At 40.3% G+C, this 72,089-nt stretch overlaps 1 long non-coding RNA gene across 1 annotated transcript; it reads left to right on the top strand.

Moving 5' to 3' along the window:
* Window positions 1–39,673: 39,673 nt before the first annotated feature.
* LOC119851874 lies at window positions 39,674–64,888 on the top strand. Its single transcript, XR_005291440.2, has 4 exons — window positions 39,674–39,901; window positions 44,977–45,036; window positions 48,151–48,258; window positions 64,587–64,888. It is a non-coding gene; the product is annotated as an uncharacterized LOC119851874 (long non-coding RNA).
* Window positions 64,889–72,089: the final 7,201 nt, after the last annotated feature.

The following is a 72,089-nucleotide window of genomic DNA, read 5'->3' as shown; positions in this document are numbered from 1 at the left end:
TCTTTACCCGATTAGGCACAGACATTCTACCGCCAGTATCACCTATTAGACTGGTATGCACTTTACCCTTCCTCCTTATGTCCATTCTCCTACTCACAACTATATCCTTTCTTACTTCATTTTCTTCCCTCTCAATGTTAAAATCCAGCGTGGAGACTACTTGGACATCTCCCAACTATCTCCCCCAGATTCCTAGTTTAAAGCTCTCTTGATCAGTTGTGCCATCCTCCATCCTAGAAGTCTATTTCCTTCCTTACTCAGTTGAAGTCCATCCCGAGAGAACAGTCCTCTGTCCATGCATGCTTCCCAGTGGCCATACATCCCAAAGCCCTCCTTATAGCACCAGTGCCTGAGCCATCTGTTGAGCATCCTAATCTTGTCACACCTTTGTTGCCCTTTTCTAGGAACAGGCAGAATCCCACTGAAGATCACTTGAGCCTTGATTTCTTTAAGCATCTTCCCCAGCCTGGCATAGTCTCCCTTAATACTTTCCAGCGAGAATCTAGCTGTATCATTTGTTCCCACATGAAGGAGAATCAGTGGATTCTTTCCCACTCCTGTTAGAATCCTCTTCAGCCTCAGGTCTACATCCCATATCTTAGCACCCAGCAGACAGCACACCCTTCTGTTCTCTGGATCAGCTCTTGTTACAGGCCTGTCTATTCTTCTCAGTAAGGAATCCCCGACTACGTAGACCTGCCTTTTCCTGATGGTGCAATTCTCCAGTCTACCCCCTGTTCCCTCTGGCTGCAAGTCCTCTTGATTCCTATTGTCCCTTGCAATCCTTTGTAACCCATCCCGTATCCTCCTGGACTCTTGCTGTTGGTCTATGCTTATTGAAGAAAGGAGGAACATGAAGCTCTGACATTCAATAATATTACAGCAACTGATTCCAGGTTAGCAATCAACAATGAGGCAATGGCTGTTTTGATTCTATTTGGTCCCCAAATGTCTCTATATCAGCATGAGCTCTAGGCTTGCCATGGCTCACTACTCTGTTACATGGAAAGCTCTAGTAGTATCACTCACAAATTTCCTTCAAGGGACAAGGGGACTAAAGGGACAAATTCTTTGATGCACAGGGATAACTCCATTGATTTCAACAGAGTTTCTTCAGAACTCTAGGGGTATAAAAGAGAGCAGAATTGACCTCAAGAGCTATTTATTTTAATAGTGCAGTGTTATTTTAATAAAATGTACAGAATATGTACAAAAAAACCCAAGGAGTCCTTGTGGCACTTTAGGACTAACAAATTTATTTCCTGGACACTACAGTGCAAATAAGCAATGGTCACATAAACACCACCCTATATCAGAAACCTACTGACCGCTATACTTGCCTACATGCCTCCAGCTTTCATCCAGACCACATGACATGATCCATTGTCTATAGCCAAGCTCTAAGATACAACCGCATTTGCTCCAATCCCTCAGACAGAGACAAACACCTATAGGATCTCTATCAAGAGTTCTTAAAACTACAATACCCACCAGGGGAAATGAAGAGAAGAAAAAGATTGACAGAGCCATAAGGGTACCCAGAAGTCACCTGCTACAGGACAGGCCCAACAAAGAAAGTAACAGAATGCCACCTACAGCCCCCAACTAAAACTTCTCCAGCACATCATCAAGGATCTACAACCTATCCTGAAGGATGATCCTTCACTCTCAGAGACCTTTGGAGAGAGGCCTCGCCTCGATTAGAGACAGCCCCCGAATATGAAGCAAATACTCACCAGCAACTACACACCACACAACAAAAACAGCAACCCAGGAACCAATCCCTGCAACAAACCCGCCTGCCAACTCTGTCCACATATCTATTTAAGGGATACCATCATAGGACCCAACCACATCAGCCACACCATCTGGGGCTCGTTCACCTGCAGATCTACTAATGTGATATATGCCATCTTGTGCCACCAATGCCCCTCTGCCATGTACATTGGCCAAACCAGACATTCTCTATGCAAAAGAATAAATGGACACAAATTAGAAATCAAAACTGTAACATTCAAAAACCAGTAGGAGAATACTTCAATCTCCCTGAACATTCAATAACAGACTTAAAAGTGGCAATTCTTCAAAAAAAAAAACCTTCAAAACCAGACTCCAATGAGAAACTGCAGAACTGGAATTAATTTGCAAACTGGACTCCATCAAATTATACCTGAATAACTGTTGAGAATAGGCCACTTCCACCTTAATTGAATTGGCCTGTTAGCACTGACCTCCCACTTGGTAAGGCAACTCCCATCTTTTTATGTGCTGTATAGATATACTGCTTACTGTATACTCCATGCATCTGATGAAGTGAGTTTTAGCCCACAAAAGCTTATGCCCAAATAAATTTGTTAGTTTTTAAGGTGCCACAGGGACTCCTAGTTGTTTTTGCTGATACAGACTAACATGGTTACCACTCTGCAACCTGAATATTTATAGGTTTTGCAATATTTAATTAAATTCTGAATGCTAAATAGGAAAGGTTTGTTTTTCAATTAATTTCAGAGTGATTTATGAGCAGGTCTTTAGTGCACTTGGTGATAAACATTGTCTGTTCATTTTGTTTCTGGTTAGTCTTGCTACTTACCTGAACTGAAAACACCATATCTTTACTTTAAATCCTCAACAATGACTCATCTATTACTTTGCAGAGGTTTGCACTGATTTATGTCGTATGTTTGACACTGTGATGCGGTGTACTTACTCTGCACTGGACAAGAAAGGTTAATCACACACTCTGGGCAGAGGAAGCCACACCCCCTTACCCCTACTGGGCATGCTCCAAGTGCTATCACCGTATAAAAAGGAGCAGCCAAGCTCATTCTAGGCTGCCTGCTGGAGAGGAAGGATACACTCCCCAGGCTCCAGCCTGGGAGCAGCCAAAGCGTCACACTGTGGGAGCCAGAGACGCTAAGACCCAGGCAGACACCCTGATACCTGTAATGGCTCATGCTTTTGGTTTTGGAGCTCTCTGGTTTAATCCCTCACGTGATAGCCAAGATGGCCATCATCACAAAATCACATTAATAGGCACAAATCATGAAAGGAGCTCTGCATAGGTAGACCTCTGCACCTGCACAAAACTGCACTGAAGTCAGTGGGTTTCCAACGGTCTATGCTGACAGAGCAGCTTGCAGAAAGGGACTTTATAAAAGTAGCTAATTAATTAACTTGGGTTTATAAGGGCTAATACTAAGAGAAATATATTCGGGTCATCTAGGCCACACAAGTGCCAGGTGGTTGCTAGGCAACAGATATTAGGTCTGTCTGCTTTGTGTTGCTAGGCAAAGCATAAAGAGTGAGAGCAGAAGCAAATTGTAGAGCACCTGGATATTTATCTTTTTTACCTTAAAGTTGCAGCTGGAAAAGAAGCTTCACATTTAGTATGAGGCTTTGATCACAAAGGTTATGTCCTCATGTGGTGCAATAACTAGGTAATAAAAACCAAATGAATTGACAGCTGGCATTTTACTGTGGGTGAGCTAACAGCTACAGGCCCTCAACAAAATAAACTCTTTCCCCTAATTTATACCAATCCGAATTGTACAAAAGGTAGCCACAGACAGCTGCAGCGGCACAGGAGCTAGCAAACAGAGCTCTAAACAGGGGAGTTTGAGTGGGAGTTTGCAAGGGGAGTTTGTATTGTGGTGCTTGTTTGGGGTTTGCTTTTGCTGGGGGGGGTGGTCTTTTTGGTGTGGCTTGTGTTTCCTAGATTAACAGGATTTAGGTGGGAAGGTGATGACAGATACAGAGGCAGCTGTGGGAGTGACTCCTGTAGTGGAAGACACATTGAGGATGACTGGATGTGGAAGCTGTGGTATGTAGATGATCCTGGAGGGGGGAACGGGAAAGAGTTTTTTCTGCATGAAATGCCGTCTGATAGAGCTGATAGAGGAAAAGATCCGAGATTTGGAGATGCAGGTGGAAAGTCTGGTTGAGTTTAGGAAGGGGCTTGAGCAGATAATGGAGCAAAGATATGAGGTATCTGAAGGGAAAAGCTCAGACTTACGGATGGAAGCAGGGCTGGGGAATTTTGAGGGGAGACTGGGTGAGGAAAGTGGTCAGTGGAAGTATGTGACTAAAGAACCAGGCAGAGGAAAAGACGGGCTAGTGAAGGAGAAATAGAGCTTAGGAATAGGTTTGCAGAGTTGTAAAGTGAAGAAGGGGCTCAGCAGGTACTTGTTGAAGGTGGAAGGGTAAGGAAGAAGAGAAGAGAGGCTAGTACTATAGGAAAAGCGGAAGAGTCAAGGGAGACTACACCAAATATGAGCCCCAGGAGGATACAGGATGGGTTGAAGAGGATTATAAGGGAAAATAGGAATGGAAAGAACTTGCAGCCAGAGGGAACAGGGGAGAGACTGGAGAATAGCACTGTCACCAGGAAAAGGCAGGTCTATGTGATAGGGGACTCTTTATTGAGAAGAATAGACAGGCCTGTAACTAGAGCTGATCCAGAGAATAGAAGGGTGTGCTGTCTTCCGGGTGCTAAGATACGGGATGTAGACCTGAGGTTGAAAAGGATCCTAAAGGGAGCGGGAAAGAATCCCCTAATTATCCTTCGTGTGGGAACAAATGATACGGCTAGATTCTCGCTGGAAAGTATTAAGGGAGACTATGCTAGGCTAGGGAAGACGCTTAAGGAAATTGAGGCTCAGGTGATCTTTAGCGGGATCCTTCCTGTTCCTAGAGAAGGGCAACAAAGGTGTGACAAGATTATGACTGTCAACAGATGGCTTAGGCAGTGGTGCTATAAGGAGGGTTTTGGGATGTATGGCCATTGGGAGGCATTCACGGACAGAGGACAGTTCTCTCGGGATGGACTTCATTTGAGTAGGGAAAGAAATAGACTTCTAGGATCAAGGCTGGCACAACTGATAAAGAGAGCTTTAAACTAGGAATTAGGGGGAGATGGTTGGGAGATGTCCAGAAAATCTCCACACCAGATTTTAGCATTGAGAGGGAAGAAGATGAAGTAAGAAAGGATACAGCCATGGGTAGGAGAATGTATATAAGGAGCAAGGGCGGTGTGGATACTAGTCTAATAGGTTATACTGGCTGTAGAATGACTGTGCCTAATAGGGTACAAAATGTGAGCGAGGCCAAACAGCAAAAATTAAGATGTTTCTATACCAATGCGAGGAGCCTTCGTAACAAAATGGAGGAACTAGAGCTACTGGTGCAGGAAGTGAAACCAGATATTATAGGGATAACAGAAACATGGTGGAATAGCAGTCATGACTGGACTACAGGTATTGAAGGGTATGTGCTGTTTAGGAAAGACAGAAACAAAGGTAAAGGTGGTGGAGTAGCATTGTATATCAATGATGAGGTAGAATGTAAAGAAATAAGAAGCGATGCAATGGATAAGACAGAGTCCGTCTGGGCAAAAATTACATTGGGGAAGAAAACTAGTAAAGCCTCTCCTACGATAGTGCTTGGGGTGTGCTATAGACTTCCGGGATCTAATTTGGATATGGATAGATCCCTTTTAATGTCTTTAATAAAGTAAATACTAATGGAAACTGCGTGATCATGGGAGACTTTAACTTCCCAGATATAGACTGGAGGACCAGTGCTAGTAATAATAATAGGGCCCAGATTTTCCTAGATGCAATTGCTGATGGATTCCGTCATCAAGTAGTTGCTGAACCGACTAGAGGGGATGCCATTTTAGATTTAATTCTGGTGAATAGCGAGGACCTCATAGAAGAAATGGTTGTAGGGGACAATCTTGGCTCAAGTGATCATGAGCTAATTCAGTTCAAACTAAATGGAAGGATTAACAAAAATAAATCTGCAACTAGGGTTTTTGATTTCAAAAGGGCTGACTTTCAAAAATTAAGGAAATTAGTTAGGGAAGTGGATTGGACTGAAGAACTTATGGATCTAAAGGTAGAGGAGGCCTGGGATTACTTTAAATCAAAGCTGCAGAAGCTATCAGAAGCCTGTATCCCAAGAAAGGGGAAAAAATTCATAGGAAGGAGTTGTAGACCAAGTTTGATGAGGAAGCATCTTAGAGAGGTGATTAAGAAGAAGCAGAAAGCATACAGGGAGTGGAAGATGGGAAGGATCAGCAAGGAAAGCTACCTAATTGAGGTCAGAACATGTAGGGAGTCGAGTTGTCGAGTCGAGTTGAGTTGGACCTTGCAAAGGGAATTAAAACCAATAGTAAAAGGTTCTATAGCCATATAAATAAGAAGAAAACTAAGAAAGAAGAATTGGGGCCGCTTAACACTGAGGATGGAGTGGAGGTTAAAGATAATTTATTGGCATGGCCCAATATCTAAACAAATACTTTGCCTCAGTCTTTAATAAGGCTAAAGAGGATCTTGGGGATAATGGTAGCATGACAAATGGGAATGAGGATATAGAGGTAGATATTACCATATCAGAGGTAGAAGCGAAACTGAAACAGCTTAATGGGACTAAATCGGGGGGCCCAGATAATCTTCATCCAAGAATATTAAAGGAATTGGCACCTGAAATTGCAAGCCCATTAGCAAGAATTTTTAATGAATCTGTAAACTCAGGAGTAGTACCGAATGATTGGAGAATTGCTAATATAGTTCCTATTTTTAAGAAAGGAAAAAAAAGTGAGCCAGGTAACTACAGGCCAGTTAGTTTGACATCTGTAGTATGCAAGGTCCTGGAAAAAATTTTGAAGGAGAAATTAGTTAAGGACATTGAAGTCAGTGGTAAGTGGGACAAAATACAACATGGTTTTACAAAAGGTAGATCGTGCCAAACCAACCTAATCTCCCTTTTTGAAAAGGGAACAGATTTTTTAGATAAAGGAAATGCAGTGGATCTAATTTACCTAGATTTCAGTAAGGCATTTGATACCGTGCCACATGGGGAATTATTAGTTAAATTGGAGAAGATGGGGATCAATATGAACATCAAAAGGTGGATAAGGAATTGGTTAAAGGGGAGACTGCAACGGGTCCTACTGAAAGGCGAACTGTCAGGTTGGAGGGAGGTTACCAGTGGAGTTCCTCAGGGATCGGTTTTGGGACCAATCTTATTTAATCTTTTTATTACTGACCTTGGCACAAAAAGTGGGAGTGTGCTAATGAAGTTTGCAGATGATACAAAGCTGGGAGGTATTGCCAATTCGGAGAAGGATCGGGATATTATACAGGAGGATCTGGATGACCTTGTAAACTGGAGTAATAGTAATAGGATGAAATTTAAAAGTGAGAAGTGTAAGGTTATGCATTTAGGGATTAATAACAAGAATTTTAGTTATAAGTTGTGGACACATCAATTAGAAGTAACAGAAGAGGAGAAGGACCTTGGAGTATTGGTTGATCATAGGATGACTATGAGCTGCCAGTGTGATATGGCTGTGAAAAAAGCTAATGCAGTTTTGGGATGCATCAGGAGAGGCATTTCCAGTAGGGATAAGGAGGTTTTAGTACCGTTATACAAGGCACTGGTGAGACCTCACCTAGAATACTGTGTGCAGTTCTGGTCTCCCATGTTTAAAAAGGATGAATTCAAACTGGAGCAGGTACAGAGAAGGGCTTCTAGGATGATCCGAGGAATGGAAAACTTGTCTTATGAAAGGAGACTTAAGGAGCTTGGCTTGTTTAGCCTAACTAAAAGAAGGTTGAGGGGAGATATGATTGCTCTCTATAAATATATCAGAGGGATAAATACAGGAGAGGGAGAGGAATTATTTCAGCTCAGCACCAACGTGGACACAAGAACAAATGGGTATAAACTGGCCACCAGGAAGTTTAGACTTGAAATCAGACGAAGGTTTTTAACCATCATAGAATCATAGAATATCAGGGTTGGAAGGGACCCCAGAAGGTCATCTAGTCCAACCCCCTGCTCAAAGCAGGACCAAGTCCCAGTTAAATCATCCCAGCCAGGGCTTTGTCAAGCCTGACCTTAAAAACCTCTAAGGAAGGAGATTCTACCACCTCCCTAGGTAACGCATTCCAGTGTTTCACCACCCTCTTAGTGAAAAAGTTTTTCCTAATATCCAATCTAAACCTCCCCCATTGCAACTTGAGACCATTACTCCTCGTTCTGTCATCTGCTACCATTGAGAACAGTCTAGAGCCATCCTCTTTGAAACCCCCTTTCAGGTAGTTGAAAGCAGCTATCAAATCCCCCCTCATTCTTCTCTTCTGCAGACTAAACAATCCCAGCTCCCTCAGCCTCTCCTCATAAGTCATGTGCTCTAGACCCCTAATCATTTTCGTTGCCCTTCGTTGCACTCTTTCCAATTTATCCACATCCTTCCTGTAGTATGGGGCCCAAAACTGGACACAGTACTCCAGATGAGGCCTCACCAGTGTCGAATAGAGGGGAACGATCACGTCCCTCGATCTGCTCGCTATGCCCCTACTTATACATCCCAAAATGCCATTGGCCTTCTTGGCAACAAGGGCACACTGCTGACTCATATCCAGCTTCTCGTCCACTGTCACCCCTAGGTCCTTTTCCGCAGAACTGCTGCCGAGCCATTCGGTCCCTAGTCTGTAGCGGTGCATTGGATTCTTCCATCCTAAGTGCAGGACCCTGCACTTATCCTTATTGAACCTCATTAGATTTCTTTTGGCCCAATCCTCCAATTTGTCTAGGTCCTTCTGTATCCTATCCCTCCCCTCCAGCGTATCTACCACTCCTCCCAGTTTAGTATCATCCGCAAATTTGCTGAGAGTGCAATCCACACCATCCTCCAGATCATTTATGAAGATATTGAACAAAACGGGCCCCAGGACCGACCCCTGGGGCACTCCACTTGACACCGGCTGCCAACTAGACATGGAGCCATTGATCACTACCCGTTGAGCCCGACAATCTAGCCAGCTTTCTACCCACCTTATAGTGCATTCATCCAGCCCATACTTCCTTAACTTGCTGACAAGAATGCTGTGGGAGACCGTGTCAAAAGCTTTGCTAAAGTCAAGAAACAATACATCCACTGCTTTCCCTTCATCCACAGAACCAGTAATCTCATCATAAAAGGCGATTAGATTAGTCAGGCATGACCTTCCCTTGGTGAATCCATGCTGACTGTTCCTGATCACTTTCCTCTCCTCTAAGTGCTTCAGGATTGATTCTTTGAGGACCTGCTCCATGATTTTTCCAGGGACTGAGGTGAGGCTGACCGGCCTGTAGTTCCCAGGATCCTCCTTCTTCCCTTTTTTAAAGATGGGCACTACATTAGCCTTTTTCCAGTCATCCGGGACTTCCCCCGTTCGCCACGAGTTTTCAAAGATAATGGCCAAGGGCTCTGCAATCACAGCCGCCAATTCCTTCAGCACTCTCGGATGCAATTCGTCCGGCCCCATGGACTTGTGCACGTCCAGCTTTTCTAAATAGTCCCTAACCACCTCTATCTCTACAGAGGGCTGGCCATCTCTTCCCCATTTTGTGTTGCCCAGCACAGCAGTCTGGGAGCTGACCTTGTTAGTGAAAACAGAGGCAAAAAAAGCATTGAGTACATTAGCTTTTTCCACATCCTCTGTCACTAGCTTGCCTCCCTCATTCAGTAAGGGGCCCACACTTTCCTTGGCTTTCTTCTTGTTGCCAACATACCTGAAGAAACCCTTCTTGTTACTCTTGACATCTCTTGCTAGCTGCAGCTCCAGGTGCGATTTGGCCCTCCTGATATCTTTCCTACATGCCCGAGCAATATTTTTATACTCTTCCCTGGTCATATGTCCAACCTTCCACTTCTTGTAAGCTTCTTTTTTATGTTTAAGATCCGCTAGGATTTCACCATTAAGCCAAGCTGGTCGCCTGCCATATTTACTATTCTTTCGACTCATCGGGATGGTTTGTCCCTGTAACCTCAACAGGGATTCCTTGAAATCAGAGGAGTGAAGTTTTGGAATAGCCTTCCAAGGGAAGCAGTGGGGGCAAAAGATCTATCTGGCTTTAAGATTCTACTTGATAAGTTTATGGAGGAGATGGTATGATGGGATAATGGGATTTTGGTAAGTAATTGATCTTTAAGTATTCAGGGTAAATAGGACTAATCCCCTGAGATGGGATATTAGATGGATGGGATCTGAGTTACCCAGGAAAGAATTTTCTGTAGTATGTGGCTGGTGAATCTTGCCCATATGCTCAGGGTTTAGCTGATTGCCATATTTGGGGTCGGGAAAGAATTTTCCTCCAGGGCAGATTGGAGAGGCCCTGGAGGTTTTTCGCCTTCCTCTGTAGCATGGGGCATAGTTGACTTGAGGGAGGCTTCTCTGCTCCTTGAAGTCTTTAAACCATGATTTAAGGACTTCAATAGCTCAGACATAGGTGAAGTTTTTCATAGGAGTGGGTGGGTGAGATTCTGTGGCCTGCGCTGTGCAGGAGGTCGGACTAGATGATCAGAATGGTCCCTTCTGACCTTAGTATCTATGAATCTATGAAAAGAAGCCACCTATAACAGTATATGGCAGAGAAGGAATTCACAGCCTCTTCCATACAGGGACCATTTCAGGATTGCCTTCTGCTCTAGCTTATTCCTATTATGCAGTATGCGAAGGGCAAGGTGGCCACAACCCACAAACATCTGTTTGTACCCCAGGGTGGAGAACTCATGGTTTAAAATTGTCTTAAAAACTACTAAGTATGTTTTCAATCTCTACTAGTTCCACACAGAGGGAAATGAGATATTCCTGCTTTTCTGTCTGGCCTGGTGGCCTGATCTTCTTGATGAAACTTGAGGGGTTTTCTTGTTAGGGGGGGCATTTTTCCCTCCTTCACCTAGTTATTCTCAAATCAATGTTTTAAAAAAATCTCAGTACTATTAGATTTTGAAATGCCAAGGTACAGAGAACGTGCTGGCACTCTGATGCCCAGAACCTATCTCTGCTTGGGAGTCTTGCTACTTTACAGATTGTACATGGAGGGCAGAGGCATACCTTTTGCACAGGAGCTGCTGTGGGAATGGAGCAAGGGCTCCCCTGGTAGCTGCAGACTTTCTGCTCTCATTGTACTTGCAAAGGCTGTGCTGGTATGAACGGGCCACAAAGCAAATATAACCATGATACCTGGTGGAAAGTATGGCAGGGCAAATTGGCTGCAGGACAGGGAGGGAGAATGCATGCCCAGCCTGTTCCTATGCCCTGGCTATGTCCTGTTACCTACTCTCATGATTTTATAGCATGTCTTTCAATATTTTTTTGAAAAGCCCTAACTCCTGGAATCCTGTCATTATGAAAGTATCTCAGGTTTCATTTAAAAAAAATCCTTTCTGTATTTCTAACCCTCATGGTTTTGGAGAAACACCTGAAAACATGAAACCCAAAGGCTCAAAAACCAGAAGGCAAATAAAGAGAACCCCAAATGTATTATTTTTTAAAAAATCCCATTTTTTAGCCAATTTCATGATTTTTTGAGACCAGACTCAATTTTTGAAAGCTTAGGTTTGGCAATATTTGTTGATGATGCCATTGGGACTGTTGCAGTTGTGCACAAATTAAGATAGTCCTGAGATCTGTTCTAATGCATAGCAGGGCTTAATTCATCCCTTGGCAGCTCAAGGTTAGGAAAGGTACATTACCTGCATTTTGGTCTCTGTGGAAGGCTAAGTATTGATTTAGGGATGACTCGGGAATGAAAAATGTCTGTGCAGGTCCTGATTTCTAAAGGTGTAAAACTCCGTAATAAAGTGGTGAATCAGGGCCATATTTTTAAAAATTTTAAGAGAAGTCGCTGTGCTACAGGCAACCTGTGTAAGGTGAATTACAACAGCTGATCTGGATATTTGTGGCTTCGAGCTAATAGTGAACTGTCTTCTCAACACATCCCAAATGAAAAAGAGGCTTATCTTTCAACAGGATATATACCTATTGCCAATACATGGGATATTTTATAGCTAACGATGGACTCCGTTGATTTTGAAAAGGTTTCCTGTCTCCAAATATGGGGTTACTGGCCTACCCACAAGTATGTGCCATTTTCACACTATCTAGATATCAGATCAGGTAGTAAAACTACTTTCAGACCTCTACCCCATAAATCCTGCTTTATCATATTTACATAAATCCCATGTTGTTTTGTTTTCAAGGCCAAGACAAAGACACATTCCAAAATGAATACAGTGCCCAGCACAATGGGGCCCTGATTCTGTCTGAGGTGTCTGAGTGCTACTATAATATAGATAATAATTATTATAGACATTTTGATGGTACTATACAAAGATATTCTTATTTACTAAGCACTAAACTGTATATGAGGCTGGGTACATAGCTCCCATTGTCTTCAATTTGTTATATCCAAGTATCCAAAGGTAAAGTTTGACCAAAAGTCCTCAAAGCTACAAACATTCAGATATATGCTTAAATTTTTATACATGAGTAATTCCATTGATCTCATGGCACTAATCACATATATAAATTTAGGAATATGTTTGCAAGATCAAGGCCTAGATTAGCCATGTATGGTAGCTGTTTGAAATCCACAAGGTATGCATTAACAGTATGGATAGCTCTTTATAAAGAGAACCAAAGCCTTTTTTTATTTTGATGCAAAAATATTGCTTACTTTAATTTCAATAATCTCTACAGAAATCAGCAATGAAAGACAGAAGAAACTGTCTCATTGTCTCATTTATCTATTGTACAATTACTTTATGCTTAGAATCAGTGTCTGGACAATATCTTTTCAGAATAGAATCAGTATCTGAAAATTGACACTGAATCTTTTCACAATTATTGTGGCACTGACAGTTAAAATGAGCTTGTATATTACATGCAGCATGTATGAATAGAATTGCTATAATGTATTCCAAAAAAATTACCACATGATCACTTTATTTACAATCGTTAGAATTTACAGTGTTTTCTAAAATTATATCCCGTTACATGGTATATTTTTCTCTCTAATGTTAAAGGTAGTACCTAATTACACTATAATTAAATGTGATTCATCAAATAGAACTAAAGACAAAACCAGTAATCAGTGATTCTTTCTCCATTCATAGAACTGTAGTGAAGGTGTATCTTGTAATTAGTTTACTGATGTTTACTTTGGAACAAGTAAAACAAAATTGTAATAATTTTTCTTCTAATCAGCTGACAGCGCATTTTGGAATTCATTTGCATAGTCTTACAATGGCACTTATTACCCAGATCACAGGGCCACTATTAGAAAAGTACCAGCACAGCAATAGGGTTTTCAGGGGGAAAAAGACTACCAAATTAAATGAAATCACATTTTAAGCCTAGAAATGGGGGCAAGCAGTTTTCTGAGCCATTCTATTTATTCATGCAGGCTGCCTTCTGATGGAAAATTTTTTTCCCTCTGAATATGGGCCCTTGCCTATCCTACCTCCACCATTCAACATGCTGCCCACCAAGACATTTATCCACCCACACAATCTAGTTGAGACTGCAATCATTTGTAGCAGAGCTGATAATTCAAGGACTTTGCAAAGTAGACAATCTGAAAACAATATGCTTGGTAAGAACATAAGAATGGCCATACTGGGTCAGACCAAAGGTCCATCTAGCCCAGTATCTTGTCTTCCGACAGTGTCAATGCCAGGTACCCCAGAGGGAATGAACCGAACAAGTAATCATCAAGTGATCCATCCCCTGTCACCCATTCCCAGCTTCTAGCAAACAGAGGCTAGGGACACCATTCCTGCCCATACTGGCTAATAGCCATTGATGGACCTATCCTCCATGAACTTATCTAGTTCTTTTTTGAACCGTGTTATAGCCTTGACCTTCACAACATCCTCTGGCAAGGAGTTCCATGGGTCATTGTATGTTCTCTGTCTTTGTTCTTTGTTTAAAGGACATTTGGCTGAAAACTACTTTTTGCTCTTTTAGGAATGTTTCTGCTCTTATCACACATCAGAAATCATAACCTTAACTTTTTGTGACAAATTATTTCCACAACAGCCAGTTGTCATGCTACAGAGAATTATGACTTCAGGTGAGGGAAAGAGAGCAGAAGCAGACCACGTCTTAAGAAAAAACAAGTCCCATTTTCATACCGATCCGTATTAATAAACAATGAGGGAGGAGAAAAATAAGTAGTGTGTATAATGTTGCAGGATTATTGCTAAGTTAAATGTTTTTTCAAAGGCTTTGAGCTAAATTTTAAAGTTATCAGTCTCTAGTAGTTTTGCAAGATACCAGACTGACAGCACCAGGAACTGAAGGAACAGTCGCAACATAGTCTTTGGCCCCTCTCCTTAGACTACGAACAAGGATGCCAGTTATGATGGTAGTTTTTTAAGTACCCACATCTGCCCAATAGAAACAGGACCAGAACCACACATGTATTTCATATAGGCCATTGAAAAGCTATTTACCACTCCTGCACACTACTAAAGCTATTGCATTGCCCCTATATTTATGCCTGTTAAAGAAATAGGTCTGTTTAAAATAATACTCATTTTGTGAAACAAAGGTTGTATATTTAATATTTCTTTTCAAACACTGTACATGCAGGCTGCTTGTCAACAGACTTCTATGTTAGGCAAATGGTATTCTCTGGAAGCCAAGCTATGAGTTCCATAAAGAAACGTACTGAGACTTTATGCAAATGGTAGGCAAAGTAACATGTGGTTACACTAGACAAGTGAATTATATTACTTTTTTCCAATTAATATTGTTTGAATTAATTCGATAGTGCTAATTAAATTTAAGTACAGGCTGCAGCTAAGCATAGTACAAGGAGACACCATGAAACCTGCCTATGTAGCTGTGTTAGTGAACCTCAACCCTGAACTAGAGCATTCCTAATGAAACCCATGTATATTACTCTTAACAGTGCAAATTAAGGTGATGGCCTACAGTATCTCTTACGTTGACCCATATTAACTTAGAACATTTGAAATAGTAACAGCTGCAATTGTGACATTGTGCTGAGCCACTTTACTTAAATTTGTTACCCTTTGATACCCCGTAAATAAGGCAACTCATCACAGTATTTCCATTATCTTTGGGGGAGGACAATTTCCTATTTTCTAGCATCTACCTGCTTTTTTCCTGTCTCTGGGGAGAAAATTGGGGACTGTTTACTTTGACCTGGTGTCAAAGGGTAAAGAAGTAATTTATTCTCTTTTGCAGTTCTGAATAGGGAACACACACTACTGACTTACTATTGAGCCTACCAGGAAAGCTGCAGAATAGATTGTGCAAAGACAATGATGACACACATTAATTTCACAATTATCCAGTGAAAATATTATGGGACATCTACTTTGTGTTTTCAGTGGTTAGAGCACAGTGCTCCACAGATCTATGCTCAGCTGCACCACTGATACATACATTCACAGATTATAAGGCCAGAAAGGCTTATTATGATCACTGATTTGTTACGTGACTATGAACAAGCTCTTTGAGCCTTGCGTGTCCCTTTTATCCACCTGTAAAATAATGGTAATCAAAGCTGGTTGAAAATGTTTGAATCTTGAAATTTCTCCAGGGGTTTGGGTCTTGGAACCCAGGCTTCAGCCTGAGGCTGAACATCTACACTGTAATGTCCAGCCCCGCAGTCCTAGCTTTGTGAACCTGAGTCAATTAACCCAGACTCTAAGACTTGGTTCTGCAGGTTTTTTATAGCAGTGTCAATGTATGCGCTGTGTCTCAACTTCCCCATTTGTAAAATGAATGCAAATATTATTTCTCTCTCCTATGGGTGTTGAGACCTAGATAAATCAGGTTGGTAAAGTATTCCACTATATCTGCCAGATCCTCAGCTGGTGCAAATCCATGAAACTCCATTGACTGCCATTCATTGCTGATTTATAGCAGCTGAGCATCTGGCTCCTGGAAGAGAAAATATCAATAAGATCAATTATTAGCAAAATCAGGGAACTGAGTTCAGGATTTCCTCTCCCCCAATCCTATGATCATTCTGTTAGATCATGCTAGACATGGAAATATTTTGTGTCCAATTTTGTTACTTTTCATTTTTTTAAGCAAGTCTACAAATGTGGAAGTCTCGCAGATTTAAAACCAGACACATTCTCAGAAATAAACAACTCCACCACCACCTCTCCCCTCTTTCGAACTCTATTCAGTTATACTGAGCAGCATGAATTTGAGGGATAAAATACAAAAAAGTGAAAACAGTAAATGGTCCTTTAGATTTTGCAACATGGAATTTCAGAAAGCAATCAGTTACACCAAACTGATCAATCAGCAACCTATGGACCAGATTTGCATTTACACTTCAGCCATTTATAGATTCATAGATACTAAGGTCAGAAGGGACCATTCTGATCATCTAGTCTGACCTCCTGCACAGTGCAGGCCACAGAATCTCACCCACCCACTCCTATGAAAAACCTCACCCATGTCTGAGCTATTGAAGTCCTTAAATCATGGTTTAAAGACTTCAAGGAGCAGAGAAGCCTCCCTCAAGTCAACCAGGCCCCATGCTACAGAGGAAGGTGAAAAACCTCCAAGGTCTCTCCAATCTGCCCTGGAGGAAAATTCCTTCCCGACCCCAAATATGGCAATCAGCTAAACCCTGAGCATATGGGCAAGATTCACCAGCCACATACTACAGAAAATTCTTTCCTGGGTAACTCAGATCCCATCCATCTAACATCCCATCTCAGGGGATTTGGCCTATTTACCCTGAATATTTAAAGATCAATTACTTACCAAAATCCCATTATCCCATCATACCATCTCCTCCATAAACTTATCAAGTAGAATCTTAAAACCAGATAGATCTTTTGCCCCCACTGCTTCCCTTGGAAGGCTATTCCAAAACTTCACTCCTCTGATGGTTAAAAACCTTCGTCTGATTTCAAGTCTAAACTTCCTGGTGGCCAGTTTATACCCATTTGTTCTTGTGTCCACGTTGGTGCTGAGCTGAAATAATTCCTCTCCCTCTCCTGTATTTATCCCTCTGATATATTTATAGAGAGCAATCATATCTCCCACTTTACACGGATCTGGCAGTGTAAAGGGGCCTTAAAGTGATGCTCTTTTACATGACTAGAGAGGTATTATTCTAAGTGAGAATCAGGTGTTATATGTTCCAAAGACAACTCAGTGATGTGTATTATAAATAAGAAAATTTGGTTAGTCTCTTAAATAGTGAAAAAGAGATTCTGCATTTTCTTTCATAATAAGTAAAGCTAATAAACTGCAAACCTCAGGATCTGTCAACCGAATGTAAGATGCAGCATTCATTCTATAAACAATTCACCAGCGTGTCAATGCTGTTAGTCTGACATGGAAAGAAGTGAAAATTACTTTTTCCAATAAAATCTTCTCCTTTCAATGAAATCTTTGGCTAAATATTGTGTGAGAGCTGAATCAATGGGAAAAGAAAGCTATTCCTCTGCCCCTTCCCCAAATTGACTATTCATAAACATTACTTACAGCAATGATGTATTATAGGAAAACATTTTTATTGAAATCTAAAATGGTACAGCTGTTATTACAATAAATATTTCCTTCAGGAAATAACAGGACATCTCAACTGGTTTATTTAAAATATTCTCTTTTTTTTTGACAAAGAAATGAGTGTGTAGACCTACACAGACTCTCATTTTCCTCAAATGCTGTAGACAGAAATGGTAATATAAAGATAATTGCATATATTTACCAACCCAGATTCAGTTGTATGTGGTGAGAGTTGAAAACAGTTGAAAACCAATACACTACTTATGTTCTCTAGAAAATGACAGTAGTGTTAACAGCCAGAGTCATAGGATTGGATCCTCAGCTGATGTAAATTTGGCATTGCTCTGTTGACATAAAATAATTTGCTGAATTCACATAAAACAAAATGTTGATGATTAACAGCAGATGAGGATCTGGCCCATAAATGTCTTGCTTTCAAAGTTGAGTTTTCTAAGATGTGGGCAATACTGTTAAGTGTTTCAGATATTTTAGTTCTTGTTCAAGACCGTATCTTCATTCCTTTCTATACAACACCTAAAACACTGTTGGCATGATACAGATAACAAACGATTCAAATTTGTCTTTGTACTTTGTAACTTCTAGGGGCTATTCTCCAGTCCTTACTCAGGCAAAATATTGACTTTAGTAGTCATTTAGCTTCATTGGTGTTTCAGACTCTGCATGAAAATAAGCTAATGGTTGAGTATGTGAACAAATACGGACTCTGGTTAATGTTATTGTTTTCAATAGTGTGGGCCAGATTCTCAGCTGGTATAAACTGGCATAGCATCATTGACTTCAGTGAGGTTAGGCTGATTTAAAGCAGCTGAGGATCTGGTGATCTTGCTGTAAAGTAAAAGATAGAGAGAGAAATATCTGGGGTCTAAATCTCTAAGTATTTTTAGACAGGGCCTGATTCAAAAGCCCCCTGACATCACTAGGAGTCTCTCCGTGAAATTCCATAGACCTTGTACCAGATTTTTAGTCCTTGTTTTGGAAAAACTGATGCCACATACACAGGGATTCAACTCCAGCTACTCTATGCCAAATTAAGAAGAGGGATGCAGACTAAAACAGGTAACACCAAGAAATAGAATAAAACTAATAACTGGACATGTCAACATTGACAAAAATGACTTTTTATTTTAATAATAGGGGGTTATTATTCGTACTCCTCTGAAACAAAAACATTTCACAAAACAATTTGATTACCCCAATCCAATTTTATGTAATTTTTTATTTGTAATTTTGAGATTTTGACTTTTCATCCTGATTTGAGAAGAGAGAAAAATTTGAAATCTCAAATTCTCTCAGGACCATAAGATCACTTCCCATCCAATTTTAAAAGACAGTTGGCAGGTCCTGTGTAAAAAGTACTTGTGGCACCTTAAAGACTAACAAATTTATTTGAGCTTGTGTGTAATGGTCAGCACTCAGGTTTCTGAATTCCAGCAATTTGTGTCCAAATCTCAGTTGGACCTCAACATGACTTGTTTTTTGGCCAAAATTTTTAATAGTGAGGGTAATTAATCATTGGAACAACTCACTAAGGTTTGTGGTGGATTCTCTATTACTGGCATTTTTAAAATCAAGATTGGATGTTTTTCTAAAAGATCTGCTGTAGGAATTATTTTGGGGAAGCTTTCTGACCTGAGTTAAACAGGAGGTGTCATAAATATAGAGGGAAGGGTAAACACCTTTAAAATCCCTCCTGGCCAGAGTAAAAATCCTTTCACCTGTAAAGGGTTAAGAAGCTAGGATAACCTCTCTGGCACCTGACCACAATGACCAATGAGGAGACAAGATACTTTCAAAGCTGGAGGGAGGGAAAAACAAAGGGTCTGTCTCTCTGTGTGATGCTTTTGCCGGGGACAGAACAGGAATGGAGTCTTAGAACTTAGTAAGTAATCTAGCTAGATATGCGTTAGATTCTGATTTCTTTAAATGGCTGAGAAATTAGACTGTGCTGAATAGAATGAATATTCTTGTCTTTGTGTCTTTCTTGTAACTTAAGGTTTTGCCTAGAGGGATTCTCTGTTTTGAATCTAATTACCCTGTAAGGTATTTACCATCCTGATTTTACAGAGGTGATTCTTTTTTACCTTTTCTTATATTAAAATTCTTCTTGTAAGAAATTGAATGTTTTTTTCATTGTTTTTAAGATCCAAGGGTTTGGGTCTGTGTTCACCTATGGAAATTGGTGAGGATTTTTATCAAGCCTTCCCCAGGGAGGGGGGTGCAAGGTTTTGGTGAGGATTTTGGGGGGAAAGATGTTCCCAAACAACGTTTTCCCAGTAAATCCAGTCAAACGTTTGGTGGTGGCAGTGGAAGTTCAAGGGCAAAAGGGTAAAATACCTTGGGGAAATTTTAACCTAAGCTGGTAAAAGTAAGCTTAGGAGGTTTTCATGCAGATCCCCACATCTGTACCCTAGAGTTCAGAGTGGGGAAGGAACCTTGACAGGAGGTCAGACTAGATGATCACAATGGTCTCTTTCTGGCCTGAAATCTATGAATTGTGTTGGCAACTTTCCAGTACAAGCATTCTCATAGGCCTTGCTCTCTGCACCTCAGAACTGTGCAGAAGAATTTGAAGCTGTAGAATCTATCATTCATATATATATGAATAGTTACATAGATGTCATTTAGTTACCTAGATGATACATTATATCGAATTTCATACAGTGCGAGGGGAGGAGTTAATACACCTTAGAACTAAAAGCAGTGGGAAAGAGAGGTCTGATTTTTTCCATCTTATTGTAATAGCTACCTCCCATATGTCTTCTGATGTCCTGCATGCTACTCAACAGCTTCTGAATTATCACATCCCCTTTTTATTAATGTGTACCACTATAAGACCAGCTGGATATGGGTTAACAAATGAAGAATTATATTGTATCAACCCATTTTTATTTTCCTATTACAGCTTCCCAAAAGTCAGAAGATTGTAGAGTGTCAAAGCTGTTTATCAGTATAACTTCTGGAAGAAGCATAAATTGATGAAGAATAAAGTTGTGTTGGACTTGGTGGATGGTTGATATCCCAAGCAAGTCAGATTTAGGCTATATATTTATGGATAATGAGTACTTTCCCTACTTCTGATTAGGCTGTCATGCCTCTGGATGTCACTGTTGCTTTGCAGTAATATAAACAATAACTCATGATAGAAGTATAAATTAATTTGATACAAATGTCAACACCTCAGGTTCATTAGGAGGTGCAAGCTAAAGGTTGAATGTTTGAGCTCCCAGTAAGTACTATTATTCCATTACAAATAATGCATTATTGATTTGATAAAATATTATGTAACTTCAGTACAAGAAATAGTGTGGGGGGGAAAGCATTCTTTTCCAAGCCCAGTTAATTGGGTTGATGGCCCCGGTTATGTTCCTATGCAAGGGCATAAAAAGGGGTATGAACACCCAACAGTTGCATATGACCTCTGCAGACTTTAAGAATCAACATCAGTTTATTATACCTTAGGAGCAAGCAATGAGGAATCATGCCCTATGCAATACAATTATTCTTTCCTTGTGCTGCCCCTTACACAGGGCAAAGTGCAAATGTAATAGATTTGAGGAAGGTAATATATTTCAGGTATTTCTTTCCTCTTCCTGTATCTCAGCTTATCTTTCTGCTGTGGTGCAGACCACAGCTTAATCTTTTCAGGACTTTGATATATTAATAGATAATACAGAATTAAACCGGTGAGAGAGGGAGAGTGACAAAACTCTCTATAAGGAAAACATTTACTAAATCTGGCTGTGTGTGTATAAAAACATAACAGTTTACTTACAATTGTGAACAACTCTTTAAAAAACACTTTCAGGGTTTTTTCTCCCAAGCTTTTCTACTTATTACAATTTCAATGCAAAATTTATTTATGCATGCATATACAAACATTCCTTAGAGTTATTCTCTAGGAGGATTTACCCTCTTCAGTCTCTGTAGAATGGTGTCCAACCCCTCTGTAGGGCACACCAATTCCTGAAAGTCTGGGAAACAAGTGATAGTCTCACAGATTCCCTCAAACTCCCTTTGAAACACTGCAAGGACAGTCTGCAATTTGCACAGCTTGCAGCAGTTCTAGTCTTCTTGTTCTTCTTCTCCAGGGAGCCTGCAGTGTAAATCCAATAAAACTGGCAAAGTTGCTGGCACAAAATCCTTACGGGGTCCCTTCTGATCCTTGCACTGTTCCACTACTGAGTTACTCAGTGTGGTTCCCACTCCTTCTATTTATAAACTCTCCCCACATTGTGTTAATTTAGATGGAATATATGGACTGAAAGAATCAAAGTTGTTAATATGACCCTGAAACTGTCCAACAAGGTTTAGGGTTTGGTTTACAGAGACCTCGGACTGCTCAGCACCATGAAAAACACGCCATTAAAATCCTTTTTTTAAAGATACAGAAGAGAAAGAAAAATGATTAAAACATTTGAAATGCAAAGTATTAAGTAAAGTTTTCAGTTTAATAACTTTCCTTGTTCCCTTTCCCTTTAGCTGTAGAGAGCCTAGAGAAAGAAAAGAACCTTTGTATTTTAGATGGTACCAGAGTTAGTAATAATTGTTCTTTTGGAGGGAAAGAGCAGTTGACTGAGATGGGCTGGAGCTGTTTCTGTTGTTGAAGTCCAATCCCATTTTCTGAAGACAAAATAAGAGAAACACACAAAAGATGTGTGAAAAGCAAAGCAAAGATAGAAAATGTAGCTTCTGTCTCTAGTGTTTGATGTTCTCTTGCAATCTCACTGCTAGAAAAAAACACAGGCATGGTACAGTTTTATCAGCCACTCTGAGATGGGGCCGATTTTTACCAGAACTGGGCTGTTCAAGGTATTGCTTTTAATTGCTTTTCTGGTCACATACTTACATCAATATTGGAAAATATGCACTTTTGGCCAGCTAGGCCAGACTCTTATTTGACAGAAGGAAAAAAGTGAGGGATATGAACGAGAAGAAATAAGGTGGGGAAGGAGGAAGTTCACAAAGGGTGTGTAAGCAATGAACAGGTTTCAGAGTAGCAGCCGTGTTAGTCTGTATTCGCAAAAAGAAAAGGAGTACTTGTGGCACCTTGAGACTAACTTGGTACTTGAGACTAACAAATTTATTAGAGCATAAGCTTTCGTGAGCTACAGCTCACTTCATCGGATACATTTGGTGGAAAAAACAGGAGGGATTTATATACACACACACACACAGAACATGAAACAATGGGTTTATCATACACACTGTAAGGAGAGTGATCACTTAAGATAAGCCATCACCAGCAGCAGGGGGGGGAAAGGAGGAAAACCTTTCATGGTGACAAGCAAGGTAGGCTAATTCCAGCAGTTAACAAGAATATCAGAGGAACAGTGGGGGGTGGGGTGGGAGGGAGAAATACCATGGGGAAATAGTTTTACTTTGTGTAATGACTCATCCATTCCCAGTCTCTATTCAAGCCTAAGTTAATTGTATCCAGTTTGCAAATTAATTCCAATTCAGCAGTCTCTCGTTGGAGTCTGTTTTTGAAGCTTTTTTGTTGAAGTATAGCCACTCTTAGGTCTGTGATCGAGTGACCAGAGAGATTGAAGTGTTCTCCAACTGGTTTTTGAATGTTATAATTCTTGACGTCTGATTTGTGTCCATTCATTCTTTTACGTAGAGACTGTCCAGTTTGGCCAATGTACATGGCAGAGGGGCATTGCTGGCACATGATGGCATATATCACATTGGTAGATGCGCAGGTGAACGAGCCTCTGATAGTGTGGCTGATGTGATTAGGTCCTATGATGGTGTCCCCTGAATAGATATGTGGACAGAGTTGGCAACGGGTTTTGTTGCAAGGATAGGTTCCTGGGTTAGTGGTTCTGTTGTGTGGTGTGTGGTTGCTGGTGAGTATTTGCTTCAGATTGGGGGGCTGTCTGTAAGCAAGGACTGGTCTGTCTCCCAAGATCTGTGAGAGTGATGGCTCGTCCTTCAGGATAGGTTGTAGATCCTTGATGATGCATTGGAGAGGTTTTAGTTGGGGGCTGAAGGTGATGGCTAGTGGCGTTCTGTTGTTTTCTTTGTTGGGCCTGTCCTGTAGTAGGTGACTTCTGGGTACTCTTCTGGCTCTGTCAATCTGTTTCTTCACTTCAGCAGGTGGGTATTGTAGTTGTAGGAATGCATGATAGAGATCTTGTAGGTGTTTGTCTCTGTCTGAGGGGTTGGAGCAAATGCGGTTATATCGTAGCGCTTGGCTGTAGACAATAGATCGAGTGGTATGATCTGGATGAAAGCTAGAGGCATGTAGGTAGGAATAGCGGTCAGTAGGTTTCCGATACAGGGTGGTGTTTATGTGACCATCGCTTATTAGCACCGTAGTGTCCAGGAAGTGGATCTCTTGTGTGGACTGGTCCAGGCTGAGGTTGATGGTGGGATGGAAATTGTTGAAATCATGGTGGAATTCCTCAAGAGCTTCTTTTCCATGGGTCCGGATGATGAAGATGTCATCAATGTAGCGCAAGTAGAGTAGGGGCATTAGGGGACGAGAGCTGAGGAAGCGTTGTTCTAAGTCAGCCATAAAAATGTTGGCATACTGTGGGGCCATGCGGGTACCCATCGCAGTGCCGCTGATTTGAAGGTATACATTGTCACCAAATGTGAAATAGTTATGGGTCAGGACAAAGTCACAAAGTTCAGCCACCAGGTTAGCCGTGACAGTATCGGGGATACTGTTCCTGACGGCTTGTAGGCCATCTTTGTGTGGAATGTTGGTGTAGAGGGCTTCTACATCCATAGTGGCTAGGATGGTGTTTTTAGGAAGATCCCCAATGGACTGTAGTTTCCTCAGGAAATCGGTGGTGTCTCGAAGATAGCTGGGAGTGCTGGTAACGAAGGGCCTGAGGAGGGAGTCTACATAGCCAGACAATCCTGCTGTCAGGGTGCCAATGCCTGAGATGATGGGGCGTCCAGGATTTCCAGGTTTATGGATCTTGGGTAGCAGATAGAATACCCCAGGTCGGGGCTCCAGGGGTGTGTCTGTGCGGATTTGTTCTTGTGCTTTTTCAGGGAGTTTCTTGAGCAAATGCTGTAGTTTCTTTTGGTAACTCTCAGTGGGATCAGAGGGTAATGGCTTGTAGAAAGTGGTGTTGGAGAGCTGCCTAGTAGCCTCTTGTTCATACTCCGACCTATTCATGATGACGACAGCACCTCCTTTGTCAGCCTTTTTGATTATGATGTCAGAGTTGTTTCTGAGGCTGTGGATAGCACTGTGTTCTGCATGGCTGAGGTTATGGGGTAAGCGATGCTGCTTTTCAACAATTTCAGCTCGTGCACGTCGGCGGAAGCAGTCTATGTAGAAATCCAGGCTGCTGTTTCGACCTTCAGGAGGAGTCCACCCAGAATCCTTCTTTTTGTAGTGTTGGCAGGAAGGTCTCTGTGGGTTAATATGTTGGTCAGAGGTGTGTTGGAAATATTCCTTGAGTCTGAGACATCGAAAATAGGATTCTAGGTCACCACAGAACTGTATCATGTTCGTGGGGGTGGAGGGGCAAAAGGAGAGGCCCCGAGATAGGACAGATTCTTCTGCTGGGCTAAGAGTATAGTTGGATAGATTAACAATATTGCTGTGTGGGTTACAGAGACAAACACCTACAAGATCTCTATCATGCATTCCTACAACTACAATACCCACCTGCTGAAGTGAAGAAACAGATTGACAGAGCCAGAAGAGTACCCAGAAGTCACCTACTACAGGACAGGCCCAACAAAGAAAACAACAGAACGCCACTAGCCATCACCTTCAGCCCCCAACTAAAACCTCTCCAACGCATCATCAAGGATCTACAACCTATCCTGAAGGACGAGCCATCACTCTCACAGATCTTGGGAGACAGACCAGTCCTTGCTTACAGACAGCCCCCCAATCTGAAGCAAATACTCACCAGCAACCACACACCACACAACAGAACCACTAACCCAGGAACCTATCCTTGCAACAAAACCCGTTGCCAACTCTGTCCACATATCTATTCAGGGGACACCATCATAGGGCCTAATCACATCAGCCACACTATCAGAGGCTCGTTCACCTGCGCATCTACCAATGTGATATATGCCATCATGTGCCAGCAATGCCCCTCTGCCATGTACATTGGCCAAACTGGACAGTCTCTACGTAAAAGAATGAATGGACACAAATCAGACGTCAAGAATTATAACATTCAAAAACCAGTTGGAGAACACTTCAATCTCTCTGGTCACTCGATCACAGACCTAAGAGTGGCTATACTTCAACAAAAAAGCTTCAAAAACAGACTCCAACGAGAGACTGCTGAATTGGAATTAATTTGCAAACTGGATACAATTAACTTAGGCTTGAATAGAGACTGGGAATGGATGAGTCATTACACAAAGTAAAACTATTTCCCCATGGTATTTCTCCCTCCCACCCCACCCCCCACTGTTCCTCTGATATTCTTGTTAACTGCTGGAATTAGCCTACCTTGCTTGTCACCATGAAAGGTTTTCCTCCTTTCCCCCCCCTGCTGCTGGTGATGGCTTATCTTAAGTGATCACTCTCCTTACAGTGTGTATGATAAACCCATTGTTTCATGTTCTGTGTGTGTGTGTATATAAATCCCTCCTGTTTTTTCCACCAAATGCATCCGATGAAGTGAGCTGTAGCTCACGAAAGCTTATGCTCTAATAAATTTGTTAGTCTCTAAGGTGCCACAAGTACTCCTTTTCTTTAAGCAATGAAGTCTCACATCCCAGGTGGTATTTGAGATTCAGCCAGAGCAGGCAACGGTGGCAATGTCATCTGTGTTCTGCTGTTTGGCTGATCTGGGCAGAACATCTCTCAGGATTAGGACAACGAAGACCTTGTGGAGTTATAGTAGATTCTGGGATCCCAGTGTAACACCGACAGATCCCAGTCGTAGGGGGGCAGGATCAAACTGGGGACCTCTGGAACATTAGTGCATGAGCCTCTACTGCATGAGCTAAAAGCCAATTGGCTCTTACCTAAGGCTGTAGAGCAGACTCATTAATTGCGCTCTCTCTCTAAGTGGTCTCGGTGCCACTAGATGAGACAGAATACCACACCCAGGAGGTGTATGGGTTACATACTTCCCCTAGCTGAGGAAGTGCACCCCAAGCTTCAGAGTCTTCCCAGCTGAAATCCTGGACAAGCCCCCACTTGTTATGACGACAGACCCCGGTCGTTGGCGGGCAGGATCAAACCTGGGACTTCTGGAGCTTAATGCATGAGGTAAAAGCCAACTAGTTCTTAGCTAAGACTATAGAGCAAACTCATTTTCTCTCTGTCTCTAAGTGGTTTTGGTGCCACAAGGTGGGACACAACACCACACCCAGAAGGTGTGTGGATTACACCAGCATATAATGAGGGTGGCGGGCAGCCATGGTAGTCAAGCTCTCTCCTTCCCCTTATTTTAATCAGCAATGGTTGTACTTGCGTTCTCTTTCATCTCCTTCACCAGTTTTCCTCTCAAAGTCTCTTTCTTTAAGGACCCCAAAAATTTCCAACACACAATTTTTGTTCGGTGATTTCTGATCCCACACTTTTCTTTTTTACTAGGCATTATCTTATCAGCAGGCCTTTTTGTGTGTACTTATTCAGTCATTCTGTCTCCCTTTTGCACCTTTCCCCATCATTTGTTATAGGTTATTGTAATATTTAATGAACTTTCACTCACTTTTCACAGTTGAGCTCACACTAGGGTGAATTTTTAAACCCACTTATCACAGTACCCGCTCTGCTGGAGTTCCTATTGGTTCCATTCAGAGGGTGACTCTAGGTGAGTCCCACCAGGCTGCTTGTCCCCAGTGGAAATATCCCAAATCACTTCACTTAATGAGCATGACAAGTGCCCACCACCCCCAAGTTTTGGACAATTCTCCTCCATACAGCAGTCATGCAGGAACATAGAGTCCCCAAAACAAGAACAAGGACTCTTTATCCTCCTGCTGTTTCTTCTCATATTTACACCATTAAATGTGGCAATGCAAGCATGTGAGTTACACAAATACATAATCTAGACCTGAGGAAATACTGCTGTACATAAGGAAATAATGCAGAGTATTTAAGAACTTAAATCATTAATACTTATTGTTTAGGAGATTTTCTAAGGCACACATTGCAGTTAGGCTACCCAACTCCCAATGCCTTTCAATGGGAGTTGTGTGCTTCATAGTGACTTGTGCCCTTGAAAGTTCCCCCACTAGACAGTTCTCTTTTTGTTAGAGGGTTGTTTGGAAAACAGAAGAGAAATAAACATTTGGTATTTTCTAAATCTCTTTGACCTGGAGATTTTTATTAACATTTTAATGAGTCAGAAGGGGTAAACCTTGTCTGGAGATCTTTGTGGTAGAGGGAAGGACCAATCCTGAATGAGAAAATATTTGTATTCATAAAATGTTTGAGTCTGATCTTGCCTTGACTTTAATAGGAGTTTTGCTTATACAAGGTCTACACGATAAAACATGTATTGAGTACCAAATGGTTTCGGAAATGCTGAGGGTAAAATCCTGGCACCGTTTAAGTCAGCGGGAGTTTTGCCATTGACTACAGTTGGGCCATGATTTCACAATTAGAAATAGTTCTCTTAGGGCCCAATCCAATGCTCATGGAAATGAACAGGCTCCCGCTGACCTCACTGAGCAATGGATCAAGATAATAGGAAAGCTGTATCTTTAGAAGTAAATTAATGTCTCTGTCTGCCTGGGTATTTCTAATGCACCATTTGCCAGGATGTCTTAGTTAGACCTGTGGCAAATGTATTAAATCTTTAATGTGCTGAAAGGAAGATGATCTCATTCTGTTTCCTCCTCCTCCCAGTAGTGGGGTGTTAATGTAATTAAAAAGATACCTAATCTTATGCTACATGAGTGGGTTGCATTCTTTTATCCATTTTAAGCCTGGAGACAAACATCTCACACGCTTCTCTCATGCTTTCAAATTGCTCACACTATAAGCCTGATTAATAAGACTTTATGAGCCTAATTAATATGCCTTTATCTACAGGAGCTTTTATCTTTATGGGCCCAATTACTACAACAACTCTTTAGAATTACAGACAGCTGTTTATTTTTAAATTACTGATATATGTCATCACGACCTTTTGCCAAATAGACAAGTCAAGGATTTGGCCTCTCTGATACATACAGTAAAATAGGGTTGCTCAGGATGCTCGGTGGGGGCTTTAAATTATTAACTGGTAATAAGATGTGAATTCTGTCCCTTGATGTGTATTCAGCACTCTACTCTCAGTAATATAAATGACAGACTCCAATCCTCATATGAAAAAAGGAGGGAAGCAAATGTCTTTCCAGAGAATAGTTTCTATTTGATCTCTGTGTGTTGACCAATGATTAGTCTGCATACAATTTAAAAGAAATGACAAACACTTATTTCTGAAGGGCCTCTAACACTGTAGGTCCCAACAGAGATTGGTGCTCCACTGGAGTAGACACTGAACAGACACACGGTAAGAGAAGGTCCTTGCCCTTAAAAGCTTACAATCTAAATAGACAAGAAAGATGAAGGGTGAATAGAGCTGGCTGGAAGATAATTCCATTTCGCAATAGCTTTTGAGGTTCTGAAGCTTCTTTTTGTTCTGCATTGAACAAAACTAAAACCCTTAGAATGTTTTTGCAAGATGGTATTGTCAGAATATCTGTTTTGGATCAAAAAGCTCAGGTTTTTGATTAGAGTGTCTCTCTCTTTCTCTAGAAGTGACTGGAGAGTCCACGCTGGACTTCAGACACCTTCCTGGCAAAAACTGTGTTGAAACTGAAATGTTTCTGGAAAATGTTTCGGCTTTGATGAAACAGCATATTTTGATGAAAAAAACATTGTCAAAAATGTGCTGACTAGCTCTAGTGAGGTGGCCACAGGGAAGTGCAGTGACTTGCTCAGGGTTTCAGATCAGGCCTCTGGCAGAGCTGGGGCAACAGAACCACAGACTCTTATGTTACAGGCCAGTGTCTTATCTACTGGACCAAGTTGTTTCCCAAAGAGACATGCTTTTATTTTACTGTCTGTGCAATAGTTTAGCTTCTAACTGGTTCATGGCTGATCTCGCTTCATAATTTCTTTGTCTCACTCACATGAATTTGAGAGATTCTGTTAGCTTTACTGGTAATGATAGGAAAAGCCATTCTCTAGAAAGAGATCTAGTCTATCCTTGCAAACCCACAAAGTATTACTATTATCATTTATTATTTGTATTACTCTAGCGTCTAGGAGTCATAGTAGTGGCCAGGATCCCATAGCACTAGGTGCTGTGCAAACACAGAAATACATGTCCTTAAAATATTCATAGCCATTACTGCAGATAAAGTACAGTTAATACAGGGAAGCCTTAAATTACAATTCTAATATATCAAGGAAAGAATGTTGATAAAAAAGAAACAAAATGTGCTTTTCCCTTTTTTGACCAGTTTCAAAATGATAGTTAAGTAATCTTAAAACAGTGGAGTGAGTGAAAAATAAATGCTGGTGCTTTATTTCAGATATTCGTAAGAGTGACAATCAGACAGTTTTATTTACAGATTTCTCTGTGTTTTACAGGACATTTTGGTTTTAATTTGGCAAATGCTTTTTCAGTTGAAGCTTGTACTCAAACCAGATTACATTTAGAACCAGCACTAGAATCAAATTTTCTTCCACTAGTGTTACTATATCAAGTTTTGAACCATTACACCAAAGGATTAAGAATTGTAGTATATCTAGTATAAAACATTTACAATAGAATGGAAAAAAATGTATGTGGTATTTGTGAGACTATCATATGTGCTTTCAAAGGATTTCTGTTGTAATTCAAGATTAGTTGAGCATAAATTAATGGACTCTTAAAGTATTACCCAAAGCTTATTATGCTAGACTATGGGAGCCTTCTTTAGAATGTTTTTTAATATCCACTATAAGGTCCCTGAAGACATAATATATTTCTAGATTTAGTATTACTTCATCAAATATTAAAATAGGTCAAGCAATTTTGCTTCAGTTCCTTTTCTGCTCCTTATACAGCTGTAGTGTGCATTCCAAATAAAAGGAGCTTAACATGGATTTACCAACTGTTGATTTTCCTGATTTGTTCCATTATTTAACTTTTTTTGTAATCTCTGCTGGGAGTGGAAGGATTTCAGTTATATGCTGAGGAAATCTGATATTTACTAATTTAGTAAAGTTAGTCATTTTTTATATCAATAGAGAAATAAATTAGTTGTTTCAGGGTCCAGTCTTGCAAACACATCTGAGCAATGATATTACTGACATAAGAACAGATTACAATGTAAGTGCTTGCATGATTCCATTCCTAATAACTTATTTTGTGAATAATGCTGTGTGAATAACAGATTTTCTGCTTTGCTGGCGATTCTGACAAATTGAAAACAATTTTTTGCATTGAACCAAAAACAATTTTTGATTGATTTTTTACCAATTCAAAAAGGAAATAAAAAGCTGACAAAACTGAAGTTTTTCATTTTGATTTCAGTCAGCTTTTTGACTGAATTATTTTTTAAGCCTTACATTTTGTTTGAGCCATAATATGGACACATCATTTTATGGGTTCAAATTTACAGCCTGATCCAATCAGATTCTCACTATGATCTATATATTTTTAGAACAGTGCAAGGTGTTATTAGAATTAATCATTGGCCTAAACAAAATGCAGTAATATAAACTGAATATATTACCACAAAGGGTTTGAAAACTATATTTTTATTGGAGTATAAGGGAATGCAATGAATCAGATGGGCTTTATTTTATGATTGTAGGGATCAAGTTATTTATTATGAATGACCCATTTAATGGACATGTATGGAAGGATGAGAAAAGACCTCTATAGGTTTCAGAAATGAAAAAAATATTCCAAGGTATTAAGGATATAATCATTAATATAAACAACTTGTTCTTACTCTGTAAACTACAGCGATGGCATGAAAGTGTTTGACTACTCTGAAGCTTATGGTTAGAGCTGTGCAACTAATGGATTTTCTGGTCTGACAGCAATTTAGAAAAACAGAAAAACAATCAGTTTGGGTCAAACCAAAACCAAAATATTTTGAAATTTTTGGCAAAATGTGGGGGAAAAAAGCTGGGGTCGCCAAAATGTTGTGTTTTGATTTCAAGCATTTTTAAATTAAAAATTCTTGACAAAAATAATTTCAAATTGAAAAATAAAAATGATGGGTTTTTTTGGAAAATGTCAAACAAAATGTTTGGATATTTCAGAATTTTGAAATATTCACAATGTATCGGTTGACTCAAACTTGAATTTGCTGAAAAAGTTTGGTCACAAAATTTCACTCCGCTCCAGTTGGGAGTAACAGCCACAAGCTGAGGCCCAACTCACCAATAGCTGAGGCGTTGCTGACACACTTTGGACCTCAAATGGGCTGTATCCTATTGGTATGGTGGGCTGGATCAAACCAGCATGGCCTTGGGGCCTTTGTGGTCAAGCTAGTGCCCAGGTAAAACTAAATGGGCTTCAGGGCCCACAGACTAAGGCCATTTGTCATTGATGGAGCTGATATAGTGAATAGCAAAGACTGCCTCTCAGCTATGCAATTGTGTAGGAATAGAAACATGTGACTGAATCAGCTTGTAGCTCTTGGCAACTTCGGTGAGTGTGTCAGACACTTCATTATCTATCTATCAAGGCTAATTTTTTTCTGTATCTGAGTCTCTATCAGTATAAGGCTATGTCTACACCACGAACCTTACAGCAGCATATACCACTGCAGCTGCACTGCTGTAAGGTCTCCCGGGTAGCTGCTCTACGCCGACAAGAGAGAGCTCTCTCGCTGGCATAATTAAACCACCACCAATGACATAGCGTTGTCCACATTGATGCTTTTGTTGGTGAAATTGACGTTGGTTGGGGATAGGATGACCATACTTCCCAATGCTGAATATGGGCCACCTGGTAAAATTACTTGTATTCAGATGAGTTCAATGGCAATCAACCAGAACTATGCAGTACAAATATTCAAATTAACATCAAGTTGACTGAGCCCCTGTTAAAAAGAAATGCTGCGTAGTTGGATTCTTTTTATTTACCTTCTTATCTTTAAAGGCTTTATGGTTTACATGGGGAGGGATGACACACACACACCCCTAACCCTCCTCCCCACATGGGGAGAGGTGACACACACACATCTGTACACCTCTCACATGGGGGAGGTGACTGACTGACTCTCCCCTCCCTGCCCGGTGTTCTCTCTACCCTCCATGCCTGTCTGGTCCCCTGGGACAGATCCACCTCTCCTGGCACCTGGTGCCCTGTCTTCCTGAGGCAACACATGGAGAGGCACATGTCCCCCCCGTCCCGATTTCTGCCAGGGTTCACACCAGAATGTGGCCAACAGCAGCCTTTTGGCACTGTGCAGGAGGGAAGGGATGGGAGCTTCTTCCAGCCATGGGGGTGTGTGTGGAGGGATGACCTGGCCCGTGTCTTTGCAGAGCTCATCTCTTCTTTCTGCACTCCCCCCTCCCCCCAGTGCCGGAAGCAGTTTGTCCCTTCCTGTCCGCACGCTGTCAAAAGGCAGATAACATCTCCAGGCTGCTGCTGGCCACTGACATAACCTAGCTTCCTCCTGTCCCCCAGCCACAGCACAGGCAGGAAGGGGTTAATCCCTAAGGATACATTGGGTTCCCTGGGCCCTGGTGCACAATTGCAGGGGCTTCAGTGAACCCAGCTAGCGAGGTGGCTCAGCAGGGCAGAGTACCTAGGGGACAGAGCAGTCCCATGCTCCCTGTGGGCAGGACCCAGGGCTGGGGGAGGGTGATTGAAGAGGGTGCTAAGCTCCTGCCCGGGGGTCTGCTGTGGAGTCTGAAGGGTTGGGGCGTGAACAGGCTGGAAATCACTTCCCCTCCTGACACTCCAGAGCTTAGCTGAGGGGCAGAGAGGTTTCCCCGTGCCAGCGCTGTGCGGGGCTTTGGCACATGCAGGACTCGGCTCTTCCTGGCCAGTGCTATGGGCGAGAGAGTCTTGGGCTTTCTGGGGTTCCAGCCCAGCCAGAGGCAGTGGGGGAAGGAAGGATCCTGCCAGTCAGGCTGCTGGTGAGTTGAGTGATTCAACTAGGGGCTGGCTCTCCACATAGCTCTAGGAGTGGGATGCACCCTGCTGGGAGGGGGAGACATGGAGGAGCAGCAGGGATTGGGGGGGAATGAAGGGGCAAATCAGTCTGAGGACAGCTAGAGGGGGAGCACATAAAGGGCCAATGAGTGGGCAGCAGAGAGGACATATAACCAGCCGCCGCCTGGCACCTGCCCACGCTTACCAGCCACTGCAGCTTACAGTGCACAGCCAGCACTGGCTGGAAATGGGGTGGGGCCCTGTTGGCCAAAAGCCCACATACAGCAGTGGCTGCGCTGATAGACCAGTAGGGGGATTGCCGCCTCATGCATTGTATCTTCAACCCACCATCGGCCTTGCCCCCCCATCATCGGCCATTGGACCCCTCCCCCAATGGTGGCGGGTGGCTGGTGAGCAGGGATCCGACCAGCAGCAGGACCCACCAGGACAGAAAACATGGGACAATTTGTCCATTTTTAAGAAAGAGTCGGGACACTTGTGGGAGGGTTTAAATATAAGACTGTCCTTTTAAAAATGGGACATTTGGTCACCCTCATGGGGGGGGTGTAACCCCCCCTCCCACCAACTGATAAAAGTTTTGCCAACAAAAGTGCTAGTGTAGACAAAGCTTAAGGTACTTGCCACCATGATCTCTAAGAGTGCATGTTGGTAATGATACCTTTCCTAATTAAATGTCAAATATTTTGGTTGATATATTGATATATTGCTGCTGTGAACAAGCTTAGGTGTGTTGTATTAAATGTCTTTGAGTGAATACACCCAGTGATTGCCCTCTCTTCATACAAATCATCCCCAAGATACATCACTGCACCAAGGCCTACAAGAAATGAGTCAACAAAGACATTTATTTAATTTAAAAGGTCTCTGTTCTTACCATAAATTGCACTAGCATTTCTTGAGAAAGGGCCCCATTTAATGCTTATGGTAGTTAATAGGATGACTCCACAGAGCTTTAGATCACGTGATAATAGTGTAACCTCACGGATATGACCCCTTCTATCCTTCTCATTCCCTTACTTCCTGCTTTATTACCTCTTTGTTGCATCTTGTCTGATTAAATTGCTAACTTTTTGGCATAGGGACTACATTTTCTGATATTTGATCTGACAGCACCTAGCATGATTTTGAATGCTTTAAAAACAATTTTGATAAGTGAATATTCAGAACATACATTTTTGAGTCTTCATGTTTAAATCAGAATTTTAAATCTTTGGAAACTTAAAAATTATATAACCTTAATACAAGTGAACTTGACTCCTTATGAATGGTTGTGATCCTATTACCCAATTCTGTTAAAACTTGGGTATGCACATTTCTTGAGCTAAAAATAAATGTGCATAATTCTTTAAAGGTTATATGCAATTGCTTCGAAATTTGCCATCAGCTGTACTTGTCTGTATCATTGTATCTCTGCTTGATACATTTTCATGTTGTAATTGTGTGGAAATTGTTTGCTCTTGTATCTGAGAGTTGTGTTTATGTTGTAATTATATGATAATTGTCTGATTGTACTTTTATCAGAGATTTTAATGCTATTGTCTCCCAGAACATACTTGTAAACAAGCAAGTTATTTCAAGAAGTTGATGTGGGTTTGTAAATTAAATAAATAAAAAAGGAGAGCATTTTCACAATGACAGCACACTGTGAATTATAAGAGAGTTTATTTTATCTTCTCGTTTAATGGTGAACAATCTACATATATAAAAAACTTCACCAAAAGAGCATTGCATTGCAGCTATAGCCAAGAAGTGGATGCTGTGAGTATGCTATCATGTTTTGTCATATTTATTGTGTTGATTAGTTCTATATCAAGGACCATATTCTAATCCTGTACCTTAATAGGCTCATATTAGTCCAAACTTGCACACAAATGCTCAACCCAAGTAACTAAACTAGGAGTTGGGCAGATGTACAAGGGATATGGGAGGATTATATCCCCCTCTCCCAGTGCTGGAGTGGCCGCAGAGCTGTTCTCCCAACAACTTTAGAAGTAGCCTATATGTCTACATGTCCTCACTGCTGAGCAGAGGAATAGAGGATTTGTTCAGTGATGGATCCTTTGCCTGTGTCACTCCCTTCAGACCACCTGAAGACTCAATAAAAGCATTAAAGGAAGTTACTATAATTAATAAAAATAGCCATGGTTTTATGGAAACTAGATCCTGTCAAACTAACTTGATTTTTTTTTTACGAGATTACATGTTGGGTTGATAAAGGTAATAGTGTTGATGTAATATACTTAGACTTCTGTAAGGCATTTGAACTGGTACCAAACAACATTTTCATTCAAAAACTAGAATGATATAAAATCAACAAGGCACATGTTAAATTGATTAAAAGCTGGCTAACTGATAGGTCTCAAAATATTATTGTAAAAGGGGAATAATCATCAAGTAGGTGCGTTTCTAGTGAGGTCCTCCAGGGATCAGGTTTTAGCCATATGTATTTAACATTTTTATTCAATAATCTTGAAGAAAACATAAAATAATCACTGAAGATTGCAGATGTCAAGAATTGAGGGAGTGATAAATACTGAAGAAGATAAGTCATTGATTCAGAGCAATTGGATTGCTTCATAAACTGGGCTCAAGCAAACAATATCCCAGAGGTAGTCAATAGGCAGACTGTGAGACAGATACAGACCACCAGACATTTTTGAACAGACTGTGAAATCTTTTTATTATTGTTATTGCCGGGTGAGAAGTATTTCTTGGGAGTCTGGACCTTGACTATACCTTGCCCAAGAAATTTGGATCTTGACAAAAAATAACTGATCACCACTATAATATGGTAATATGGATAAATGTAAATGCATATATTTAGGAACAAAGAATGTAGGCATACTTATATGGTGGGGGACTCTATCCTGGGAAACAGTGACTCTGAAAATAGTTTTCAGGATCGTGATGGATAATCCGATGAACATGAGCTTCCAGAGTGATGCTGTGGCCAAAATGGCTGTGTTCCTTGGATGTATAAATGGGAATTTCAAGTAGGAGTAGAGATGCTATTTATCTTTGTATTTGGCACTGGTATCATCAATGCTGGAATACTATGTCCGGTTCTGGAGTCCACAATTCAAGAAGCATGTTGATAAATTGGAGATGGTTAAGAGAAGAGCCATGAGGATTAAATGATTAACAAACATGCCTTATAGTGATAGACTCTATGAGCTCAGTCTAGTTGTTTAATAAAGAGAAGGTTAAAGGGTGGCTTGATTACCATCTATAATATCTACATGGAGAACAAATATTTGATAATGGGCTCTTCAATCTAGCAGAGAAAGGTATAACGTGATCCAATGGCTGGAAGTAGAAACTAGACAAATTCAGACTGGAAATATGGTATAAAATATACATTTTTTAACTGTGAAGTTAATAACCATTGGAACAATTTACCAAGAGTCATGGTGGATCCTCTGTCACTTGCAATATCTTCATTAAGATTGGATGTTATTCGAAAAGCTCTGCTCAAGGGATTATTGTGGGGATGGTCTATGGCCTGTGTTATGCAGGAGGTCACACTGGAAGATCACAATGGTCCTTGCTGTCCTTGGAATCTATGAATCTAAGGCTCCACATCAGGCTATCCCTAAATCTTGTTCTCTCCCAATCCTGCACTGTATAACTGCACTGGTTCCAGTGCACAATATTACTGACTAGAGCAGGAATAATTGGAATGGCAATGGGGGTGCACAGTGGTCATTCCTGGGAAAGAGGTTGTACATTCACAAGTATTCAGACCATGCTCTTCACCACGTTTGTACTTATCCCAGACCACTATTCTGATTTTCCAGCTTTGGAGGGTTTGTTGCATGTCTGTTCTAGATGGATCTTGTGGGGGAGTCCAAATCAAGGTGAGACACTTTCAGTTCTGATGTTGCTGTAGCTTTTTTCCCCCCCTTTCAGGATGTTTAGGTGTAGTGATCTGCAAGAATTTGACCCCCAGATTTGGTCACTTTACAAGTGAGAATAAGGTGTGTTTTTTTTTTAAATTGCTAGGGGGCTAGCACTACAAACCAAACTTAGTATCAGCGAACCACACGGTGCTTTTAAAAATGTAGAGGTGAGACAGTAAGTCTACGCAGTAATAAGATGCCATCCTTAGTCATTTAACTGTCTATGACCATATTTATAAGGCTGCATCACTAAACTAGGCTATTCAGTTCTTGTCTATATGAGCACACAGAAATTAATTAACCCAAGATATAAGAAGCTCTGTGACATTTTTACTTTGTTATGAATTACTTTGCTTTTATTATTATTTTTAGATGTAACATTGTGTTTTATTAAAAGGCTAATGATTTATAGAAACATTTTCATAAATATTAAAGCCAAAATCTGATCACAAAGGAAATTTACAAAAATAAAATAAAAAACCCAAGCACCCTTGACATGCTAAAGCATCTTAGGTTGGGAATGGGGCTAGTTCACCTTATTTGTAATCTTTACAAAAATATTAATACAATAAAATGCTCCAGTAGTTTTAAATGAGCTGAGATAATATTATATAGTTTGCACTACTAAAAAGGAGCTACAAAAGAATAAAATATTGAGAACACAATAAAACATACAAGGACAATTTTTAAGTTTCCTATTCTCCACATTATTCTATTGTCGGACATTGCAGGGTAATTTAGACTGTCTTGATTTGCTGCCATGTACAAGAAAGCTTTAATTAAAAAGTTCTATTTCTTTTTGGATTTGGGAAAGGGGGACTGAAAACCTAACACTAAACCCTTAACTGATTATCTAATGTAACACTTAAAAATAGCATTTCAAATGTACTGCCTAATTAAACTTCTTTCAAAATGCATTTAGTGTTCTCATTCTGTGACTTTTGAAAACAAACCTGGCACTAAACATTAAAGAACTGAAGTATTAGGATACTTTTTGAAACATTGAAATTAGCAGAATGAATGGTTTTAATATGTTTGTTTTTAAAAACAAAGGAGTAGTTAATTCATTTCTTCATTTTTCTAAAAGAATTGTGCCAGGTTCAGAAAGTGAACAAACTTTTTGGCACACTATGCCAAACTGTTAAAATAATACACTTTTAAGAGACATTGTGATGGGGGCCTCTAATCACTCCTGGCCATTCTGGGGATTAGCTCTGAGGCCAAAGTCCCTTCTTGAAGTTGCATGATCTCTCTCTCTCTCTCTCCCCCCCCTCCCCCTCTCTTGGTCCATAGCCCCTCTCTTGCTCTAGAAGCTGCTGCTGCTTTTTCATGATTCAGCTCTCTAGCCATGTCACTCAGCATTCTCCCCCTTCCAGGGTATAGTCAAAGTCTCTGTCACTTCTACAGTGTCCCAGATAGTCTTCCAGTTCACTACCCTATTGGGGCCACTTCCCCAGTGGCAAGCAGGGGAACCTAGGCCCACCTCTATTCCAGGTATTAGCCTAGGGACCCTACAACATACAGCCAAAGCCCACTCAGTCTCTAACCTTACTGCTTATTCCCTAAACTGCTTTCTTCTCCCTGCACTCTTTTTGCTGGACTGGCTTGGCACCTACTCTTTCCCTTGGTTCCCTCCCTCTCTATTAAACAGACTTCCTCCTAGCCACCCTTGCTACAGCTTGCTTGGTTTATACTAGCCTAACCCAATTCTGCTTAGGTGAGCTTTCTCCTAATTAGGGCTTTTCTTCCACTCTTAGTTCCCCCAGCTTGAAGCTTTTTTGGCTTACTGGGCCCACCTGTCCCAGTTCAGCTCTTGCAGGGCCAGTGCAGGGAGTACACTCCATCACAGATATATGCATCTAATTCATAAAACATATTTTCACATTATTAAATTACTATTACAAGCATTTATGAAAAGGAATGCTTGTGGCACCTTAGAGACTAACAAATTTATTTGAGTATAAGCTTTCGTGAGCTACAGTTCACTTCGTCAGATGCATCCGATGAAGTGAGCTGTAGCTCTCGAAAGCTTATGCTCAAATAAATTTGTTAGTCTCTAAGGTGCCACAAGTACTCCTTTTCTTTAAGCATTTATGAAGCACCTGTAACCACAGTAGCTGGGTGCACTTTAGGTAGTTGTTAAGGGGTACATACCTCACACAGCTAATGAAAGAGTTAACAGAAGACAGAGAGCAATTAGTGGATCTGGTTGTACCTGGAGGGTGGTACAGGCCCTGAAGACTAACTGAAGATGAAGGCCAGCTGGGAGAGAAACTGGGTAGAGGATATAAAGGAAGGAAGCCCAGCTAAGAAGAGGCTGTAAAGAGAAAAGGGGAAAAGTATTGTATATCTGTGGTTGCTAGGTACTGAAGGAAGGGCCTAGAGATAGGTAGTTGTGCCATAAGCTCTGGGAGGGGTTGTGGGAAAGGGTCTGCAGGAAGGTGGAGATAGAAGAAGTACAGTGAGATATCTGCAGGAGCAGACCTTAACTGCTTGCTACGCTTCCCTAAATTAGAACCAAGAGGAGCAGGAGGTCTAGGGTTTCTGTAGCTGCCTTCTGGGAAAGGTATGGAAATATCTTGTTATAGTACTATTGAATTAGGGGGTGGGCCCCTAGAGAGAAATCACTAGGAGGCACTGGATTACACAGGAGCAGGAGGATAACCCTCCAGAGCCTAGGAAGGAGTCTGAGTCTGTGGGGGAGTGAGTATAGGTAGGTGTGAAGAACTAAGTTCTGAGTTTAGGTTGCTGGACTCTCTGCTTACTGCAGAAGGGGTGGTACTGAGGTTATATCTATACTGCAATAAAATACTTACAGTGGCTCAGGTCAGCTGATTCAGGCTTATGGGGCTCAGACTGTAGGGCTATAAAACTGCAGTGAGATGTTCAGGGTTGGGCTGGGGTTTGATTTCCCTGTGCGTTAGGAGGGTCTCAGACCTTAGCCTCCAGACCAAGGTTGAATATTTCATCACTGTTTTATAGCCCCATGAGCCTGACTAGCTGCAGGTGTTTTATTGCTGTGTAGACCTACCCTAAATGTGGTGCGGCTGGAGGGCTGAGTCACAAGAACAGGCAGACCACTGCATGGCAGGAGCGGCTGTTGGCAGGGAGGTGTTAGAGATGTAGAGCCTGCTCTGCCACAGCCAACCACTGTAGGTCATGCCAGAAAGGGGTCCACTCTTTGATAGTATGATGGTGTTAACACTATTTCCCAAGAAGAGGGGTATTTATCCCATCATCCCTCATAGCACCAAACTAGATCAGCTTAGATGGAGAAAATCAGCCTCTTATACCCTGAGTAAAAATTTGGACCTGTCTATTTTGTAATCAAAGGTGTGACTGCAGCATGTATAGATGTACCTGAGCTAGCTTTGATATAGCATGAATACTGATAGCAGTGAAACTGTAGTTACACACGTTAGCTGCCCAAGTATGTACCCAGGCTACAAGCTTGTGCTTGGGTGGCTTGTCTGTGATGCTATCTCTTCACTGCTCTTACTACCTGAACTAGCTAGATCAGGTATGTCTACATGTGCTGCATTTGCAAGCTCGACTACAGAATAGCCATACCCTAAGGCTGCTTTATGTCAGTCTGGCAGCATAAAGGTGCCTTAGAGTGGGCATTTATGAGACTCTGGCACAATGAGATGACCTTTTATTCAGTGTGGTGCTATGGAAGTTGGCCCTTTAGTAGCCTACAGGAAAAGACTCTGGCTCTTAGAGGAGCTTAACTTACTTCACGGCCAAACCAGGAAACACCAGTTTCCGAATGGGGGAGCTGTAATCAGCTCCCTACCGGCATTGTCCTTTTTCCTTTCAGTGCAGGAAAGAATTCAGCCTTGAAGGTGTATTGAAGTGCAAAATGAGAACAAAAGCTTTAAAAAGAGCAGAGGAGTGTGCCTTATGAAGACAACTGATGGCTAAAATATGTAGGCTAGCGTAAGAAATGTTGGTATGCCAAAAATGAACACCCAAGTCCTCCTTCACTGTATGTTCATAATTTAGTGTGTCATACCATCATTACAAACTTTCATGTAAAGTATTAGCAGGATGTGCAGGACAGTGATAACTATAAATCATGGAGACATTTTTCAATCCAGATGACTTAATCGTCTGGTGCTGAGCACGATGCATGTCACTGACTGATAAGAGAGAAGATGCATCTCAGTGGCTTGGTCATTAACTTGTATAGAAGAAACCAGGATCTCAGCTAGCAGCATTGCTGCGAAGCCTGTGGGTTTCCTAAAACTTTGGGTAGCCTTTCACAGCTGGTGGTTGAATTATTTTTTTACAGGAGCCACAGGTAAATCGTCATTCAGCTGGCTTTGGTAGATTCATAGACATTTAAGGCCAAAAAGGTCCATAGTCCATTATGATCACGTTAATTGTTCCAAGGGTTCATTAGCCTCGCAGTTAAAAATTTGCACCTCGTTCCCAGTCTGAATATCTCTAGCTTCTAGCTATTGGATCATGTTATGTCATAGTTTGCTAGATTGAAGAGGCCTTTAACATGAGGGAATTCTTTTAAAGGTATGGAAAAAAAATTTTTTTGTTGCAATTTAAACATTACACAACACTAAGACCAAGAGCCATCAGAACCTGGTGCTGACCAAGGCATAGGTGCTGGAACTACAGGTGTGGGGTTGCTGCAGGGTGCTCTGGTCTGAAGTGGCTTCCATCATATACAGGGTTTACAGTTTGGTTCAGTTTGGTTCAGCACCCACTATACAAATTGTTCCAGTATCACTGGACTGAGGCACTCTGTAGTCCTGAGCCCTGCCTTCCAAAGTGGAGGATAGCTAACCTCTGGTCTTTGCAGCCACCTGCACATATTTATGTAACTATAGCTGCTACAGGTACTTATAGATCATGATCAAGTCACCTCTTAACTTTTACATAAATAGATTGATCCTCTTAAGTTCTTCACTGTAAGATAGGTTTCCCAGACCTTGTATCATTCTTGTGGCTTATTTCTGAACAGTCTTGAGATTTTCAATCTCCTTTTAAAAATGTGGATACCGGACCTGGACATGATATGCCAGTAAGGCAGTACACAGAGATGATACCATTGCCCTGTCTAGCTATTGCTATTTCTGTTCCTGGGGCTGCCCCAGCTGGCAGCAGAAAACATTAAACTTGGTCAGATTGGGGCCAACAGGAGAGCTTGTTTGTCTTGAGGATTTTTGTTTCTTGATTAATTATTGATTGAACAGTGCATCCATTCGTTGCCTGATATTTTAGTGGGTTTTTTGGCTCCATGTTCTTTCTTGTATACAAGTTCTATACCTAATATTATGGCATAAAGGTTTTATCGGTATGAGTGGTTTGTGGAGACGAATGGTGGGCAATCTGCAACCCACGGGCTGCGTGTTGCCCATCAGGATAATCTGATTGCAGGCTGCGAGACATTTTGCTGACATTGACCGTCTGCAGGCATAGTCCCCCGCAGCTCCCAGTGGCCATGGTTCACCATTCCCGGCCAATGGGAGCTGTAGGAAGCAGTGGGCTCAGGGATGTGCTTCCTGCAGCTCTCATTGGCCGGGAACAGAGAACCGTGGCCACTGGGAGCTGCAGGGGACTATGCCTGCGAACGGTCAATGTCAGCAAAATGTGTCGTGGCCCGCAATCAGATTACCCTGATGGACCTCAGGTTGCCTATGAGTGGCAATGCAGGCACCCCCCAGTGGCTTTCCTTAAAACCTCATGTATAGCACCGTGTGTGCTGCTTATTGCATATATTTTACAGAAATTAGAAATGTATTTTAAAATGATTGACTCTTTTCATAGCCATCCACTTATGAAGCCAGGGTCCCTTAGTTATCATAAATCTAACTGTATATTACTTTGAGGTAGAGGGAAATTAGATGTAATTAATTTCAGAAATCTTTCAAAAATTATCTAAAACAGCTCTTCTATGCCTAAGGAAGTTAGCTTTAAGGTCTGATTTCTCCAGAGTTCACATTGACCCTTAGGGAGGCTGGTAATCTCCCATTTCTAAAGATATAGCACTTCTATTTGTAGTCCTGTGAGATCATGTAATACTGGACCTGAAACCTGTTACTACTCCAGGTCTAAACATAGGTTTTAGGACAACATACATTTGGGTGAAACTGCATTATTTTGACAAAAGTATTGTGATTTTTTTTAAAGTAGCTTTTTGTAGCTTCTCAAAAGTTTGGCATGTTAAAAGTAGCCACAGACAAAGTAGATTAGTGGACAGTGTGATAAAAATGATAATTCATTCATATATCTATTTTTTGAACGTTTTCCTATATGAATAGCTCACAGAGTTCATTGTGAATATATTTGAAATTTGAAGTCACCCTGGATTTTCTATTCCCTGATTGTATAATAGATGCCACTAATGAGCACAGCATTCATTTTGTACATAACACAATCGGATATAATCATTCAAAATTTGTTTTGAGCCAATATTCAAGAATTCAAACTTTAAATCTGCTTTTCACTTCTGATCATGCTAATAAAATTCAAGCACTCGTATGTTCATGGAAAGCAAGCATAAAACTATTGCAAACTTGGTCAAATCAAAATTAGTTTTCCAAAAAATATGGATGGAAAAAGCTTTCTCCTGCTAACACAGCTCTATTCATTGGTATTTTGTGTGTTTGAAAGCACTTAAGTGTGAGGTTACTAATTGGCATTTCATAGAGGTTCATTTGTATACCATTTATTGCTCGCCAATAAATGACAAGTGTCTAGGCCTAATCCACAGTCTGTGTTACCATTTCTTTTCAGCACAAGAAATGTAGCTGTGATATTCACAGGAATATTAAGGAATTGCTTCTGTTCTTATGTAGATAAGTCTTTCATTCCTATGAAATCCTTTGCTTGAAGACAGCAACCATCCAAAGTGTGGGTCATTGGTTCTATCTTTCAGCTAAGACTTATCACAAATGCTTAGTTTTGGAGACAACTGGGTTGTGTTTACTGTACACAATTAAATATGCCTTGCCCAATTAAAAAATCATGTTCATAAAATAAAATCCAGAAAATCACTAATATAGTGTTTATAGCCATTGTGATATACCTATAGCATATGATAAAGATCTTTAAAGATTTTAATATCTTTTTCACTTCGATTTCTTCCACTGTAGAGACACTTAGGCTTGTTAAACTTCAGTTTGACTCAGGGTGCTTTTTAATATTCTTTATGATCAGTCTAAAGTGCACTCTCTAGTGAGAAGCTTGACTAATGATATAATCCTGTACAGAGTAATCAGATTATATTGATACTTATTCTACAGGCAGAAAAATAAGGTTAAAAATAGATGAAGGGGGGTAGCTCTCACTAAGTGGTCAATCTGTTTCCATGGTTACCAACCAGATGTTAAGATTTTACTCTTGAGATGCCAGCACTCCCTCTTAATTCACTAAACTATCTAAAGAGCACACTTGCATAAATATGTGCTGTCTAGCAAGATTACATAGAGATGATCATTATTATTAATTATTTGTATCCTGTAGAGCTAAGGAGCCCTAGTCATGGACCAGAACCCTATTATATTAGGTGCTGTGCAAAAGTATTCTCCATTACCTATGCAACCATTACAAAATGTAAAATGTTAATTTTTTGAATTCTTTGTATGAAATGTACTTATTTTAAACCCCTTTTTCGCTCAGGGTGAAAAAGAGAAAGGGGGAGTAAAAGTGAAAGAATTTTTCCCTTCTACTTAACACTAGGTAAGAACCTTAGGGTTAACTCCTGGAGTTTTGCTAATTATGATTGGTGGTGGTAGATTTTCAGGTAAGTAGCCTGGTTTGTAGATTTCTATGTTTTGTAGTTAGAACTTCAGATCCTTTGTTTTTCCTTAGTTTTACTTGATTCCAAACTTTATCCAAGATTTTGGAACTTTGTTTTCTTTTTGGTTTGTTTTCTGTATTGTTTGATTCAATGTCAGTGTTAGTTAATTTACAGAACGGGTCAAAACAGCTATCCTAGACTGACATTCTTCCTCTGTTTATTTGGAGCAGCCACCTCACAATTCTAAAGTAGCTGGATGATTGTCTGGTCATCTTTAAGTACCTGTGTCTACTCTATGGCTTTTTATACCAGTCTGGATTTTTAATATGCTGAACTGTCTAATGCTGAAAATGCAGTGAAGAAAATCCCAAACATCAACAGTCAAGGCAAGATCTACTTATTTAGCTGCCAGAATTCAGCAGTGAAGCAGCAAAAGAGCTTCACTGCAGGCCATTTATGTTAGCAAATGCCACACAAGTGAACTGTGAATAGGCTAGCAGGCAACACCAAATGTGCTATCTAAATGGACTAGGTGGGCCAGTTAACTTTATTAGGAGTCAGTGCAATTCATTTAAGTGGATCTGTTCTTTTGGCAATCATCCCAAGAAGCAGACATTTATTTTGGCCAAAATGCCTGTATTAGGCAAAGCACTTCAGATTGAATATGATCTAACTACCATCTATTAGCCTGAAGCTCAAACCATGCTGTTTTGGGTGAATAATTTATAATCACAAATTTGCCATTGTGGTGTTTGTCCAATCTGTGGAGTATACCAAACTTGTCAGAGTGGCATTTTGCAGGGCAAGAAAGCATCAGAGTAGATGGAAAAGCTGCAGGAAATAGTGTGAGTCTATTCTGCACTGCTAGCTGGAAACATCAGGACATCTAAGATTTCAAATCCTATACATCTCCATAGTTTTGAGAGAGCTTATCTGAAACACACTGAACCAAACCTGCTGAATCTCTTGACATTTATCATCATTATTAATTGGGAAGGCTTATGGTATACAGGGTTTAATCCTTTCATGCAAGCCACATTCTGCCTATTAAAAATGTTTCATTTACTTTGGAATGGGCTGAAATCCTGGCCCCATTGAAGTCAATCACAAGACTCCTATTGATTTCAAAACAATCAGGATTTCACCTGTGGATTCTTGGTACATAATTGTTAGTGCTTTTTCATTCCCAACATCAGTTTCCAGATGAATGCCAAAGCTATTTACTATTTACTATTTATTTGGCTATCTCTCTGAATAAATAGTTTCTCAAAGCAGTTTCAGTGTTTTCTGATAGTCAAGCATCTGTTCAAGCTACTCTGATCTGATTCTCCTCACTTAAAGTCCTGAAATTGGAGAACATTTTCATGGGTACTGAAGGCAATTGCCTGGCCAAATGCTACAGCCTTTAGCTGCAAATTGAATATTCCTTTCTTGCTACTCAATATTTGAGCTATTTGGGTCACATTAGTCCATTGCTCATTCTTGCATTTGCCAATTTACTCAACAGGATCCTGACATTCTTTCTCTTGGGTTGGTTCCTTCAAGAACTGCTTTTTAATTTTATTTTTGTAATTCTCTTTTGTGGCCTTTATCCAGGGATGAAAGTAAGTCGACTGACATACCAGTACGCTGCGGCCAGCTCTGGCCCCCGGAAGGGGCGGGGCTGAGGGGGTCAGAGCCAGCCCCAGCCCACCCTTCTCCTCTCCCCTCCCCCACCGGGGTAGCAGCAGCAGCCCGGGGCTCCTGGGGCTCCACTGCTTCTACTGCCTTGGTCCTTTAATTAGCCGCTGGAGTCCTGGGAAAATGGCGGGCCTCCAGCCATTTAAAGGATCGGGGCGTCAGAGGCAGCTGGAGCGCCGGCCCTTTAATTAGCTCCTGGAGCCCCTGCTACCCCAGGGCTCTGGGGGCTATTTAAGGGGCCTGTGGCTCCCCTGCTTCTACCATCCCAGTCCTTTAAATAGCCCCCGGAGCCCTGGAGTAGCGGCGGCGGGGCTCTGGCGGCTATTTGAAGGGCCAGGGCGGTAGAAGCAGGGGAGCCCCAGGAGCTTTAAATAGCCACCGGAGCCCTGCAGCTGCTACCCAGGGCTCCAGCAGCGGGGCTCTGAAGGCAATTTAAAGGGCCTGGGGCTCCAGCCACTGCTGTGTGCCCCAGGCCCTTTAAATTTCCCTGTGGGGATGCCGGGCTGCCCCAGTATGGCGCACCGGCTCGTACTGGCTTACTTTCACCTCTGCCTTTATCATAGGATTATTTCTAGACTAAATCTTCAAATCCTGACCTATTCAATTAAGAAGCAACATATTACTCCTATTCTAGCAAATCTCTGTTGGCTTCCAGTTCTGATTAGGGTTTATGTATATTTTAGTCCCTGGCCTGTCTCCACTTCTTGGCACTCCATATTTGCAAACTGCACTTTTTACTAATTATAAAAACCCTTAAAGACCAATCTTTCATTAGGGCTTTTGGATAAACTTTGTGGTATATTAAACTTTTTTACTTCATGCTTACAATCTGATTTTAAGTGATCAGATGAATTTGATGTGGTCAGCTATGAAAATAAGCTTTTTTTAAAACTTGCTTAGCCTCTTTTTAAATTGCTAGACAGATGGTTCTATGTTTTCCAAAGTTATTAATGATTTTGCATGCCCAACTTGAGAACCCTTCAAGAGCCTGATTTTCAAGCACCCTTGTAAGTGTGTCAAATTGGGTACCCATAATCATTAATCAGTTTGGAAAATCTTGGTCATGGAATTAGTCTTAGTGTAACTTTGTGCTTCTTGCTGGGTAAAGGGATTGGAAACACTAATGATATATACACAGAGAGGCATCTTTATTATTACTAACGGTAAGAAAATAAGAGGGACCAGGATTGAGGGAAAATTGCAGGTGTCAGCTGCTATTTTTACCTGTTTTCAAAACTGTTTCCAAAACTGTACTTTCCCCGAAGACAGCTAAAACACCACTCTACATATGCAAAGCCCCATTTGCATGGATAGATGTTTTTGCTTGCACAAATGGTTATGCATGCAAATTTTTCATGAGAGCTGTTTTGCAGATTTGGTGCCCATATGATGCAACATTCTTTGTCCTCCTGTTGATGTCTTTATTCGAAGTGGTCTTGAAAATGAGAGGGAGCCACAACCACGCCACTCCTCATCAAGAAGTAGGCAATATGTCCTCCTTTGGTCTGAAGGATTGGTCCCCAAACAATCTGGTACTGAAATTGATTCTGTCTACGTGGGGGAAAATTCATTTCTGTGCAGAGGATCAGCTGGAGGTCTAAACACCATTCAAGGCCTATTACACCTTGTGCCTGTTCTATTTCTCTGTATAGGGCTGAATTTCACTCATGACTATAAACATGTAGTCTTGGTTTGCATAGTACTTTATCAGTTTTGTTCCCTATCCTGCAACTGCTAGCAAATAGGCATTGACTTCAATGGAGCTCAGTGTGGGCATTCTATAAGCTGCCACTACCAATAAGTAGCAAAAGAATTATTTTTGTCTGTTCTTCTGCTGGCTTTGGTGTTAGCTGTTAGTTCCTTTTCATTATTTGTCACTTGGGGTAAGACTATGAGAATTAGGAGGATATAAATTCTCAGAGCCAAAGGTTTTCTTCGTGTCTGCATTTCAAAATGCTATGGTATTTCCAAGATGTGACTTAACTGTTAATTACTAATTGAGTATTAAATTTAATACATTTTTGAGTAATGGAAGATGTTTGTTCAACTCTGGTTTTGCCAGTGTAACAATGTCAGTAATTCCATCAAATACTTGATAGCAAAATAGGTCCTTGAATGTACTTGTGAGCACACTCTGAGGTCAGTGGAAGGTTCACATGAAGAATTGACCAAATATTTTTGGCCCTATTGTTTTGTGAAACCAGTGCATGTTGGGCCTGATCCTATGCTCACTGAAATAATTCCAGATGCCATTTTTTTTCCTGTTGGTTTCGGGGGTTTTTGTTACATTGGGTTGAATAGGAGAAGCAGAACCTAGTGTTTGCTTTGTTTCAGGTTTCTGCTCTTTTGGACTGTTCAAAAGCTACTAAGACTTGAATATTGGTGAAGTGAAAAAGTATTTCTTAAATTAGAGGTTTTATATTCAAAATGTAATATTGAGCACATTGTTTTGCAAAATTGATGTTTAATGTAGAGTTCCACAGCTCTGGCCTAAAAGTTTCTTTAAATGAAAGAAAAAGGTATAATTTAACACTCTTCCACAATGTGTATGGTGCATAGGATATAGATATTCAGGCCTGTCTGTAAAGGCCTATACTCTAAGAATTTAGGTGTATTTTTATCACTTAGCTAGTTATAGAGGTATAAAAGAAAAGAATCAAAATGACTGTTTGACTGTATAAGGCCTTTTCTCACTGTGACAGTCTGAGGCCCTGTTCTTAGGCTAAGGCCTTTAGCTAAGCAGCAGAGGCAGCCATAAGCTGGGAAGCGACCGGTCAGATCCTCACATTCCAAACTAGTCGCATTGAAATCAGGTGCTATTGGGCTGTTAGGAATACAGTCCTGTCCTGATAATGCCTATCACCTCCAGAGAAACAGAAGGGCCTAGAAGATGTAAAAGGAACCTTAGTTTGATAGCATCCTGTCTGGCAAGAACTCACTTATCAATAGCTGGGATGTGAAATCCTCACTTCTGTATTGTTTTGTCATTATAGTTCCCACTTTGCCATTGTTTATCTGTATAATCTCTGTCCAGTTCTGTGATTGTTCCTGTCTGCTGTATAATTAATTTTGCTGAACTAATTAAGGTGGTGGGATATACTTGGTTTCATAATCATGTTACAATACGTTAGGATTGGTTAGTTAAATTTCAGGAAAATGATTGGTTAAGGTATAGCTCAGCAGAACTCATGTTTTACTATATAGTCTGCAGTCAATCAGGAAGTAAGGGGGAGGAATGGGAGTGGGGAATTGGAATCATGTTTTGCTAAGGGGGGGGAATGGGAACAGGGACACAGGTAAGGCTCTGTGGTGTCAGAGCTGGGAAGGGGGACACTAAGGAAGGAAAGTGGAATCATGCTTGCTGGAAGTTTACCCCAATAAACAACAAATTGTTTGCACCTTTGGACTTCGGGTATTGTTGCTCTCTGATCATGTGAGAAGGACCAGGGAAGTAAGCAGGTGAAGGAATAAGCCCCCTAACACATGCCAATAGCCAATTATCTCATTACTTCATCATTAATCTATCCTGGTGACTTTGTGTGATAAGCATCAACATAACTGGAAGGACAAATCTCCTTATCAGTATGGTTAATCCTGTTTGCACTGGAGGTCCAACACACTGAGTATATTACTATATAGTTTAAGAATGAGAGAAGATTATGAATTTAATTTTGAACATTTTGGGCCATATTTTTAACATAATATAGTCCTGGAAAGATGCAGATAAGTACCTAGTGGGATTTTCAAAAGCACCTAGGTGCCTAACTCCTTTTGGGCACTTTTGAAAATCCCACTAGTTGCCTATTTGCATCTTTATGTGGCTAACTACCATTAACAGTGTGACCCTTTATGTGTTGAATGAGTCTAAACTTGACTGGGTTTGTAAAAATATAAAATTATCAATTAATACTTTTAAGAGCTATGCCTTAAATATCATATTTAAGTGTCAGTTACTGAGCATGATAAAGAATTTAAACACTTTAAATAGTGATAATAAATTATTTGTTCACTGATACTTAATTAACTTTAACTGGCTTGGTGATTACCAACTAAATCCCCAAATAATCTGTAGAATTTTAATATTTCAGTTACATTTCTTATGTATATTTAAGTTGAGAACAAAGCAACAAGATTTTTCTTTCAGTCTTATTAGTCATCACTTTCTCTAGTAAACTAATATTTTCCATGTAATGTTATTTAGGTGTGTTTAAGATTGAAAATACCAAGATTTATATTCAACTGATGTAAAACTTTCTGCATAAAATAGAGGAAAGTTGTTGTAAGGGGAAGTTATAGACAGATATAACATATGTTCAATATTTATATCCAGATAATATTAGATCACTAATATAGCAGAAATGTAATGGTTTTGTAAATATCCTAGCTGTTGCTAATGTGCTGCTCAACTGTACTAACGTTTTAATAATAGACCAACTCTTAGTTGAGAGAAACTCCCATTGAAATATGTATAGAGCTGGTTGAAGTTTCTTGTATGGGAATAAGAAAAGGAGTACTTCTGGCACTTTAGAGACAAACAAATTTATTTGAGCATAAGCTTTCATGAGCTACAGCTCACTTCATCAGATGCATTCAGTGGAAAATACAGTGGGGAGATTTATATACATAGAGAACATGAAACAATGGGTGTTACCGTATACACTGTAATGACAGTGATCACTTAAGGTGAACTATTACCCGCAGGAGAGCAGGGGAAGGGGCAAGACCTTTTGTAGTCCTTGCTTACAGACAGCCCCCCCAACCTGAAGCAAACATACAACAGAACCACTAACCCAGGAACCTGTCTTTGCAACAAAGCCTGTTGCCAACTGTGTCCACATATCTATTCAGGGGACACCATCATAGGGCCTAATCACATCAGCCACACTATCAGAGGCTCAAAAAGAAAAGGAGTACTTGTGGCACCTTAGAGACTAACAAATTTATTAGAGCATAAGCTTTCGTGAGCTACAGCTCACTTCATCGGATGCATTTGCATCAGAGGCTCGTTCACCTGCACATCTACCAATGTGATATATGCCATCGTGTGCCAGCAATGCCCCTCTGCCATGTACATTGGTCAAACTGGACAGTCTCTACGTAAAGAATAAATGGACACAAATCAGACGTCAAGAATTATAACATTCAAAAACCAGTTGGAGAACACTTCAATCTCTCTGGTCACTCGATCACAGACCTAAAAGTGGAAATACTTCAACAAAAAAGCTTCAATAACAGACTCCAACGAAAGACTGCTGAACTGGAATTAATTTGCAAACTGGATACAATTAACTTAGGCTTGAATAGAGACTGGGAGTGGATGGGTCATTACACAAAGTAAAACTAATCTACTATGTTTATCCCCACCCTCACTGTTCCTCAGACGTTCTTGTCAACTGCTGGAAATGGCTCACCTTGATTATCACTACAAAAGGTTCCCCCCCTTCCTCCATTCTCCTGTTGGTAATAGCTCACCTTAAGTGATCACTCTGGTTACAGAGTGTATGGTAACACCCATTGTTTCATGTTCTTTATGTATATAAATCTCCCCACTGCATTTTCCACTGAATGCATCTGATGAAGTGAGCTGTAGCTCATGAAAGCTTATGCTCAAATAAATTTGTTAGTCTCTAAAGTGCCACAAGTACTCCTTTTTCTTTTTGCGAATACAGACTAACACAGCTGCTACGCTGAAACTTGTATGGGAATGTTTCCTTCAAAAATACAGTTATGTTGAAACTTAAATTTTTCGCAGGAAAATATCAAATCCAATATAAACTACAATTTTCCCACAAGAAGCGTTGAAACAACAACTTTGGTTTTGAGTTTGTTTAGAAATGAAATGAGTTTTCATTTAATATCAAAATAAATATTTCTTCATTTTGATTTTTTTTGCTTAAAATGTCAATATAGTTTTTTTTATTTCAAAATGTTGAACTGAAATTACAGTGACTAGGTCCAGAATTTATTATGCCCATCTTTTGTTTACTTCCAAATATAATCAGACATCTGTCTTGGCACTTGTCTTGGCACACTTAAAAATTAGCATCATGTATACCCTACACCAATAGCTGAGAAGGTCTAGTAGCTTTTTTGTATAATTTACAAACAATAGTGCAGAAAATTTGTAGCTCAAGGCTCCTCTCATGCAAACACTCAAATGCTTAACATTAAGCATATGAATTGTTTTTTATTCTGAAATGTAAACCTGTTTCTTCTAAGGGAAATTTTTCATATATAATCGCTAAGAAATTACTTAACAGGGTTTTAAAAATTTACATTTTATTTAGGTAAAAGGGCACTGTCAGGTTAAAATAAAATGATGATTTCAAATATTTTACTTTGTATTGTTACTAATACAAAACTATAATTTGTCTTCAATTTAAATTACTCTGTCATACTGCAACTTGCTTTTCTGCTAATCTCTGTAAATGCATAGTTTGTTTTTTAAACTTAATTTTAAAATATTGTTTGATATTCACACATGCATACTAGAGCTGGTCAGAAAATGGGTTTTTCATATTGCAAAAATATTGTGTTTTCAAGGAAATGTCCATCCAAATCAGTCCAAAAAGCCAAACATTTTCACAAAACAAAATTATGGAAAGAAAATCAGTCAGTTGTAACCTTTTATTTAAACTTTTAAAAATATAAAATAAAGAAATGTCAAAACAGCCACTTTGAAACAAAAAAGAAAAAATCAAAACTTTGTCATTTTCAAAACACTTTGCCCAAATTATTTTCTAAACTAAATTACACCACTTTGGATTTGTCAAAACAGCATTTTCTCATGGAAAATTTTCAATAAAAATCTCCCAATCCCCCTAAAGCCTACATCTGTATTTGACAGCAATATAAGAAGATTCATGGGTGAGATTCTCTTCCCCTAATTTCCAGCCTAAATTGATCCATGGTCAGTTTATACCCATTTGTTCTTCTGTCAGCATGGTCCTTTAGCTTAAATACTATTTACCCTCCCTGGTGTTAACTGTCCTGGTGTGTGTGTGTGTATGTAAAATATATATATATGGGGAGCAATTTGTTTACTGGCAGTGTGGTCTGCGGATAGGGCACTGGACAGGGACTCTGAAAACCTGGGTTCTATTACTAGTTCTGCCATTTACCTGCTGTGGGATCTTGGGGCTGTCACTCCACCCCCAGGATCTCTAGTTCCAGCACCTATTGTTCTTAGATTATGGCCTGTTGATTTCCCCCTCACTAGTGCAGCTACCTCACTACAAACTGTGACTTGTGCCAGTGCAGTTTGCCACAGTGTCATTGTTTGTTTTTGTTTTTTTTGATACTTGAAGCACATTCTTTAGATGACTTAGCTAAGGACACACTGCTCTCTATAACTGAATGAGCCAAAGTGGCTGGAAGGTTTTTCTGGTCAAATGCATTTAGAAATCATAGATAAAGTGAATGAGAAGTTTTCTCTAAACAAGTGAAAGTTTGCAAGTGTTCACAAAGTGATTTTTTTTTTTTTGCCCCAGCTGTAAATCTGAATTGAAATATACCAGGGTTGCAAAAGGAACTAATGGAATTATGTGGAATTTCCTAATCTTACAGCATTTAAGAAAGTCTGTAATTTTAAAATATTTTTAAATCATCCTGCAAAATCTAACAATTATTCAATAACCTCTGTAAAGCTTTTTAAAGACACCTACATGTTAACCATTACTATTAAATTCTGTAAGATTTTTCCATGAGGGGAGGGTGAAAGTTGCATTCTTAATTGTTCTTTTAATTTGATGAGAGAAACTCATGGTTCCTTAATTTGAAAAACAAAATCTAATGCTAAACTGCTGCACCAAGGGACTTCATTAACTAAGCTTTTGTTTTCCAATTAGTTTAAGAAGTGTCTAGTAGCAATTTCTTAAAAGCAACAATAAACAAGCAACAACAATAAAACAAATGCAAGTTAACCCATTTATTTAAAGAGCAACTAATATTTCACACTGCAGCAAAAGAGATGTGGATTCAATGATAAGAACAACTTTGCTGGGTCAGACCAATGGTATCCTGCCTTACAGTGGTCAGGTGCTTCAAATGGAATGAACAGAACAGGGCAATGTTGAGTAATCCATCCTCTGTCATCCAGTCCCAGCTTCTAGCAGTTGGAGGGTTAGGGACACCCAGAGCATGGCTAATAGACTTATCCTCCATGACTTTATCTAATTATATTTTGAACCTGGTTATGCTTTTGGCCTTCACAACATCCACTAGTAACGAGTTCTACAAGTTGACAGGGTGTTGTATGAAGAAATACTACTTTTTGTTTGTTTTAAACCTGTTGCTTATTAATTTAATTGGTTTACCCTGGTTCTTGTGTTATGTGAAAGGGTAAATAACACTTTCCTATTCACTTTTCTCCATACCACTCATGATTTAAAGATTTCTATCATATCCCTCCTTAGTCATCTCTTTTCTAAGCTGAACTGTCTGAGCCCTGGTCTACACTACAGAATTGCTTTGGTATAACTATGCTGCTCAGGGGTGTAAATAATTCACACCCCTGAGTGACATAGTTATGCCGACCCAAGCGCTGGTGGCATAGCTACTGCCTCTCATGGAGGTAGAGTTATTAAGCCATGAGGAGAGCTCTCTCCCATTGGCTTAGACAAGCAACCAGAAGTTCTAAAGTGGTGCAGCTGCACCTGCGTTGATACAAGTTTCTAGAGTAGACCTGTCCTGAGTCTTTTTAGTCCCTCCTCATACAGAAGCTGTTTTATACTCCTAATCATTTTCATTGCCCTTCTCTGGATCTTTTCCAATTCTAATATATCTTTTTGGATATGAGGTGACCAGAACTGCACCCAAGGTGTGGGTATACCATGGGGTTATAGAGTGGCATTATGATATTTTTGTTTTGTTTTCTATCCCTTTCCTAATGGTTGCCAACATTCTGATTCTTTTAGACATCCACTGCACGTTGAGTGGATGTTTTCAGAGAACTATCCATGATGACTTCAAGATCTTTCTTGAGTGGTAACAGCTAATTTTAGAACCCCACATTTTGTATGTATAGTTGGGATTGTTTTTTCAATATGGGTTGCTTTGCACTTATCAATAGGGCCCTACCAAAATCATGGTCCATTATGGTCAATTTCATAGCCATAGGATTTGAAAATTGGTAAATTTCACATTTTCAGCTGTTTAAAACTGAAATTTCATGGTGGTGTAACCATAGGGGTCCTGACCCAAAAGGGGATTGTGTGTAGGGGTTTGGAAAACCTGTTGTAGGCAGGTCATGGGATTACCACCCTCACTTCTGTGCTGCCTTCGGAGCTGGACAGAGTGGGGAGGTGGGGGTGCAGGGCTATCTGCATCTGGGGGAGATAGCAAGTCCTGTCCAGCCCCAGCCCTGCCCAGACTAGCAGCTAGGAGCTCCCTTTGCTGGGATGCTCCCAGCAGCACAGGGAAGATCAGATCCAACTCCACAAGCCGCCAACTCCACAAGTCCCAGAGTGTCCTGCAGCGGGGGGAGGCACCTGGAGGTTGCTCTAGTTTCCCCCCCCCCAAAGCAGCTGTTCAGAGGATGGACAAGTCCTGTCCCTCCCCAGCCCAGCCGGAGCTAGAAGCCCCCTTTGCTGGGGCACTCCTAGGAACAAGGGGACATCAGATTTCATGGGGAAGGGCAGTCTGTGACTCATTTTTTAGTCATTAAATTGGTAGGGCCCTACTTATTAACACTGAATATCATCAGCTATTTTGTTGCCCAGTCACCCCGTTTAGTGGCATCCCTTTGTAACTCTTTGCAATGTATTGTCTGCAAATTTTGCCATCACACTGTTCATCCCTTTTCCCAGATCATTTCTGAATACATTGAACATCACAGGTCCCAGTATAGATCCTTGGGGGATTCTGCTATTTATCTCTCTCCACTGTGAAAACTGACCGTTCATCCCTACCTTTGTTTTCCTATCTTTTAACCAGTTACTGATCCATGAGAGGACCTTCCCTCTTATCCCATGACTGCTAACTTAGCATAAGAGCCTTTGGTGAGGGATCTTATCAAAGGCTTTCTGAAAGTCCAAGTAGACTACATTGACTGGATTACCCTTATCTACATGCTTGTTGACCCCCTCAAAGAACTCTAATAGATTGGTGAGGCATGATTTCCCTTTACAGAAGCCATGTTCTTCCCCAACACATCATGTTCATTTGTGTGTGTGATAATTTTGATTTTACTGTAGTTTCAACCAATTTGCCTGAGACTGAAGTTAGCCTTACTGGCTTGTACTTGTAAGCGATATGTTACATACCACAATTAGAAAAGGAGTACTTGTGGCACCTTAGAGACTACAAATTTATTAGAGCATAAGCTTTCGTGAGCTACAGCTCACTTCATCGGATGCATTTGCCACCAAATGCATCCGATGAAGTGAGCTGTAGCTCACGAAAGCTTATGCTCTAATAAATTTGTTAGTCTCTAAGGTGCCACAAGTACTCCTTTTCTTTTTGCGAATACAGACTAACACGGCTGCTACTCTGATACCACAATTAGTAGTTCTACAATTTTCATATTTGAGGTCCTTCAGAACTCTTGGGTGAATAGCATCTAGTCCTGGTGACTTATAACTGTTTAATTTATCAATGTGTTCCAAATCCTCCTCTACAGATAACTCAATCTGGGACAGTTCCTCAGATATGTCTCCTAAAAATAGTGGCTCAGGTGCGGGAATCTCTTCTATATTCTCTGAAGTGAAGACCTTTGCAAAGAATTCGTTTAGCTTCTCTGCAAAGGCCTTGTCTTCCTTGAGGGCTCCTTTAACACCTCGATTGTCCAATGGCCCCCACTGCCTGTTTGGCAGGCTTCCTGCTTCTGATGTACTTATTTTTTGCTTTTTGGCTATTGCTTTGTGTGTCTTCAGCTAGTTGCTCTTCAAACTCTTTCTTGGCCAGTCTTATTATACTTTGGCCCTTGACTTGCCAGAGATTATGCTTCTTTCTATTTTCCTCACTAGGATTTGACTTCCAATTTTTAAAGGATGCCTTTTGCCTCTAAACCACATTTATGCTGCTGTTTAGCCATGGTAGCATATTTTGGTCCTCATACCTTTCCCCTCCCTCATCCTGATTTGGGGTATACCTGTAGTATGAGCCTCTATTATTATGTTTTAAATAGTCTCCATACAGTTTGCAGGCATTTTACCATTAGGGCTGTTGCTTTTAATTTCTGTTTTACTAGCTTCCTCATTTTTTGTGTCGTTCCCTTTTTTGAAGTTAAATGTTACGGTAGTGGGTTTCTCTGGCATTTTCCCTCCTTGTTAAATGTAATTACATTATAGTAGTTATTACTAAATAGATCAGTTATATTCCCCTCTTGGACCAGATCCTGTTATATTCAGGACTAAATCAAGAATTGCCTCTCCCCTTGTGGGTTCCATGACAAGTTGCTCCAAGAAACATTCATTTAATGTGTCTAGAGATTTTATCTCTGCATCCCTTCCTGAAATGGAATATACCCAGTCAATATGAGGATAATTGAAATTCCCCAATTTTATTGCATTTTCTGCTTTTGTAGCCTCTATAATCTCCCTGAATATTTCACAATCACTTTCACCATCCTGGTCAGATGGTTGGTAGTATACTACTGCTATACTCATTCACCCCTAGGGTCACATAGTCTCTACTCCTTCCTGGTGTGCTGGAGAACTCCCTAGCAAAACTCCCCTGTTTGCTGCTCCTGTTCACTAGCTACTCTGGTCGCTTAGGAGCTGGATTTTTAAAACCCTGTTGTCACTGAGTTAGCTGTGCCCCCTTTGCAAGGGATGTCTTTTTTAAGAGAGATAGGTTTCGGTACTCAAACATATATGAACCCTATTTCATTTCCTGGGAATTAAGAAAGTCTGAGAAAACAGAACACCAATTAAGATTTCTTTGGAGGAAAATAAGCATCTCCTGATAGGATACACTGTTTAATTAAGGGTGGGAATTGGAGAGAGGTGAGATAAATGATAAAAAACAAACTCTATAGTGCTGGTTTTAATGGATTTATATTTGTTATCCTAAGGAATTTTTGATGGAAAGCACTCCTGTATTCATACCCTAAACACTATTGTAATATCTTTGAACAAAATATGCCTTGTGGCATATCATTTGAAAACTAATAACTCTCTGGTCAATTAATATCATGGTGAATGTGTGTAGCATCATTAGTATAAAGTTATGAAATCCCCCTGTATAATATTATTAGCAGACATTCAAACCATACAGCTCTGCCTCAGCAAGAGTTGTTAAACAGGCCTATCCTAAGCAAAGGGAAGTGTGTTTACCTCAATTTACATATAAGTAGTAAACAGGGCCAGCAAGACAGCAGGGGGAGGAGATGGCAGGAGACAGAGTAATTAATTTGCATTTCAGCAAACACGGGGGCGGGGGGGGGGGAGAAAGATCATGGAGCCGCCTTCATCACCAAATGCCATATTGCTTTCCTTGCTATTTGAATAAACTTTGCTTTGAGTGGTAATCTTCAGAAGAATCCACTTCAAAGGTTCTGTGGACTATCAAAGAAAGGGGCAGAAAACACTGAGTTCTCTCTCTTTCACCTAAGAAGACAAAGGCATGAGCACCTTTGGGCCTCTGAGAGGGACCCTGATCAAGGAGAGGGTCAGTCACCATCTTGCTTGAAGACTGTGGGTGAGAGAGGGCCCATTCTGAGCAGAAGCCCTGAACCAAAAGTTACTAGATTCTTTAGATGTGTGTTTTCACTTTTATTTGCTGTAACCATTTCTAACTTTATCTCTTATACCTGAATTCATTAAAAACCCTATATTACTTTGTTAATGAACTTGTTTTTATATTTAATCTAAATCAATCCAATGTTGCATTTAAATTGAACATGTTTGGTAACACCAATTAAAGTAACAAACATGTTGAATATTGACTCTTTTACAGGGACAATGAACCTTAATATCTGAACTGTCCAGGAGAGGGCTAGACATTGCAGAACACATTTAGGGAAAGTCTGGGACAGGGAAGTATGTTGGGGTCACCCTTCTGATTGTAATTCAGGCTGGTTGGAAGCAGAGTGGGGCTGTGAGGCTTTAGATGGGCTGCATGGGTCAGACATTACTGAATCAGGACTCTCTAGCAGACAGTTAGTCAGGGTGCGACCTGCATGCTGGTAGCTTTGTGAGAGGCCCAGGTTGTTGGCTACAAAACAAAGCATTCTGAGGTGGCACCACAACCCCTCACTGGTCTGGATTCCACTAAAGAATGTGACAGAATTATGTTGGTGAAATTATATGGTATAAAATGAATATTGAGTGTTTGATATGGGTTAATGTATAGAGGTAAAATACCGATGGTGTTGAATCAGTCTTGACCATTCTACTTCTGCCAAAAGCCCAGTTTAAAGAACACTTGAGAAAAGTGAGGTTAGACTAGACCAAACTAGTCTAGAGATTATCAAATTTTTGCAGCTGTTTGAGGCTGACCCCTTTTTCCATGAATATGTTAGTATTTAATTCTGACATGTGACTGTGTCTCGACACCAGTGCACACTGCAAGAAACTGAAAGTGTAGTGAAGGAAAAATAATTTAATTTTTACACAACAACCCAGTTTTCTTGAATAATGCAAGTTAGGTCTCTTACAAGTGATTAATCCCATTTTTTCCACAGTTGCTTTATTTAAAAAGGGTTACACTTATATTTTTGGAAGAAACTGCTACTAAGCACTTCCTACTGAAAATAAATGGTAAACACAGGCTTAGCTAATAAAGTCTCCTGGTGTGGAGTTTAGCACTAGATTTTGTTTTAAAATCAAGGACCAGGAGCTGCTTAAAGACGATGATCCCTACTACAGCTTCTAATTAACCCTTTGAACGTCCATTAAAAACCCTGGCTCTTCAAAATTACTGAATTAGGGCCACTAGAGAAGGAAAAGACCTGTGAAGTCAGCTAGTCTATCTTCCTGACACTTCAGGATTATTTTCTAGTTTACATTTACTCAAATCTAATTTTAGATTTTCCCAGTGTCCCAAGTAGTTACCACTTCCCTTGGAGGCTATCCCACAGTTTAAAAGATGTCACTTGCAGGAAGTTTTTTCCTGATATTTTATTATGTAGAAACATTTTCTCTTAAAGTATCCACACTTTAAAAAGGATGCTGAAAAACGAGAAAGTATTCAGAGAATATCCAAAAATTATTTGTGATCTGGAAGCATGTCTTAGAATTAAATATTTAGGGAGGTCAAGTATTTAGCTTATCAAATAGAGAAGGTTAAGATGCAACTTAATTACAGTCTAAGTACACAGGGAAAAGATAGGTGATATTAGATGGATCTGTAAAATGACAGACCATAAGAATAATACAATCAATAGCCAGAAGCTAAAGTTTGAGAAATTGGAATAGGTACAACATTTTAACAGCAAGGATATTTAACATAGGGACAGTGAATCAAGGGCGGTGGTGAATTTATTATCACTTGGAGTCTTTAAATCAAGATTCTAAAAGAGATACTCTAGTTCATTCACAAGTTATTGGACTTGTTATAGTGTTAATTTATGTAATAGGGAACAATAATTCCCTCCAATACAGATATATTGGCAGAAATTCTATGACCTCTGTTATACAGAAGGTCAGACTGGATGGCTCCAAACATCCCTGTTCACCTTAAAATCTATTACTTCTTGTCTTACTAGCAGTAAGAATTTTTTAAAGTACATCAAAAGCAGGAGCCTGCCAAACAGGCAGTGGAGCCAGTGGATGAAAAAGGTGCTAAAGGAGCACTCAGGAAGACAGGACATTGCAGAGAATAAAATGAATTCTTTGCATTGGTGTTCACTGCAGAGAATGTGAGGGAGATACCCTCATCAGAGCTATTCTTTTGGGCAACAAGGCTGAAATACCGTTCCACACTGATGTGTCAAGAGAAGAAGTTTAGAACAAATTGATAAATTAAAGAGTAATAAGTCTCCAGGACCAGATGGTATTCACCCAAGAGGTCTGAAGGAACTCAAATATGAAATTGCAGAACTACTAACTGTGGTATGCAACCTATTGCTTAAATCATCCTCTATACCAGATGACTGGAGGGGTAGCTTATGTAACAATGATTTTTTTAAAAGGCTCCAGAGGCGATCCGGGTGATCGCAGTGAGCCTACTTCAGTATTGGGGAAAATGGTAGAAACTATAATAAAGAACAGAATTATCAGACACATAGATGACACAATGGTTGGGGGAAGAGTCAACACGACTTTTATGAATGGAAACAATTCCTCAGTAATCTATTAAAATTCTTTGAGTATGTCAGCGAGCATGTAGATAAGTGTGATCCAGTTGATATAGTGATAGTGTTTTGGATTTTCAGGTGATAGTGTCTTGGATTTTCAGAAAGCCTTTGACAAGGTCCCTAACCGTAGGTTCTTAAAGGAAAACTAAGCAGTCATGGATAGATGGAAGTTAGCCTCAAATAACTAGTTAAAAGAAAGGAAACAAAGGGTAGGAATAAATGGTCTGTTTTCAGAAGGGAGAAAGGTAAATTGAAGGGTCCCCTAAAGATCTGTACTGGGATTTGTGCTGTTCAAGATATTTATTAATGATCTGGAAAAGGGAGTAAACAGTGAAGTGACAAACTTTACAGATGGCGCAAAATTAAAAGAGGATAGTTAATTCCAAAGCTGACTGTGAAGTACTACAAGGGGAATCTCACAAAAATGGGTGATTAGGCAGCCAAAATGTCAGATGAAATTCAGTACTGATAATTGGAAAAAAAGATTCCCACCTACACATATAAAAATGGGTTCAAAATTAGCTAAATTACCACTCCAGAGAGTGATCATGGAGTCATTGTGGATAGTTTTCTGAAAATGTTGGTTCAATGGGCAATAGTGGTCAAAAAAGTCTAACAAATGTTATGAACTATTAGGAAAGGGATAGAAAATAAGACAGAAAATATCATAATGCCACTATATAGATCATAGTATGCTCCACACCTTGAATACCGTGTCCAGTCTGGTTGCTCCATTTCGAAAAGATATGGTGGAACTGGAAGAGATTCAGAGAAGGGGAACAAAGTTGATCCAGAGTATGCACAGCTTCCACACAAGGAGAGACTAAAATGACTAGGTCAGGTCAGTTTAGAAAAGAAATGACCAAACCTATAAGGTCTATAAATCATGAATCCTCTATATATGATTTGAAAATTATCTGCAAAAACCTAAATGGGTTAGAATAGAAATATATAGAGAGAGGTTCTGTCAGGCCCCGACAAGCCCTTATATATGTGTGGGACACTAGGATGGAGGACTAGGGTGGAGGGCATCTAGGATGCTTCCCTTGGGGCAATTTCATTCTGCGCCACTCCCAGTACAGTGCGTGTTTGTAAAACAACTGAGCCCATAGAAAGGTACTATTGCCACACCGATACATGATATGATGCTTCTGCCTGTGAAGATCAAAACTGCATTTTTCATTTTTTGTCACTATAACAGATCAAAACCTCATATATACTTTGCAATCTGTGTCTGTATGACCCCAGCTCACTTCTGGCACATTTCACCCTCCAACTGGATACATACATTTTACATTATTGATCACCACTTTGCACTTGTTTTAGCTCTCATTTTGTTTTTTCAGCTTATTTTTGATCACATAAGGTCCATTTGTTGGTTTTTTCAGTTTCACTGGTGTTTTCAATTCTTACCAATTGAGTTTCATCTGCATATTTCATTAATGGCATTGTACATCTGCTTCCGGATTCAGAGATATTGAAGATAGCAAAGAAGATTTGATTTAATTCAGTCTCTAACTTCTCTGAATTGAATATGTGCTTTTATCACTGTCCTTTGTTTACAGGCATTCATACAGTTTTCTATCCATGTGATTTATCCAAGTTGATTTGAATTAATTTGAGACACTGCCAATGATACAATACAAAAAATGAATGTTCTTGAAGAATGGGTAGAGCTAGAGGCTTTTGGACTTAACTATATTTAAACCACAAGTGGAGATTGACAGCTATTCAAGAACAAAAGTGCATCTAGTTCATCATTTGACTGTGTCGGGAAAAAGACTTGGTGACATTTTTCATTCAGTGGATGAGTGCTTTGAGAACATTTTGTTTATTTCAATGAGAATATCAGAAACAGATTTTTTAAAATAAGTCTTCATTGTGTATCTTCTTCAAGTTATACTTTTTTAGTCAAATCTTTGGTACTTGTAACTAATTTTAAATTGCCAGGTAATACTCTTCTTCCATTTTGTAACACTTTCATCTGCTATTCATTTTTTTCTCTAGACTCTGCAAACCAGACTGTAATTTGTATGTGACAGGGTACTATTTCTAATATATACAAAGAAAGTGATTTTTAAAAAAAATCAACGTAATTCTACCATTTTGTTCTGTGAGGAAAGGAAAATTCCATTTTTGGGTAATTACACTCTGAATTATCTTTATTTCCCTGGAGATTACTGGGTAAATTAGTCTTCACTAACTGTATTAAGCTAGTGTAACCGTGTAATTCCTTGCTGAAAATATATAGTACATTACACCTCAGAGTTAACAGCACTGCAGTGATCTCTCTATATATAGTATCAATGTTTTCATGTGTTATTTTCCTTTTTTATTTCAAACTTTGTTACAGTATTCAGAAATACTCACAATGCACTGTTCCTTGCTACTCTTATGAGTCACGCTGCTTTTTGTCTCGTTCCACTTCTTGTAGTTAGCTACTCTGTATTGGTTTGTTTTCACCGCTTGGAAAATGCATCATGAAGTACACTATGAAAACTTCATACAGTATGTGGTTCCTGCTCTCTGTCAAAAAACATAACTGCTCCTGTCTATCTCTTTGTGTTGCAGATCTGGTTACGTGGTTATTGAAGCTAGAGTTGCGGTGATGTCCCTCAGATTAAAGAGAAATCAATAGGTACTCTTGAATGGCTTTTGAGATAGCCATAGAAAAATGAGAAGTACATAGATGCGACGTAGAAATCCAGATGTAAACAGAGCAATAAGGTTGTGCATGCAGAATAAATAATGCTAATACAGAATCTCTGAGTTAAGGACAATAAAATTATTTGCCTTCTCTTTCTATATTTTGTGTGTTGGGGATGGGGAGGGAAGAATTCTGCTTAAAGTCTTGGACAGAAATTCTGTAAGGCAAGGCCTTGCAAATGACACTGGTTAAAGGATATAATGAATACAAATGTCAAAGTGTTGTTTAGATATACCAATAGCTGATAAAAGATCTATAAGTAGACTATCAACAGTGAGGCCTAGATATGTGTATCATGACAATACAGAAGCTTCTATTTCCCTACAGTTTCTCTAGCAATCACATACACATTCAACAACAGGAGGGCAGAATGGGAACCTGAAGAGCCTTGTAGGGAGAATTCCTACATGAAGATATGCAAATACCAATAAGCCCCTTCTGAGAGCTCCCCTCCATGAATGAATGCAGTCACTTGACAGCAGCACTGCCCACCCTACCCAACAACAGACCCCCATTACCAATACCTAGTTAATGGTATTCGAAAAGCTGCAGTATAATCACAAGAACACCTCCGTAGTGTCTGTCAGAAGCCAGATTGAAAGATGTAAAAAAAAAATCTAGTCAATAGCAAAATATCTTAAACAAGTATTTATCATTCCATGTGCAGCTCAACTAATTGCCAATTATCCAATATTTCACAAAATTTATATCACTCCCTCCTCATTATTTAATATGTGTCACTCTGATTCTTACTTACATTGGGAAGGTCCTGGAATAATTTGTTAATAATCTTATGGTGATTTTGTCATTTTATAATAATCTTCTGGGTCAGGTTGTTACCTAGGACAGGGAAGAAAACAAGAATTCTGTTTTGTGAAGAATTTTGAAGTTTTGGCAGTTGGTTTGTTCTGCATCAGGATAAAACCAGGACATTTAAAAAAAAATTGTAAAAAAACAGAGAGGGAGCCTGGAATAGCCAATAGTCCCAGTGGCTAGGACATTCACATGGGATGTGGGAGACCCACATTCAAGTTACTACTTTGCCTCATTTAGACTGGGAACATGCCCCAGCCACCAAGCTTTAAAGTCAGTTCCACTCTGGTTGGCCCAGTGAGTATTTAAGAAAAGCTCCCAGTAGAAGAGATTGAAAATAGCCAAAAGAAAAGGAGTACCCGTGGCACCTTAGAGACTAACAAATAGCCAGTAACCTAGTCAATCACACAGCGCTATGGGCTTTTGTTGGGGAGTCTCTCTCTCATTTTGATCAGAAATTCCATATTGGAACTGAGAACACTTCCAACAAAAGTTTAGTTGAAATTGATACATTTCTGCAAAAAAGTTTCAGTTTTGACAAAGCAGCATTTTCAGATGAAAAACCTGTTTTGTCAAAATTCCCAACTGGCTCTAGTTCTTATTCATTGTTTTCATATTATTGATAAGAGAACCAGCAGGCCTTTGAGGAATGGATGAACACACCAATCCAGCTATTCTTCAGCGATTCTTGTTGTCGGTGAGATCAGTCATAGAGAAAGGAATATAAGACCCAGGTTATAATATAAGTTTCAGTTTTGTTTTAGGTCAGTGATTCCAAATGATGAGTTGTGACCCATCAGTGGGTTGTGGAAAGTTGTAGATGGGTTGTGGAGAGTGGTTGTAGATGGGTTGTAGATGGCCAGTGCAGACGGGAGGCCCGCGATGGGGACAGGTGTTGGAGAGTGAGCTGCCCTGCACGCATCCCACAGTGGTGGCTTCTGTTTGCAGGATTGGGTCTAGCTCACTGTTCTGTGCAAGGGGTCTCAGTACCACTCAGGTTTAGCCCACTTGCTCCTCCAACATGTTGGAGGGGTGACTGGGCAAAACCTGACTGGCGCTGTGACTCCCTGTGCCAGGTCGCAATGTACAGAGTGGGGAGCCAGGCCCGCCCCCGAGACAGGAGCCACTGCTGTGGGGTGAGTGCAGGGAGGGCTCGCTCTCCAACCCAATCCCTCTGGCTTCCCTTCCTCACCAGGCTGGGATTATGGTTTGTGGTACTGCAGTAGAGGGTGCTACTGTGGGTGGTTGGTATCATCTTAGCAGGGAAGGAGAAACAGGCAGCTGCTGCAGAGGAGCAGAAGAATGCTGGCCTATGATTTTGGAACCTCCTCCTTGAATTTAGACCCTGGGTAGGTCAACAATTGGTGGGTGCACCATCCTAAAACATTTGTGAACCACTGTTTTAAGTACTTGTTATACATCCCGAGTTTTGCTGAACAGACAAAGACACTTGTCTTGCAAGTAGACAACCAAATACCTTATGTTGTATAGACTGGAAGTTTATAATTTCCCCCGGAATCATTTGATTTGTTTATTGTTCTCCATTTGGTACAACCAGAAGGAAAAGGGCAAAGTGATCAAACTTACCACATGCCTTTCTTATGCTGAAAGCATATGAATATTTTGGCACTGGGAGTTGAGATTTCTAAATGCTAAGCACTAGAGCAAAATGGATTAGCCTTCAGTAAGGGGAGTTTCAGGTTGCCAGAGCCAGAAGGTTAACAGAAAGCAGTGTGTCATATTTGCTGGTTTCCCCTTTTACTATCTTGCCCAGAACACCTGGTTGAAGTGTTAGTCGTAAATTATAATTCAGTGAACATATTTTGAATTTCAAGCATAAATCTTTTAAAGTGTTTGCAAGAAACTCAGTTAAAATTGTGGTTTCTGAAGAAATATTCTGTGTTCATTAATATTATCATTGGTATTCTACATACAAAGGAGTATAAGGTAGAAAGCATCTGCATTTTTGATATCTTGAGGGCATTCAGAGACCTTGATATATTCTACTTTTTTCCTCAATGTGATATTTAGGAAACATCCACAAACATTTTTAATGGTTCCTTTTAACTAGTTCAATAATATGAATTTGCCAGGAATACAGAAACTCTTCTTAGATTATAAACCTGAGAATTATTTAAGGTTTATTCCAGCACGTATTGGGCCTCTGCTGGTTTGTCACTGAATTTCAGGTAGAAAAACTGATACACAACATCCTTCCCAGCTAGTCATAGTTATATATTGGTTTATATATTCAGCGAATAGCTGTTACTTATCAATTGGGAACATGCATCTTTAGCTGACAATGTGCAGCAATTCTAAATTTAGAATGAAGACTTGGCAAGAAAACCAAAGTAGGCATGTAACTTTTCACTGCAAAATGATGTGTCAAGTCCATGCTTATCTTGCATCATTAAGGAACAAATTGTGATATTTTGCCCACTGGCCCCACATTTGGAGCTGTATGGAGTAGCACTGCCTAACAAAAAATTCAGTGAGAGATTGTGCTTCTGAATGTCCTGCTACTGAAGACAGTGGGTCTGTATATGCAGAATAAGTAAATGAATGGAACAGATGCCATATGGAGGCAGATAGATGCTGAGTGAATTGTTTTTGTCTGGGGAGGTTGTGTGTGGAATAAGTATGTGGAGATGGAATGAAAATGGGTGTAGAATGAGTTAATATGGAATCAAATAGTTAGGCATAATGTATTGACTGCATGGAATGGCACAAGTGGAATACTCAGCTATGCCAATCAATGCATATTTGTGTTTGTGTGTGTAAGTACATACAACAGTGGTTATCGAAGCCGGTCCGCCGCTTGTTCAGGGAAAGCCCCTGGCAGGGGCCGGACTGGTTTGTTTACCTGCTGCGTCCACAGGTTCTGCTGATTGCAGCTCCCGCTGGCCGCAGTCTGCTGCTCCAGGTCAATGAGGGCTGCGGGAAGGGTGGCCAGTGTGTCCGTTGGCCCTAGAGCGGTGAACTGCGGCCACTGGGAACCACTATCTGCTGAACCTGCGGACGCAGCAGGTTAACAAACCTGTCCAGCCCACCAGGGGCTTTCCCTGAACAAGCAGTGGACCGGCTTTGAGAACCACTGAAATACCGGATAGTACGATGTGGTCTAGTGTTAAGGGAATGGAACAGGGCAGCATTTCTGATCCATGGTATCTATCAATCTGTGAATCCCAGAAAGGCACTGCTGAACAGCTGGTAAGTGTGAAATGAAAACCTCACAATTCATGGTTTGCCACGGCTTATTGTTTAAATGCTCATCCTTTAGTATAAAATCTTTTAGTTGACTAGACAGTGTGGCAGGAGCTATTATTTGCTGCCCTTTGACTTTTCTTTTCCTTTTGTTTCTTGTCCATTTAAAACGGTTAATCCATTTTACTCCGATTTTCTTTCCATACTGCTTTTTACTGAAATGAATTTCATTCTATTTTTTCCAAGCTAGGTTACATCCTCTCTGTGTTCATCTGTAATTCATATATTTGTTTAAAATTACATTTATTCTTGATGATGGATTCCCTATACCTGCTACACCTTCCTCTGAAAGCTTTGCAATATGGAGTCGTCTTCTTCTAGCTTTGGATCCTATCTGTATTGAGTCAACTCTTAGAGTCCTTCTTATTATTCCTGTCTTGAAGCAGTTTCCTTGGAAACTCTGCTTGGAAATCAAATCATTTTCTATGACATCCATCGATCTAGTTCAGGGGTTCTCAAACTGGGGGTCGGGACTCCTCAGGGGGTTGACAAGTTATTACATGGGGGATCGCAAGCTGTCAGCCTCCACCCCAAACCCACTTTTCATCCAGCATTTATAATGGAGTTAAATATATAAAAAGTGTTTTAATTTATAAGGGGGTCACACTCAGAGGCTTGCTTTGTGAAAGGCGTCACCAGTACAAAAGTTTGAGAACCACTGATCTAGTTTACTTTAAATATATGTGCCAAGCTATGACTGGTTTTACATACACTGGAAAGGTTTTATATAAGTGAATTAATACTATTCACAAAGGGTGCTGAAGTGAGAATCCTGGAATGAAATCCTGGCCCCACTGAAGTAAATGCCATTATCAGGATTTTGTCCACAGAGAGCAAGGGACCCAATCCAACACCCATTCAATAGAAAAGACTCCCATAGACTTCTGTGGGCATTGGATCAGGTTCAAAGTGCAGTAGCAATGCAAGTTTCCCCACATACTATACAAATATACCTAAAACCTGTCCTGGAGGTATCACATCTATGGTGAGGAAGGAGTTCAGTTTTTATATCCATTCAGTCCTTGCCTTTCAGATTAGGTTCCCAATCCAGAAAAGCACTTGCCTATTAGTTTATATTAAGTGTGAGAATACTGTGAATGAAGTTATTACTTCAAGTTACTTAAAAATTAAGTATATGATTAAATGCTTTCTAGCTCAGGACTAGACATTAACAAGGGCCACAAACAGTGCCATTGTGGTGATTTTTTTGTGTTGTAGACACTTATCCATTAAGAATTGGACTGAGACCAACAGTTAATTTAGCACAAGATACCAAACAGCCATCAGTGGGTACTTCTGGTCATTAATAGCCCAGTCTGGACTGGAAACAGAATCTTCAAAGCTGAAAGGCTTTTTATTCCATTGCCAATTCCATGAATTTAGTCTGTTAAAAAATAACAATTACTTACTTCTGTTTTATGATATAAGAAGTTTAATTTGTGTTGTTTCAACAAGTTTCAAAGTGTGCTCTGCCAGTTGACTGAATATCATGACTAGAAGTGATCAAAAACTTTCAATAGAACATTTTTGACCAAAAAATGGCTTTTTACAAACTGAAAACTTTTTCTTACATGGAAAGTTTTAGTTTTTTTCAATTTTCTTCCTTTTCCTCATTTTTTAAAGCTTTACCTCTTCTGTTTTTTCACCACTCCTTTATACAGTGGCAAAATAGAAGGAAAAAAAAAAGAAAGGAAAAAGAGAGAAAAAGGGAGAGAAAGGGGACAAAAATCAAAAATTCCCCCCCTCCCAATTTTGGTTTTCAGTTTTCTGTTTTCAATGTTTTGATTACAAAACATTCCATTGCTGTGGAAAATTTGAAACAAAACCTTTTTTTTGGGTGGAAAAAGTACCATTTTTCACTCAGCTCTGATCATGAGATTTATTTGTATAGGTCCAAATATATTCATCTGACATGCAGAGAATTTTGTTTTGTTTTATGACAAGGTGGCATTTTCCCATTATAATGAAAAGATAGAGGTGTTGTGGGCCCCTTTAAACTAACACAATACCCAGATTTATTGGTTTTTCATTAGTGCAGGGCCTACTGTTTATACTGTGTTTCGAGGGTGAAACTGACATCTTGACTTCTGTACACTGTATAAAATGGCTGGAATGGCATGAAGGGATCCTAAAAGTGCCAGTTCCAGCCATGGGAGGATTCTCCTGGTGAATGACTTACAGACATCAGCTGTAAGGCTGCTTCTAAGGACCCCTTTCCAAGCCCCAGTGTAGGGAGCACATGGGGGACAGGGCTGGGGGGATTGGATGATAGCAGACAGTGCTGTGGTGCATCAGGTGGCCCCCAGGAGCTGTCTTAAATTATTCATTATTAAATTATCTACCTGGGGCAGCCTATGATCAGGAGGGTGCAAAAGTGACTTAAATCCACCTTCGCCTCCATTCACTCTGGGCTGTGAGTTCTGTATTGGCCCTAAGGGTACATCTACACTGGAATAAAAGTCCTGTGGCACGGCCATGTCTGGCCCAGGTCAGCTGACCCAGGCTCATGGGGCTTGGGCTGTGGAACTCAATATTGTTGTGTAGACATTTGGGTTTGGGCTGGAATCCACACTTCAGGACCCTCCCACCTTCCAGGGTCCCAGAACTCTGGCTCTAGCCCGAGCCTGAATGTCTATACAGCAAATTTGCAGCCCGAGCCCGGCAAGCCCAAGTCAGCTGATATGGGCCAGCCACGTGTGTTTAATTGCTGTCCAGTTTTGTGCCATGGTTTGTCTTCCTGTACACACCAGTTTGAAACTCCCTCTGCCCTCCTATGTCTGAAGGGAAATGTTTATTTCATGAACAAGGAGAAAAAGAACATTTGAGAAGACAGTAGTACATAGTCAGCAAAAAAAAAATAGAAAGAAAGGTTCCACATGCTCCTCTAGGAGTCAGTGCCTTCTAAATTGACCGACCAGGTGGACCTCCCAGCATGTAGTGCTTAGAAATTTTAAGTTCATAGTAAATTGGTCATGTTTAGCCTAATTTAAGTGCTTCATATTTTTGCTATACATTTATCTCGTGTTTCAACCACCCAAAGCAACCCATCCACTTTGTGTGTTTACTGATTCTTGATGCTGACCATATCTGTGACATTTTACCAATGTCAGGGTGAAATGCAAGCTTCACCTCTCTACCACATCTTTCCTACATCAATAATACTAATCGCATATTTTAAAACTTAGCCTTTTTATGGAAAGTGAGAGAGTTCCAAAAGGCCAGGCAAGACTCAGTCTATTTGTTAGACTGATATGTTGCAAGGCACTTGGACAAGCTGGAGATAAGTGTGT

Source organism: Dermochelys coriacea, chromosome 2 (genome assembly GCF_009764565.3).
Source record: "Dermochelys coriacea isolate rDerCor1 chromosome 2, rDerCor1.pri.v4, whole genome shotgun sequence".
Taxonomy (NCBI): domain Eukaryota; kingdom Metazoa; phylum Chordata; order Testudines; family Dermochelyidae; genus Dermochelys; species Dermochelys coriacea.
This window is presented reverse-complemented; position numbering and strand designations above follow the sequence as displayed.